Genomic DNA, 72089 nt, shown 5'->3' on the forward strand with positions numbered 1-72089 from the left:
TAAGACTCTACCTCATTCAGAGTGCAGCCGAATCTATAAGTTATCGTGTTAGAGTTTTGCTACAGACTTATGGGTAGGACGGTACCCTGTCCCAATTGATGTCGAATAATCTTAGAGGCTTTGTAGACATAGGTTCATTTTGTACAGTATGTCAGAGGTTGTGACGGCCCATATGTATTCATGTTTTAAGAGAGATGGTCCATTCATACAGTGCTCTCCCACTTACAGTTGTACATTATGAGTGGTGGCCATGTGGGCTCATGATAGTTACAAAAGGAATGAGTCCAGTTAACTCGACCTATGGATGTTCTAGTCTTGGTTGAACGATCATGAGTTACAGAGTGGTTCGCTCGGGCCAGCAAGACATCGGGTGCCAGCCACACCTCCCCAGGTTTGAGGTGTGACAAGGATAGTCGTCAATTTTGGTTCAACTTCTTTTATGTCAGAACCGAGTACGTCGTGACCAATGTTGACATCTTTCTTGAGGCTTGGAACTATACTCTTAAGTATCTTGGTCTCTTTCTCGTATTTGGTCCTGAATTTTGACTTCTCACTTTCTTCTTTTGCAGCCAAGACTTCGCCTCCTCATATGGACATATTTCTGAATGGTCGAACGACTCCTCCCTTATATCGTAGGGATTCGTTAATGGACAAGTTTTTTCAAGAAGTTCGGGCTCGCTCTCCCCTCGACTGGTAATTTCCCTTTTACCATCAGTGTCTTCGTTGATTTTACCTTCGCTGATTTTTCATTTTCCTGTTTTTTCTTAGCTTCGGCCAGGGGGTCTATGAGGAGGTCAAGAGCTCTCGCTCCCTCGTTCCAGAAGAGGAAAGACTACTTCGTCCTCGGTTCTGACCTTGCTTCGACTGCAACTGATCCTAGCTTTGTTCCAGCCCGTCTTGTTATTGCGTCCGAATTTGTCCCTACTTTGCCCTTGGAGACTTCGGCTTCTCCCTTATGTTCTCTTATTGACGAGGACGACAAACCTTTGCCTAGCGATGGAGATTTGATGCCTCATAAGAAGAGGGCCGTGGACGTCGGGGGAAAGAAGCCGACGACAGTCGATGTGGGAGATTATGGCATTGTCCTACGACAAATGGCCACAGTGTATATCGGGGAGAGCCCAGAGGCAAGTCCCAAGGCCTTTTTTTGGAGGATACAAATGTGCATCCTACGGGGGATGCGACCGAAGGCGTGGTGAGCAATGAAGGCCCTGTTCTTCCGAGACGTAAAGAGGCCTCGTCTTCCGGGGTTACGACAGACGTTCCTTCTTCGACTGATGATAGAGGGAAGGTTGTCGTTGAGGAGGATGTTGGACCCAATTCCGACATGGATGTAGACGAGTTGAGGATGATCGGCAAGGGGCTTACTCAAGTGAGGTTGGAAGGGGGTTCAAGGACTATTACGATCCCGATGGATCGTAATCTTCTTGTGGACACCGAAAAGATTATCTCCTCCCTTGTCCCTATTTGTTATGAGATTGAGGGTACGACCCTCAAGACTATAGATGACATCACCCTGTCAAATAACATTGGTGGTCTCACCCTTCGGGTAAGTATATTTGCTCTAAGTTATTTTCCTTAGGTTTTGTTCTTTCGTAGTCTCTAACTTCCTTCATTCGTTTTATAGACGGTCGTCTTAGAGATTGAAAGTCCTCGTAGGGAGCAGAGACGTAAAGATATCTATGTGAAGTTGAAGGGCAAGTACTTCAGATGCCTTGAGAAGTACTGGGAGCTTTGGTGCCGCTTCGTGAAGGTGACGATGTGTGCCAACTGAGGGAGGACTTGAAGGTAAGAGATAAGGAGTTGGTGCGGGTAGTGGGGAAGTGCAGCGTCTTAGAAAAGACGTTGAGGATCAAAGAGGAAGAGCTTGAGCTTAGTAGGGGGGTCGAAGCCCAGTGCAGTGATCTCCAAGCTCAGGAAGTCTTGTTGCGAGACCGGCTTGAGGAATGTCAGTTTAAGGTGGAGGATCTTAGTGGCGAGGTCACTGAGAAGCAAGAGGATCTAGAGAAGGAGGAGTCTGTGCGGTCGGAGGCTTTGAGGAAGGTGGAGTCCCTTGAGGTGGTGATCTAGACTCTCTGTTCCGAGCGATAAAATGATTTAACGACGGCAAGTCTCAAAGAAGAGCGGATCGATGAAAGGATTGGGTAGTTAGAGAAAGAGACCGTTGATCTCTACGACCGAGTTGCTGCTCTAGAGGCCGAGAAGGCCCAATTACTGACACAACCGTCCTATTCCCATGCTTTAGAATATCCCAATAATCCTCAGGATTTATATGAGGAATATATTCATGTTGAGGCCCAGTTAGATGTCTTTCGAGATTTACATGCGGCAGGATCCATTTCTGAGGTTTCCTTCGAAGATGTTCACGTTAAGGCTCGTGCAACTCGAGTTGCTTGTGGATATAATCCCACTACGCTTGAGGCCGATGAGGAGGAAGGGGACGAGAGTGTAAACCGGCTTGAGGAGAACGCCCGGTACGATACCGCTTACCTTGAGGGTGAAGATGGCGATGGCGATGGTGAGTGTATTGGTGGTCAGGGTGGTGATGCCATTGGAGGTCAAGCTTGCGAGGGCATTGAATGTCGTAATGGTGACGACCAATAGTTTTCTTTTTGAATTTTTATGTATATTTGTCGGTATCTTCATGAGCCTTTGTAAACAGTTAAGTGTGAAATATCAAAGTTGTTCCTTGCATCTTCTTCCATTCATGTGGTTTGTTTTCTATACTTGTATATATTTTTTGCTTTCGATGTTTGCTCGTTTAGCTCTGGTCCTTCTTATAGTTTTTATCTTTTCTGTGGCCTTGGAGCTGAATGTTATAGGTCGCGTGAATTTCTTTGTTGAGGTGTGGCCGAGGGCCAATGGGTGTTTGTTCGAACGTGGTCGAACATAACCTTCCATTAAATCGAGGACGAGGGCCGGTAGGTGCTTGTTCGAGCTTCGCCAAACATAACCTTTCGTTAAGTTGCGGACAAGGGTCGGTAGGTGTTTCATCGAGTGAGGTCGAACATAACCTTTTGTTAAATCGCGGCTGAGGACCGATAGGTGTTTGTTCGAGATTAGTCAAATATAACCTTTTTGTTAAGTCCCGGTCGAGGACCGATAGGTGTTTGATCGAGCGGGGTCGAACATAACCTTTCATTAAATCGCGGTCGAGGGCCGGTAGGTATTTATTCGAGCTTAGTCAAACATAACCTTTTGTTAAGTCCCCGCCGATGGGGGATATGTGTTTGATCGAGTGGGGTCGAACATAACCTTTTGTTAAATCGCGGTCGAGGGTCGGTAGGTGTTTGTTCGAGCGAGGTAGAGCATAACTTTTCATTAAATAATGACCGAGGGCCGGTAGGTTTTTGTTCGAGAAAGGTCGAACATAACATTTCGTTAAATCCCAGTCAAGAGCCGGTTGGTGTTTGTTCGAGCGAGGTCGAACATAACCTTAATACAAAAAGGGTGTCCTGATAAACGTAAGTTTCTTATTGCTTTGACATTGTTTCTTTGGTTACATACTTGGATAAAATCACATATTTCAATTGTTGGCTAGCGTTCCAGTCCCAGTCTACATAGTCCCTTTATTGGTTGACTTGGAGAGTATTCAAAAATCGAGCAATGAAACAGTAACAACGATCCTACCCTCGCGTACTTTGACTCAAAGTGTTCCCTTCGCTGCCTCGTTAAAAAAACCCTTGAGAAAACCCAAATGGGACAAAACTCAAGTGAGGAAAAAAGAATACGACTTGGGGGACGCTTTTTCTCTCAGAAGTTGAAGTTTTTTAGGTGGCTGATGTTCCAGTTGTTTGGTAGTAGTTTTACTTCCATTGTCTCTAGTTGGAATGAACCCTTGTTCGCTTTGGCTGTGATTTTGTACGGACCATCCCAATTCATTCCCAGCTTGCCTCCCCTAGGTCTTTGCTCGCTTGAGTTTTGGATTTCAGTACGTAGTCCCCAACTTTAAGTGGCTGGACCTTTCCTTTCTTGTTGTAATAGCGTTCTGCTTGTTATTTTTGGGCAACCATTCTTATGTGCGCCATATCTCTTTGTTCCTCAATTTCGTCGAGTTCCTGCCTTCTGCTCTCATCGTTACTCATGCCATTTTCGTGGGAGTACCTTAGGCTGGGTTCTCTAACCTCGACTGGTATTACTGCCTCGGTCCCATAGACCAAAGTGTAGGGCGTCTCTCCTGTGCCCGTCTTCGGAGTTGTTCGATAGGCCCATAATACTCTTGGTAGTATTTCTGGCCATAATCCTTTGGCGTCTTCGATCTTTTTATTTATGATGTTTAGTATGGACTTATTGAATGATTTTTCTTGCTTGTTACCCGCTGGCTGAAATGGGGTTGAGAGTACCCTCTTGATATGCCATTTTTCAAAGAACTCGACAGTTTTCTTTCTTGTAAACTAGGGTCCGTTGTCACAACTGATTTCCTTGAGTATGCCAAATCGGCTGATGATGTTTCTCCATATAAAGGTGATTATCTCATGTTCCCATTGGGTAAATGCTCCTGCTTCCACCCATTTAGAGAAATAGTCAGTTAAAACCCAAAGGAATCGTACATTACCTCGCCATGGTGGGAGGGGCCATACAATGTCCATTCCCCATTTGATGAATGGCCAAGGAGAGGTGACTGAGTGGAGGTGTTCTCCTGCTTGGTGAATCATTAAGGCGTACTTTTGGCACTGTTCGCATTTCCTCACGAAGTCTACGACGTCCTTTTTCATGGTCGGTCGATAGTATCCCGCCCGTATGGGGCATCTGGCCAGTGCTCGATTGCCGGAGTGAGCACTACAATAGCCTTCATGGACTTCTTCGAGAATGCGCTGGGTTTGGTTCGGGCCCAAACATTTCGCTAGAGGGCCGCCATAAGTCCTCTTTTATAGGTCACTATGGAAGAGACTGTATCTAGCCGTCTGCATTCTTAATTTGGCTTCTTTTTTGTCGCCTGGGAGTGTGTCGTCCTGCAAATATATGATAATATGATTGCGCCAGTCCCAAGTTAAGTTTATGGTTTTTACCTCGATTTGGTCTAGAGATGAGTTGAGGAGATGGACTACGCTTTTATCTCTGATTGTGATGCTTCTGGTAGTTGCGGCTAGTTTGGTGAGGCCATCGGCTTCGGCATTCTACGCTCGTGGGATCTGATCGAGATGGCATTCGTCAAACTCAGGCAATTGCTTGTAGATTTTGATCTGGTATTTTTGCAACCTTTGTTCCTTGATTTGGAAAGTCCCTATGACTTAGTTGACTACGAGTTGGGAGTCACAATGGAGTTTCAACCGTTTCACCCCATACTTGAGTACTAGCCTCAACCCTGTAATTACGACATCATATTCGGCCTCCTTGCTAGTGATATCCAGGCACCTTATGGACTCGAGAATTACTTTTCCTGAAGAGACCTAGAGTATGAGTCCTAGTCCGGACCCTGATGCGTTGGATGTGCCATTGGTGTATAGGACCCAGAGATTATGTGTTTGGAGGGAAGCATGGACGGCTTCTCTTCCTATTTCAGGCATTATTTTTGCACCGAAGTCAGCGACGAAGTCGGCGAGCACTTGTGACTTTATCGTCGTTCGCGGCTGGTATATGATATCATGCTCGCTTAGCTCGATGGCTCATTTGACCAGCCTTCTCGACAGCTCGGGTTTATGCAAAATGCTCCTTAGGGGGAAGGTTACCGAGTTGGGGTGGCATTGGAAATAAGGTCCAAGATTTCGTGAAGCTACGACCAAGGCCAGAGTCAATTTTTCGAGGTGCGGGTACCTAGTCTCGGCATCGACGAGTTTTTTCTAATATAATAGATGGGAGATTTCATACCTTTATTTTTGCAGATCAAGACTATGCTTACCACTACCTCAAAGACGGCTAGATAGACGAAGAGTTTCTCTCCCAGTTCGGGTTTTGAATGTAGAGGCGGAGATGATAGGTATGCCTTCAGTTCTCGCAAAGCCTGGATGCACTCGGGATTCCATTTGAGGCCATTGTCCTTCTTGAGTATACCAAAACAATTTGTGGCATCTATCCGACGACCACAAGATGAACCTTGACAGGGCAGCGATTCGACTAGTCAACCTTTGGACTTATTTTTTGGTGGTTAAGAGTTCTGGTATCCCCTCAATAGCTTTGATTTGATCTAGGTTGACCTCGATCCCTCACTGCGACCTCAGTAGCATTCCCGAGATGTGCGTTGTTCCCCTTGTATGCTTAATATTCCCCATGATATTGGGAATTTAATTACTTTGTATAGGCTGGAGAGGATGGCTCACATGGTAGTCCCACTATGGCGTTGTACGCAGTGGTCTGGTCCATGATGTGGAATGTCGTCTCCAAAGTCACACCACCGGCCAAGACGAGGAGTGTAATCCCGGATGTCTGCTCAACTGCATTATTAATACCAGTTAGTGTGATGCAGCGCGACACTATCTTATCCTCGAGTCTCATTTGGGTAAGGTCTCAGGGATGGATAATACATGCGACACTTCACCATGGTGTGTTTGACATCGGTATCTAAAATGCATAAAGTAATAATGAGGGCATCATTATTAGGAAACGTCAAACGTCGGCATACGACTCGTCGAAGATGATACTTTTTTCGAGTCTATCATACCATTCGCGGGTGATGGACTGCTTGAGTTGTGAGTGGTGGTGAACTTCACGCCATTGATAGAGGCGTCATCGCCGCAACAAATGATCATGTTGATCGTACGAGTTGGCGATGATAACTTTGGTGGGCCTCGATATTCACGTCCTCTAGCAAAGTTGGTTCTCCCCTTATCTCTTAACAACTCTTTGAGGTACCCTTGTTGTAACATGTTTATGATTTCTTGTCTGAGGGCAATGCAATCTTCTATTTTGTGCCCACGTTCCTGGTGGAACTCACAGAGGGCGTCAGATTTTCTGGTGTTCGGGTCTGATCTCATCTTCGGCGGCCACTTCACCTTTGTTTCGAGTTTCTTAAGAGCGTAGACAATTTCTATAGGTGACACACAAAAATTGTGAGCAGATAATAAGATAGGCATATCTCTTTCTTTCCGGTGAGTCTATGTCCTTGTCCTGGATGGGCCTTCTTCATAGCGCGGGGGGGGGGGGGGGAGGGAGGGGAGGGGGAGGGCATCCTGATGTATGGTTGGTGTCGTTCCCTGTTGGATCGCGAAACTGGGTGGTCTCTTCTGGGGTTGTCTCTTCGTTCTTTTCTAGATTCGGCTTGTACTGATATTAGACGGTGAGTTGGTCCATTGAGGTCATCCTCATCTGCTCAGACCTCGGCACAAGAAGCATTATGGATTTCGTCCCAAGTGGTTGGAGGATACTTCATCAATCGACTCAACAGTTTTCTAGTTGCTCTTGAACCATCTCTACTCAGCCCATTCTGGAAAGCTACATTCGCCATCCCTTCGGATAAGTTTGGCAGAGTCATCCTTACTCTGTTGAACCGGGCAAGGAAGTCCATTAGTCTCTTTCCCAAGTACTGCTTAATAGCGAATATGTCGTTTACTCTTGCTTCTGCCTTCTTGGCTCTGGCATGGGCGGTTACGAACTTGTTGGCCATTTCCTCGAAAGTTTCTATAGATCGGGCTAGTAGCTGCGAATACCATGTTAATGCTCCTCCCGTAAGGGTTTCGCCGAACTTCTTCAGCAAAATAGAGGACATTTGTTCCTTGGCAAGGTCGTTGCCTTTCAAGACGGTGCCGTAGTGAGTCACATGATCCTCAAGATTGGTCGTTCCGTCGTATATCTTGAGGTAGGGCGCATTTTGAAGGTCTTCGGTATGGCATGCGGGGCTGCATCATCATTGTACGACTGCTCTATAAACCTGTCGGCATCCCTTTTTGGCAACAACTTAGGAGCGCCCGGTATCTTGTCAACTCGTTCTTGGTGTTCTTTCATCTGGTCTCTTAGTGCTTTATTTTCATTCTCCATTTCATCCATCCTCTTTAGAATGGCAACAAGGGCACTATCACCTGCATTATTAGTAATGTTGTGAGTTATGCCTACCGTAGGAGGGTTTGGTCGGTTGCACTACACGTCTGTTTATTGCATCATGCAAGCTCTTGCAGTTTCTCCTAAAGTAGGTTTGTTGAGGACGCTCGCTAGCGTGTCGGTCAGCCATGCTTCGAGGTATTTTTTCACAACTGGGGGTGTCCCTTCTTCTGCAGATGTGGAGGCCCTGTTTCCACTGGGTTTTGTTATGTTACAGTGTGGGGGAGGCGAACTCTCTCGCCTAGGGGATGCGTTGGGCGTCACATCCTCGCCTACTGTTTTGTATCTTTCGTTGATAACATTCATGAGGTTGACTGGGAAGTCACTTGCTATTTTTGTCCTTTCTCCTTGCTATTTTTAACGTTACTGACTTGCGCTAATTGTAGATCTAGAGGAAACTAAGAATTCCCCACAGATGTCGTCAAATTGTTTGACCAAAAAATATAGATCTTGGTTAAACTAATTAAATTTATATAAATGAGAGTTAACTTTAGCTAACAATAATATCCTTAAGATGGAGTTCTTAAAGGGGTAATAAATACTACGTAGGTATATCTTGATAATAGCGTCAGCATATAGTCAATATTCAAGAAATTAAAAGCAATAATATAGCATTAAATAGTGATGAATAACAATAAATGACATTTAAGTAAATAGAATGAATAAGTCACCCAAAAAAGGATGAAATCAGTGAATGTTCTTTTTGACAATGATGAGTGATAGACAATCCTTTGAATATCTTAGTTATTCTCGGATCTAGTGGAAAAGTGTAGACAAGAATCTTAGTGAAAAAATGATGTTTGTAATGAAATCTGATTATCTCTCTCAAGTCAAAGTATATTTTTACAAATGAATATTACATGTCCCCTATCATTGTGTCTCTTTCTATTTATAGGGAACATGTTTTTAAAAACTTTAACACTACAAGTGAAGAGAATACTCACTAGAATATTCTCTTTTGTGTCCTATCTCGAAACTAGCCGCTATTGCTCTGTCAAGGGTGTCCGACCTCGGCTTTGATGACAACTCCTCGACTTCAGTCTTACTGACTCTTCGACCACAACCTTCGTTGATGATTAGACTACTTCTACGCGTGGCATCCCATGAATATTTTACCAATATCATTTCGATTAAAGATGGATTTTGATCCATACACTATCTACTACACCTTTTTTGTACGCAATACTAATGATTATTGACATGTATATCTAATGTGCTTGCAGCTGGACCGTAATATAATTAATCAAATAACATTAAAGATAATTCATGGAGTATAAATTTATTTCCAAAACCGCATTGTATTAGGCATAGGCAAACATACCACAGAACACGAGAGATACAAACGCAATTGCCATCCCCATCCATGACAGGAAGCAGGAAAGAATAGCAACTTGCTTGCTTCTTAAGGAAGCAGGGCATGGCCTTGTTGTATATACAGAAAAGTGGGAACACCATGCTTTATGACTAGCTATATATGTATCACTCGACTATCACTCGACTTGAACAACACACTCGTAATGAACGTTCACTCACACTCAGCGCACGCATAAAAAAGAAGGACTTCATAGACGACTCGAATCGTTCCACCTGCAGATCTCCAAGATGATGATAAAGATCGATGTAATTGAGACATCAATGCATCCCAGGGATCTTGTCCTTGATTTTCTCCATCATTCCCTTCTTCTCTCCTCCTTCAGTATGATCAGCAGCAGCAGCAGTAGTAGTAGTTTGTGCAGTCTGTTGATGATCACCTAATTCCTTCTTGTCATCAGTAGTTAATGTCTCCTTTATCTTCTCCTTTATTCCCTTCTTCTTCCTCCTCCCACCTTCCCCATCATCCTCCGACTGCATCGCCACAATATTATTCAAGTCAATAAATGGGGTAAAGGAAATATTTTAGTTAATTCCAAAAAGAATTACATGTTTCTATTTTAAACTTTAATTAAGCTTCTTATTATATCCTGAATGACATGAACTTATAATCATAGAAATGTCATTCCATTCCATGTTTAAAACAAAAGTTCTAAAGATATACCTTTGATATGTGTCTAGAGTTTTTATTTCTTTTGCAAACTTTGTGTCAGTCAAATGTTGTTATATAAAATGAAACGAAGGGAATACATAGACCTTAGGATTTAGAGAGAACTTACAGAGCTGGAACTAGAGCTGCCAGAACGACGAAGTTGTTGTTGCCCCTCATCATGGTGATGCTCGTGCTCTTTCTTCATAGCATCATGAGTTCCTGTAGCAGCAGGGGCGAACCCCATAGCAGTGCCTTGAGTACCAGTGCCCCCCATTTCATGAACACGGTTGCCATGTTCATCAACTAGCTGCATTTGGTTTTGGCTTGTACCATGTTGTGCCATTTCTTTACCTTATCAAGATGCTGAACGTAAAGAAGATTAAGAAAAACCACACTATATCTTTGTTTAATAGACTTGAATAAGCTTGATCTTTGTGATGGTGGAATTCGTTAACAAGAGTGTAGCCACTTATATAGGAAAAGCGAATACTCCAGAAGTAATGCAAGTGTCGACTGAAAAATGGAGCTGAGAATTTTAGGGTAAGAAGAGTGAGCAAGGAAGCGTAGAGTATTAGACAAGTGTGTGAATGGTCGGCAGGAGATTAAGATATATGGAAAACGACTTATATATAACTGATGAAAATTCTGAAACTTAAACAGAAGGTGACACTTCGCCGCGTTACACCGACCTCACTATACGGAAAGCACAAGATTGATTTTAGAATGGTGTACTCATAATTTTGGACTCTGATCTGAACTAGAGCAGTAGATTTACAGACCGTACGTTTGGATTATATTATTATAAATAGTTGATAAGCCCGAAGCGGTGAGAAACATAATAAATTGTTTAAATAAATATTTACGTGTTTGGATAGACGTGATGAAACTGATACTAAACAATTTATGTGTTTGATAGAAAAATGTTGATAAACTGTTATTTTGTTACAATGACTAAAATACCCTTAAAAACTTTACAAAATATTATAAATTAAAAAGTTTCTTTGTAAAGAAAATGATGAACAACGAAAATGGAATGAAGAGACAATTAAGAAATTTATTTTGAGAAAAATATTTGTGAATTAAAAAATATTATTAAGGATAAACTAGTAAAAGTTTTGTTCAAAATAAAAATGTTTATATGCTAAAAACACATAAGCTCGGGGTGACCAACTTATAACTTATGGCTATTTAGCTTATAAAGACTTTGGATATTTACCAAATGTAATAGCAAGACCACGGACCAGAGCCTCGACGGAACCTCACTCGACTCTCCAACTCATCATTCCATCATTATCCTTGAACTACACGCGACCTGATTCTCTTATAACCCAGGATATGTAGGCAGTCCAAACCAAAATCTAGTCACACGGCTCACTTTATCTTTGCCTGAAAACCTTTAATGTTTCCAAGCAAAGAGGGGCATGCTGTGAGCACTTAATTTTTTACCGTGTTTGAATATTTTCCGCTCCCGTCTTTCCGCGCGTGTCCCCACCATACCGGTCCCCCATGTCTTGTCCCCCCCTTATTTTTGTCCCCCATGTCTTGTCCCCCCATTATTGTTTGTCCCCCATGCCTTGTCCCCCACGTCTAAACCCCCCATTATTCTTGTCCCCATGCTTTGTCCCCCCATTACTTTTTGTCCCCCCATGCTTGTAGGAGGAAAAAATAGCCAAAAATCACTCCAAAAATACCTGAAGAACGGCCCTTTTCCAGCAAAAATTCGCTGCAAAAATAGCCAAAAGTGGACGAAAATCAGCAAGAAAAAAGCCATTTTCCAGCCGAAAATCACTCCAAAAACGGCTCCAAAAATACCTGAAAACAGCCCTTTTCCAGCAAAAAAAAAATCGCTGCAAAAATAGCCAAAAGGTGACGAAAATCAGCAAGAAAAAAAAACCATTTTTCCAGCCAAAGAATCAGTCCAAAAACCAGTAAAAATACACCAAACTCTAGCTCAAAATCAGCCACTTCTCTAAAAGTTTCGGCCGAGCTTTGAGGTTGCCGGTGAGGTTCCGTTCGAGGTCGACGGTGTTGGTTTCACATTTCATTCACTTAATAAGCGATTTGCTGCACAAGTTCTCTTATCAATATATTGAAAAGCTTTGATGTTCATTTTTAGCCTTATCTAGTCTCTTTTTAATGATTTCAAATATTTATAATACTTGCTTTAATTGCAAGTTACTGATTTCTGCTTGGGCACACTGATCTTGAATTGCTCACTTATTTTATTTTATCTGTGTCGTTTGGCTGCCTAATGCGTTGGAAGGTTGTTGTTTGCGCGACATGAGTTTTGTAGCGTTTTGAATCTAGCTAATTTGTTTCAATACATCAAATATTTTTGTGTTAGTAAACATCATATTCTCGTTTCTTGCTTGAGTTTAGTATGAGAATTTGGTTGCTTTAATTTTATCTCCTAGTATGAGTAAGTTATGATTGTGAGTATGAAATTTAGCATGATTCAGTTTCTAAATGGATTGAAACTAGAATTGGGCCATAGATAAAGATTTGTAGGCCATGGAGAAGTGATTCTAAAATTGAGAATTGTTGGACTTTACACTTAAGTTATGATTTAAAGTAGTATGGTCCAAAATAGACTTTGTCCAACCCAATAATATCACAATCACATACCATCTCTCCCACAATAATATTTGATTCATAAGTCATGGCCTCATAATAATCCCAAACTTTTAGAAAGAATAATTTATGAACATCGTAACTTGCTTTAGGCGCGATTAATAACAATTCATCGTGAGTATGTATATGTTCGCGTGACATGATTACGATTTCCCAAAATAAATCAAAGTATGCGTTTGCACGATTTTGAGCAAACAATCTTGATAATAATAAAGTGTTAATAATTGTGTACACGTATGCATGACATAATTTTGGCACAATAAATAAAACGAATTCACACACGCAATTTGTTTCAAAGATAATTTTATATTTTAATAATAAAAGCGGACATAGATAAAATATGGAAACCAATAAATCACAGTTTGTCCAAAATTAATTCAAGCCAATTTTAGTCAATAAAGCGACCGTGCTAGAACCACGGGACTCGGGGAATGCCTTACACCTTCTCCCCGGTCAACAGAATTCCTTTCCCGGACTATGTTTTCGCACACTAACATGAAAAGAGTCAATCATCCTTTGAATAGGGATTCAAATAAAAGGTGACTTGGAACACCCAAAAAAGTAATTCCAAGTGGCGACTCTGTAAATAAAACAATTCCTATTTAAATTTGTCACTTTAATTGGAAAAACTCTTTAACCCACAATCCATAACATATATCTTTTGGGGGTAGAAAAGGGGTGTGACACTTTGAACGGCTTAGACTTTTTATGTGCTTCCAAGTATTACCAAACAAAAATTTGAAAGAGAAAAAAGATATTTTGCTTCAACGCCTGAAGATTTTTCAGTTTATTACATACCTAGCCCATCCCCCACCAATGGGAGGGGAGACAGAGGGGATTCTTATTGGGTTGTTTTTTCTGCTATACATAATTTCTCCCTTTTCTCCTTTATATATCCTTTTAATTGAGTGTTTCCAATTGCTATAACAGAGTGTTAGTGAAGCTATCTAGACTTGCTTTTATCACATCAAAATCTTGCTAAAGAATAAATTTTACGCTGGATGGACACGGGAGGACTACCATTTAAATTTTGACCCTAATAAAAAAATCTTAACATTTTTAGCAAAACGTCCAAATTTTCTCCTCCTCATCTTCTTCCATTAAATTATGAGCATACAACTAAAAATAAAAAAATAATTTTATATGTTCACTAAAAGTTTATGTGGTTGTAATTCTGTTCCATTAAGGTTATATTATCTATCCTCAATGATTTGAATTGGTTTGGTTGAAAAAATAAAATAAAAAATATCAATGTTGTATTTTATTGAATATGTATATGTTCGCGTGACATAATTACGATTTCCCAAAATAAATCAAAGTACGCTTTTGCGCGATTTTGAGCAAACAATCTTGATAATAATAAAGTGTTAATAATTGTGTACACGTATGCATGACATAATTTTGGCACAATAAATCAAACGAATTCATACACGCGATTTGTTTCAAAGATAATTTTATATTTTAATAATAAAAGCGGACATAGATAAAATATGGAAACCAATAAATCACAGTTTGTCCAAAATTAATTCAAGCCAATTTTAGTCAATAAAGCGACCGTGCTAGAACCACGGGAATCGGGGAATGCCTTACACCTTCTCCCCGGTCAACAGAATTCCTTTCCCGGACTATGTTTTCGCAGACCAACATGAAAAGAGTCAATCATCCTTTGAATGGGGATTCAAATAAAAGGTGACTTGGAACACCCAAAAAAGTAATTCCAAGTGGCGACTCTGTAAATAAAACAATTCCTATTCAAATTTGTCACTTTAATTGGAAAAACTCTTTAACCCACAATCCATAACATATATCTTTTGGGGGGTAGAAAAGGGGTGTGACAGCTCTGGCGACTCTGCTGGGGAACTTCAAGAATTCGAGCTTGTACATTGACTTTATTTGGCTTTATTAATTTTTGTATATATTGTGATTTATTTGAGTCTAATGTGTTACTTGTCGAGTTTTTACCGTTTTGATATTGCTGAACTGTACATATAAATTGTATCTTCTCTCGCATCCCTCTGAGTCTTCTGATAATTAGTTATGTTGTGTTTGCCTACCAACATCATAAATTTTCTGTCTTGAGATAAAGCCAGTTAGCCTACCAGCTTCTTGTGAAGGATTTAGTCACACATGTTTAGGCGGGAGAGCCGTTAGCTAGCCAGTGCTGTTCTACTACTGGTAATGCTTGACGCTCCTCGGCTCGGGTTGTCCGCCTGAGTAAGCCAGGTCTAGATACCATCTCCTTTAGGATTTACAAATTTAGAAGAATAAGCCACAAGCAATAAATACCCCTAGTAGGTTGCGCTTTATTTGCATCATGTGCATTTGACTTAACAGTAGTCGACTCATGGGCCGAGTTTTGTTTTAGGACAGGTACCTAGTTGAGACCATTATGTCATGTTATGTGCTACTTGTTACATTATTTGGGAGGCTTGCATGTCGACCGACTTTTAGCATAAGACAGTTGAACGAACAGAGAAAAAATGATGTAGTCTAGCGCATATGGTTTTTGAAGATTAATTTTCATTAAAAGAAAAAACAAAGGGGGGGTTGATTTTCACCGAACTACGCGGGTCTGATTCTCACCGGATGTGAGATACGTAGGCAAACCTCATCGGTTCCGGCCCCAATTTTCAAAAAAAAAAAAAAAATCAAAAATATTTTCTTTTTCCTTAATTCCCTATTTACAATTCTTTCCTTAGAGAAAAAAAAAATAATAATAAAAAATTTTACTAAATCCAAAAATATTTTTTAAAGTCCCATAGTTGAGTTTTTATTTATTTATATTCTTTTATGGAGTCAAAACCTGAGAAATCGGAATTTTTATGTGTCAATAATATGTATGATCAAATCCTAACCCTGTGTCTGGTTAGACAGGCATACCATGAGTGGGGAAAGAGGTAGGTCTGAAAAGAGGCCCAGATCAGAAGGGATACCAGATTTTCTGATTGTCGATCAGATACCACAGTTGTTGTGGGATTGGTGGAGAGACTTTAAGGAATATGAGCGAAACCAGATAAAGAAATACTTGGGACATTTGGTTCACATGATTACGATAAAGCCCAGGAGGGATGTGATTAAAGCTTTGATTCCGCATTGGGATCCTGAAAATAATGTGTTCCGTTTTACCGACTGTGAAATGACTCCAACCTTGGAGAAAATCTCCCATTTCCAGGGGTGGGGCCGCAATCTTCGCTGCCAAAGGCCCATAGTACCAAAAAATATGAATGAGGGTAAGTTTCTGAAGCTTTTGAACATAAATTACGGACAATATGAAGGTCTAGGAGGCAAATGGGTTAAGTTGGGCCTTTTGTTTCAGTTGTATGGCCTAGAATGCAATTTCGAAAGGAATGTGGGAAAATTAAAATCGAAGGAAGATAAGGAAACATGGAAGATACATAGAAGGTTTGCATTTATGGTCACTTTTTTGGGGCGTGTAGTTTTCCCGGAAAGAGAGGGACGCATTGACATCCGTTTGGCAGGTGTAGTTGAGGCTGTGACCTCAGAAGGGAGTGATTATACTTTGGTTCCTATGATTCTTTCTTGCATTTTTCGTGCTTTAACTAGATGTAAAATGGGCGCGCGAAACTTCGATGGTTGCAACATTTTGTTACAGATATGGTTTTTGGAGCATTTCTATCGTCATCCTAAGATCACTAATTTTAGTGAGTTATGGCCCAATCATACTTACGATCACCAGAAAAGGATTGATAAATGTGACTTACCAGAGGGGATTGGCGCCTGGAAAGAACTACTTCTTACTCTGTCTGCCAAACGGATCACTTGGAACTACGATTAGTTCTCCTCCAAAGAGGTCATTTGTGAGTCTGCATACCACTCTTATTTGGTACTCATAGGATTGGATGGTGTTCAGTCTTATGCTCCACTTCGGGTAATGCGCCAATTTGCACGACTACAGGAGGTGCCACCAACACGAGATATGAGCAAGTTCTGTTATGATTTTGGTAAAGATCAACCTCATGACGAAGAAGAAATTATGAAAATTTGGTATGCAAGTAAAGTCTCGGAGTTGAATGATATGGTAGAAGACCGCGATCGTGGAGAGGTGATCCCTGAATATATTACCTGGTTTCATAACCCTTCGTTTCTTAGAAATAGGATTGAAGGATCCAACAGGAGGAGAAACGATCAAAGAGCTATAGAAAGGTTAAAAGAGGAATTGGAGCATTCCCGGATGACCATATCTAAACAACAAGCCCAAATGCAGGCCGGAGTCGCTCAGATTCGTTTAAATGTTGAGAAAGATTATCAATCGGCCTTACAGGGCATGGATAAAGATCTAAAGCATGCTAAAAATGAGGCGGCCCGCTTAGAAGAAGAATTGGCAAGCACTATTGGTTTAGTTAGAAGAGTTGAGGCAAATAAAAATGTTGAAATGCGTAAGCTGCAAGAAGACTTAAGTATCATTGAAGAGGATGCGCACCAACAACAATTAGAGTTTGATCAACAGAGAGAGCAGTTTGCAAGGGAAAGGGCCCATTCGATACGTTCAAAGGGTCAGTTTCTTGCACAATTGGAAGAAACAAAAAGTCATCAACATGCAGATTTTGAGGTTGAGCGGCGTCAGTGGATGATTGAGAGAGCTGTGCTAAACCGCCGGATTGAAGAATATGAGGGACGCGAGACTGATATGGGTAACGCCCTCAACACTACCCAGATATGGTTGCAGAATTGTCACATGAATATGGGGCAAGCTAGAGAGCAAGTACTTCAATTGGCAGAGAAAGCAGCATATATCCATGATGATCATCGTCATCTAAACAATGAGCAAGTTGGTCAACAGGCACGTGCCCTCGTTCCACAATTGCCGGGAGTGTTTCAGAATTTGTACGAGATGTTGGGGGGAGAGTGGAGGCCAAGGGATGCAGATCATTGATGATATCAGTTTAAGAAAGAATGCCAATGAAGATTAAAGTTTTAGTGCAGTCAATTAGTTATTAGTTTCATTTTGCATTTGTCGTATTTTTAATTTTATATTTGTCGCATTTTCAGTCATATTTATGTCTTTAGGGTCATTTTGAAAAAAAAAAAAAAATTGTTATTTTGTCCCTCTTGAACTACGTAATGATCTAATTCATGCGGCGATATGATACGTAGGCAACCCACAAAAGGTTCGATCAAAATATTTTTTCAATGATTCTAAGATGATGGATCAAAATGAGGCGTGAGTGAAAAAAACAAAAAAAAATGTCAATAAGAAGCTACCTAATAAGCCGGAATGAAACATGAAGCCTCCAAAAGCATGTTAGAAATATTGACAATGATAGGAGCATGGCACATTATGTGATTCATATCTATAAAATGCTTAACCCTAACACGTTTGTTGTCTCTTATTGAGTAAGCTTAGGGTGGTTGGTTTGTGGTGAAACTGGCAACACACCATTACTTCACTAGATCTAAGGGAGCGGTAGTAATGGCCAACGATGATGAGATCGAGTTGATCAGTGACGATCCACAGGGTCAATCGGTTGAACCAGAGTCAGAGGAAATAAGAAAATTGAGACAACAATTGTCTGATGTGTATCAAGCTTGGGTGTCTGGTCAGCCTCCACCCCGTGGTCCCTCAGAGGGAACTTCCACCGTACCCCTGGCTACTCAACCACCGCCCCATGCAACGAGCGACCACATCCTACCACCAGGGTATGTGCCAAACTACAGCCTCCACGTTGCTCCCGGTACCTCTAATGTGCGACCTCCAGTCGCACCGGTCAGGAACACTCCTCTAGTCATGTCTGGCGCACCGGCATACACAATCCCGCCTTCACATCCTGTGACAAGGCCAATTAACGAGCCACCATCTCATGCTTATGATGGCCAATACTACTCACCGAACATGGCTTTCGGGGTCTCGGCTCCATATAATCAGACTCCTCAATACGAGTCACCAGTGGAAAATGAAAAGCCTACCAAGACGGTTGAGTCGGATGAGATGGCCAGGAAAATGAAAAGTCTTGAACAGAATATAAAGAACATACAAGGACTAGGGGGTCACAAAAGTGTTTCGTTCAGTGATTTATGCATGTTCCCTCACATCCATTTGTCACCAGGGTTCAAGACCCCAAAATTCGAGAAATATGATGGACACGGCGACCCTATCGCCCATTTGAAAAGGTACTGCAACCAGCTGAGGGGTGCAGGTGGAAAAGAAGAATTGCTGATGGCTTATTTTGGAGAAAGTCTGGTGGGGGTAGCCTCCGAATGGTTCATTGACCAAGATATCTCTCACTGGCATGTCTGGGACGACATGGCCCAAGCCTTCGTCAAACAATTTCAATACAACATAGATATTGCGCCGGATCGCAATTCTCTATCCAATATGAAGAAAAAGCCGACTGAAAGCTTTAGGGAGTATGCAATCAAGTGGAGGGAGCAAGCAGCTAGAGTTAAGCCACCCATGGATAACCACGAGTTGATCACTGTTTTTTTGGAGGCCCAAGAGCCTGATTACTTTCAGAACATGATGTCCGCAATGGGTAGACCTTTTGCAGAAGCGATCAAAATAGGAGAAATGGTCGAAAATGGCCTCAAGACTGGCAAAATTGTAAGTCAAGATGCTCTCAAAGCCACCACCCAGGCTATCCAAAATGGGTCGGGAAGTTTGGCAAATAGAAAGAAAAGAGATGAAGGGTCCATGATGACTTCGGGATCCAGGGAAGTTCAAAGAGGGGCATCGCACCCTTACGTGCAAGCTCAGCAGGGGCACTCCAGCTACCCTCAACATTACTATCCCCCGCCAATTCCTCAGTACTCTTTGGGACCGCCACAATATACAGTGTTTAATGCTCAATCATATGCTCATCCTCCTAATCAACAGGTACGGGCACCAGCTCCAAGATTACCCCGACCTCAGCAGCAAAATTTTCGGGCACCCTACAACGCTCGTCCTAGGCAGGATTATGGTCGAGAGCAGAGGCCAGTGGAAAAATTTACTCCATTGGCGGAATCATACTCTAGTCTGTTCCAAAAGTTGAAGCAGATAGGAGTGATCGGACCCATCGCTCCCCACCATATGCATCCCGATTCACATGGATTTCAAGTAAACACTAGATGTGAATATCATTCAGGTGCTCCGGGGCATAGCACTGATGATTGTTGGACCCTGAAAAGAGCCATAGAAAGACTCATTGTTGAAAAATTGATTGTAGTCACGAATGGTGAGGACCCTCCTAATGTGACCAATAACCCGTTACCAGTACACAATGATGTTCATTTTGTGGGAATGATTGGCCGAGATCATGAATACAAGACGGTTGGTCAAGCAGAAATGACAGTGGTAACGATTCAAGAGGGAACCAAACTGGAAGTAAATCCAAGCCTATATGCACCGTTGATTGTGAAAGGTGCCCAGAGCTCAGAAGGGAAAATTTTATATGTTCCAACAATCTCGAGGTTGGAGGTTCGCTCCAATGCTCAAAGCCCAAAGTTATACGTCCTTGGAGGTCACCCCATCACAAAGGAGAATCAGGGCGGTACGACGGGTATAATAGAGCCGATCATAATCAAGCCTGCCACACAACCCCGTATAACAAATACGAAAACCATCCCTTGGAACTACAACAAAACTGTAGTAACCTACAAAGGTAAGGAAATCATAGAAGAAGTGGGGGAAATTGGAGGTTTGACTCGATCAGGAAGGTGTTACTCTCCAGAAGAGTTGAGGAAGGCTAAGCAAATCAGAGAAGGCCAAATGCCAATAAAGAAACCGGTCACTGAAGAAGAGGCGGAGGAGTTTTTGAAAAAGATGAAAGTTCACGATTACTCAATCATTGACCAGCTGAGAAAGACTCCTGCCCAAATCTCTCTGTTATCTCTGCTTATACACTCAGGAGAGCATGCCCGTGTACTAATCAAAATCCTGAACGAGGCACATGTCTCAGAGAATACCACTGTGAATCAATTAGAGAAGATGGCCAATAGATTTTTTGAGGTGAACAGAATTTCCTTTACTGATGATGAACTTCCTGAGGAGGGAGCCGGTCACAATAGGGCTTTGCACTTGACTGTCAAATGCGATGGGCATTATGTGAAGCGAGTCATGGTTGATGGAGGCTCGAGTGTAGATGTATGCCCTCTTTCTACCTTGCAAAGAATGAAGATCAATACAGACAGGATCCGACCCAGCAATGTTCTCATCCGGGCTTTTGATGGCTCAGCGAGGGATACCATTGGGGAGATCGACCTGACCATGACGATTGGGCCTGTTGATTTTGAAATTGTCTTCCAAGTATTGGATATGAAAACTTCTTATAACTTTCTTCTTGGAAGGCCATGGATCCATACAGCCCGAGTTGTGCCATCCACTTTGCATCAGATGCTCAAATTCGAGCACAACAGGCAAGAAATTATTGTTCACGGAGAAGACGAGTCATCCATTTATAAAGACCCGTTAATCCCATGTATTGAGGCCAAAGAAGGATGCGAGTCCATTGTCTATCAGGCTTTCGAAGTGGTTGTTGTGGACCATGTTGAGGAAGGAAAACCCATTCTACATCCGCGTCTCTCTGCCACATCTGTAATGGTGGCTGCACTTATGATGAGACAAGGTTATGAGCCAGGAAAAGGTTTGGGGGCATCATTGCAAGGAATTTCAGAACCCATTTCTCCGTTCAGTAATAGGGGTACTTTTGGTTTAGGCTTCAGGCCAACACAAGCAGACAAAGACAAAGCCAAGCACTGCAAGAAGCAAGGGTGGGTCTTGCAGCAACCTATCCCTCACATTTTCTACACTTTTGTCAAGCCACGATTCAAATACGGTCAAAATTCTGAGGCGTATGCAAACATTGATGAAATTTTCCATGACCTCAGGCAGATGTTTTCTGAAGTGAACATGATCCAGGCGGGTGAAGGCACTAGTCGTGCCGATATGCAACTAATTGGCCCAGAAACCATGCTCAATAACTGGGAAATAACTCCTCTCCCCACAAGGAAGGAGTTTTGGTAGTTGACTTTTGCAGCTTCTTTCTTTTGTACTTTGGGTTACTTTCAGGGTTGTAATCCGAATATCTTAGTATGATTGTTTTATTTTGACGTTAACCCTCCTATCCTTTCAAATTCAATGAAATGCAGTTCAGTTTTGTGTTAAACTTTGTATATTTTCCTTTTCCTAATTCCTGCCATTTTATTTCCATTTCAGTTTTGTTAATGCCGGCTTTAATAACATGACATGCATGCGGAATTCACGCCCAGATCTCAAAAGGCTGTCTAATTTCGAAATAATGCATCAAGAGGTCGAATATGATGAAGATAAGGTTTTTGATGAGTTAAAAAGAGAGTTGGAACAATTTGAAAACAAGCCTAGGCCCAACCTCAATGAAACTGAGCCAATTAATATCGGAGGTCATGAAGAAGTCAGAGAAACAAAGATAAGCATCCACACTGAACAAAAAACCAGAGATGCCTTGATTCAACTTTTATTTGAGTATAGAGATGTGTTTGCCTGGTCTTATGATGATATGCCTGGTCTAAGCGCCGATTTAGTTGTTCATAAGCTTCCTACGTATCATGATTTTCCACCAGTCCAACAGAAGCAGCGTAAATTTAAAACGGACATGAGTGATAAAATCAAAGAGGAAATAATGAAGCAATTGAGCGCCAATGTTGTCAGAGCCGTACGATACACCACCTGGGTGGCAAATGTTGTGCCTGTGCCAAAGAAAGATGGAAAGACTAGAGTCTGTGTTGACTACCGAGATCTGAACAAAGCAAGTCCGAAGGATAATTTTCCTTTGCCGAACATCCATATTCTTGTAGATAATTGCGCAAAGCATGAGATACAATCGTTCGTGGATTGCTATGCTGGGTACCACCAGATTCTAATGGATGAGGGTGATGCAGAAAAGACTGCTTTCACCACTCTATGAGGCACCTATTGTTAGAGGGTCATGCCATTCGGTTTAAAGAATACAGGGGCAACTTACATGAGGGCCATGACCACCATTTTTCACGACATGATGCACAAAGAGATTGAAGTATATGTCGATGATGTCATCATAAAATCAAATACACAGACTGACCACGTGAATGATTTGAAAAAGTTCTTCGAACGGCTTCGAAGGTATGACCTTAAGCTCAATCCAGCCAAATGTGCGTTTGGGGTTCCATCTGGGAAACTCCTCGGTTTTATAGTCAGTCGAAGAGGCATCGAATTGGATCCATCTAAGATAAAGTCCATTCGAGATCTGCCACCCCCGAAGAACAAAAAAGAGGTCATGAGTTTTCTCGGAAGGTTGAACTACATCAGTAGGTTCATTGCTCAGCTCACAACCACGTGCGAGCCCATCTTTAAGTTGCTGAAAAAGGATGATGCAATCAAGTGGACAGACGATTGCCAAAATTCTTTTGACAGGATCAAAGATTATCTATCAAAACCCCCTGTACTGGTCCCACCTGAACCTGGCAGGCCTTTGTTTTTGTATCTATCAGTGATGGATAATTCTTTTGGATGCGTTCTGGGGCAACATGATGCGACATGCAAAAAGGAACAAGCAATATATTATTTGAGCAAGAAGTTCACAAATTATAAGGTTAAGTACACCCTTTTAGAAAGGACATGTTGTGCTTTGACTTGGGTCGCTCAGAAGTTGAGACATTATCTTTTGGCCTATACTACTTACCTCATATCCAGAATGGATCCTCTGAAGTATATTTTCCAAAAGCCAATGCCCACCGGCAGGCTCGCAAAATGGCAAATCCTGCTTACTGAGTTCGACATCGTCTATGTCACTCGCACTGCGATGAAAGCATAGGCTTTGGCCGATCATATGGCGGAGAATCCAGTTGATGACGAGTACAAGCCACTTACCACATACTTCCCAGACGAAGAGGTCAACTCAATAGAGGAAGTAGTTCCAGATGACAACCCTCTATGGAAAATGTATTTTGATGGAGCTGTCAATATCAAAGGAGTTGGGATCGGGGCAATCCTCATCTCACCTATTGGACAGTATTACCCTGCAACAGCCCGACTTCGGTTCTTCTGTACCAATAATACGGCAGAATACGAAGCATGTATCATGGGTTTGAAAATGGCCCTCGATCTGGATGTGCATGAACTATTGGTTATGGGAGATTCTGACTTGCTTATCCGGTAAGCCCAAGGTGAATGGGAGACTCGAGACATCAAGCTTATTCCATACAGACAATGTGTACAAGATTTGAGCAAAAGATTCAAATCCATCGAGTTCAGGTACATTCCCAGGTTTCACAACGAGCTAGCAGATGCTTTGGCTACTTTAGCCTCGATGCTCCCTTATCCGGGAAACACCCATATCGATCCACTAGAAATCCAAGTTCGGAATCAACACGGTTACTGCAATACAATTGAGACAGAAGCAGATGGTGAACCATGGTATCATGACATAAAACGATTCCTGAAAACGAGAGAATACCCAGAGCACGCTAAGGGAGATCAAAAAAGAACTATAAGGAGGCTCGCCAGCGGTTTCTTCCTGAGTGGGGAAGTTTTGTACAAAAGGACCCCAGATTTGAACGTGTTGAGATGCGTAGATACAACAGAAGCTGAGCGGATCATGAGTGAAGTACATTCGGGGGTATGCGGAACTCACATGAATGGATATGTTTTGGCGAAGAAGATTCTGCGGGCAAGGTATTATTGGCTTACAATGGAGCGAGATTGCTTCAGTTTTGTTCGCAAGTGTCACCAATGCCAGATTCATGGTGACCTGATTCACTCGCCACCTTCAGAGTTGCATCCCATGTCCTCTCCTTGGCCTTTCGTTGCCTGGGGAATGGATGTTATTGGGCCAATTGAGCCAAAGGCTTCAAATGGGCATAGATTCATTTTGGTTGCAATTGATTACTTCACGAAGTGGGTGGAAGCTGTCACTTTCAAAGCAGTCACCAAGAAAGCAGTGTTAGACTTTGTTCATTCCAACATCATCTGCCGCTTTGGTATCCCAAATACCATTATCACTGACAATGCAGCCAATCTCAATAGTCATTTGATGAAGGAAGTATGCGAGCAATTTAAAATTATGCATCGCCATTCTACCCCTTACCGGCCAAAAGCCAATGGAGCCGTTGAAGCGGCGAACAAGAACATCAAGAAGATTCTTAGGAAAATGGTCCAAGGCTCGAGACAATGGCATGAAAAGTTGCCTTTTGCTCTTCTGGGATACCGCACGACTGCTCGCACATCGGTCGGTGCAACTCCTTATCTGTTGGTATATGGGACAGAAGCTGTAATACCGGCTGAAGTCGAAATTCCCTCTCTTCGGATCATTGTGGAGTCAGAGATTGAAGATGCAGAATGGGTAAAGACCCGATTAGAATAACTAATGTTGATTGATGAGAAACGGCTAGCAGCAGTGTGCTTTGGCCAGTTATACCAGCAAAGAATGGCACGCGCTTACAACAAGAAAGTGCGTCCAAGGTACTTCGAGGTAGGCCAACTCGTCCTGAAATGCGTTCTTCCACACCAGGTAGAAGCTAAAGGAAAGTTCGCCCCAAACTGGAAAGGACCCTACATCATCAAGAAAGTGTTACCAAAAGGGGCCTTGCACTTGGTAGACGAAGAAGGACGGGTACCAGATATGACTATTAATGCAGATGCAGTCAAAAGATATTATGTCTGATATATACCCACTGTGGAACTTTCACGCATGATTTTATTAGATCGAGATGACGAAGGCTACCACTGTTCGCTATTCCAAGAAAGTGTCACCCTTTTGTTACCCCTTTTAAGTTGTATTTTTCTTCTTCCTTTGTTTTCCACCTTTTGGAACATGTGTACTTGACCAAATTTTTTGAGTCATTGAACTACGTCCGACCTGATTCCGAAAGGATACGTAGGCAGCCTTACCCTAGGTTCGGTCCCATTGCAACAAAAATCCATATTCCCAATACTCCAAAACCGGGGCAGAAGTTTATTTTTATCTTACGGTTTTTCCTGTAGAAACAGTTCCAAAGGTTGTAATTCAGTTCAAGGTTCCTTTCACATTTTCCTGTTAAGAACTTCTGATCGATCTTTGAGAATACTTGAAGTCCCCATGCCAGGGGCATCAGCCAACCTTCCCGCGGGTCGTATCTTAGTAAAAACAAAAAAAAAAAAAAAGAAGAAGAAGAAGAAGAAGAAGAAGAAGAAGAAGAAGAAATGAGAGAGTCTTATCGGTGAAAACCCGTATGGGCACTGTAAGGCGCCAGTGATTAGAGAAATGAGAGAGGTGAGTTAGTGAAAACCCGCAAGGGCGCTACTAGCCGAATGAGGGTCTTCCATGCTCCGACATGAGCACAACTAAGACAGTTTCAAGATGAACATTTGCGACGTATTTTGAGAATTAGACAGCTCAGACAGATCAGGCGTCCCATCCAAAATGCATGTCATGATTCATTGAAGTCGGCACATGTCTTCAGATAAGTCTCCTTATTTCTCTCCGCGAAAGGGACACCTTTTATTTAGACACAATTCCTTTTTCATTTCCAATTGCTCTTCTATTCTTTTCCACAATTTTTCATAGATTCTCTTTCGGTCTAATCTTGCATCAAAAGCAAAGCAAAGCAAAGATGGCTGCAAAACTGGCTACAGCTTTCCCGTAATACCAAGCATAATTTGGATCATATACGGCATTGACGAAGGCAGGAATCCATATGTGATCTCTTTTGATAAGGCGGACAAAGTGTCTCAAAGAAACTGAAAAGGTCTTTTAAGCAAGACTTGCTTCATGGGAAAAGTTGATAAGCACTACAGACAAACATTGGTTCTAGGTGAAAGACCACTAAGTTTGATTTTAAAGGAAAATTGCCTTGACTTAGGGACAAGGATTAGCGGTACCAATGTCTCTAGAAAGCGATACAGAGTATTCGGGAACCTCGGTATCACACTGACAAAATCAGTTCTTCGACAACGGAGGGGTGAATTCGAACTACTAAGGGCATCAAGGCCACAAACCGACCACCACTTTAAAAACTCACAAATTTTTCTTTGTTTGAAGCAGGATCAAAGCAGTGCAGAATGGCGATTTTCAACGGGCGAATGTCACCAATGGTAAGTTTTCGCGAAATCTCAACTTTCCTTTATTTGCAGCATGCATCATTACTGTCCATACCTCCCATTTTCGTAGCTTAAACCGGGTAGAACCTTTTCGCCTAGGGGGACCCAGTTCATATTTCCGGGTAGAAGTACCCTTCGCCCAGGTTACTTTTCGTAGCTTAACCCAGGTAGAACCTTTTTGCCTAGGGGGATCCAGCTCATAGTTCCGGGTAGAAGTACTCTTCGCCCATGCTGTTTTACAAAGCTTAACCCATCTCAACTTTCCTTTATTTGCAGCATGCATCATTACTGTCCATACCTCCCATTTTCGTAGTTTAAACCGGGTAGAACCTTTTTTGCCTAGGGGGATCCAGCTCATAGTTCCGGGTAGAAGTACTCTTCGCCCAGGCTGTTTTACGAAGCTTAACCCAGGTAGAGCATTTTCACCTAGGGGGATCCACCTCATAGTTCCGGGTAGAAGCACTCTTCGCTCAGGATGTTTTTCGTAGCTTAACCCAGGTAGAACCTTTTCGCCTAGGGGGATCCAGCTTGTAGTTCCGGGTAGAAGTACTTTTTGCTCAGGATGTTTTACGTAGCTTAACTCGGGTAGAACCATTTCGCCTAGGGGGATCCAGCTCATAGTTCCGGGTAGAAGCACTCTTCGCCCAGGTTATTTAGGTAGCTTAACCCAGGTAGAACATTTTCGCCTAGGGGGGATCCAGCTCATATTTCCGGGTAGAAGTACTTTTCGCCCATGTTGTTTTAGGTAGCTTAACCCGGGTAGAACATTTTCGCCTAGGGGGATCCAGCTCATATTTCCGGGTAGAAGTACTTTTCGCCCATGTTGTTTTTCGTAGCTTAACCCAGGTAGAACCTTTTCGCCTAGGGGGATTCGGCTCATAGTTCCGGGTAGAAGCACTCTTTGCCCAGGTTATTTTTGTAGCTTAACCCAGGTAGAACATTTTCGCCTAGGGGGATTCAGCTTGCAGTTCCGGGTAGAAGTACTCTTCGCTCAGGTTGTTTTATGTAGTTTAACCCAGGTAGAACCTTTTCTCCTAGGGGATCTAAATCATAGTTTTCAGGTAGAAATACTATTCGCCCAGGATTGGTTTTTTGTAGTTTAGCCCAGGTAGAACCTTTTCGCCTAGGGGGATTCAGCTATTAGTTCCAGGTAGAAGTACTCTTCGCTTAGGTTATTTACGTAGCTTAACCCAGGTAGAACCTTTTCGCCTAGGGGGATTCAGCTCATAGTTCCGGGTAGAAGTACTCTTCGCTCAGGTTGCTTTTCGTAGCTTAACCCAGGTAGAACATTTTCGCCTAGGGGGATCCAGTTCGTAGTTCCGGGTAGAAGTACTCTTCGCCCATGTTTGCATAATTTGGTTTAATCCAGGTAGAAGTATTCTTTGTCCAGTCTTGTTTTTCATATTTTAACCCAGTTAGAACTTTTTCGCCAAGGGGATTCAACATTATTTTTCCCAGTAATATAGGGCATCAACCTTTGGTTACATTTCTTTTTAATTAATACAGGGCGCCAACCCCTGGTTATATTTTTCTTTTTAGTAATACAGGGCGCCAACCCCTGGTTACATTTGCTTTTCAGTAATACAGGGCGCCAACCCCTAGTTACATTTCCTTCTCAGTTCTACAGGGCACCAATCCCTGGTTATATTTCCTTTTCAGTAATACAGGGCACCAACCCCTGGTTACATTTCCTTTTCAGTATAGGTTACACCAATCCCTAGCTGTGTTATCCAACATAGGATACTTCATTCCCTAGTTTATTTGAGTTTAAATGCATGGTGCACCACTCCCTGATATCATTTCCAATATAGGGTTTCCCATTACCTTGCCACATTTTCCCAACATAAGGTACACCAATACTTAATTGAGACATTCTTTTGGGATCATGACTTTTTCAGGATACACCATTCCCGTTATTTTTATTTATCTATTTGCTTTCAATAAAGAAGTAGTTTAGAATTTTGTTATAATAACTCACGAAATTTTTCTAGTGAAAACTGGGGAAGAAAATTTCGTTCGTTTATTTGTTGTGATGTCTGAGCAGGTTTTACCTCGAGGCACATGGTTCGAGATGAACAAAAGAAAAGTCTCAATCCAAAATAAAGAAAAGAAAAGGAAAAGAAAGTGAATCCAAATGCAGAAGCAAATGGAAAGGATATGGACTGCTCAAAACATGACTGAAGTTACAAGCTTCACATTTCTCGTCTTGCTCAGAAGAAGCCGTAGAAGAATGAACTAGCACCTACAACTAGCAAGCATCAAGGTTCAGATCAGAGTCCGCATGAACAACCAACCAAGACTCAAGATCAAGGTTCAGAAGACTTATAGATAGGAATTCTGTAACTCATAGTTGATAGGCTTGTCTAGTTTCTTTCAATTTTGATGTAATAGCAAGACCACAGATCGGAGCCTCGACGGAACCTCGCTCGACACTCCAACTCATCATTCCATCACTATCCTTGAACTACACGCGACCTGATTCCCTTATAACCCAGGATATGTAGGCGGTCCAAAACCAGGACTCGGTTGCACCCTTATTTTTTCTTCCTCTTTTGAGTAACGATATGGTCAAAATTTAGTCACACGGCTCACTTTATCTTTGCCTGAAAACCTTTAATGTTTCCAAGCAAAGAGGGGCATGCTGTGAGCACCTAATTTTTTACCGTGTTTGAATATTTTCCGCTCCCGTCTTTCCGCGCGTGTCCCCACCATACCGGTCCCCCATGTCTTGTCCCCCCCTTATTTTTGTCCCCCATGTCTTGTCCCCCCATTATTGTTTGTCCCCCATGCCTTGTCCCCCACGTCTAAACCCCCCATTATTCTTGTCCCCATGCTTTGTCCCCCCATTACTTTTTGTCCCCCCATGCTTGTCCCCCTCCCACATGCATAAAATCAGTCCAAATCCACCCAAAAAAGACCAGTTTTCAGTCCAAAAAGGAGGAAAAAATAGCCGAAAATCACTCCAAAAATACCTGAAGAACGGCCCTTTTCCAGCAAAAATTCGCTGCAAAAATAGCCAAAAGTGGACGAAAATCAGCAAGAAAAAAGCCATTTTTCCAGCCGAAAATCACTCCAAAAACGGCTCCAAAAATACTTGAAAACAGCCCTTTTCCAGCAAAAAAAAAAAATCGCTGCAAAAATAGCCAAAAGGTGACGAAAATCAGCAAGAAAAAAAAACCATTTTTCCAGCCAAAGAATCAGTCCAAAAACCAGTAAAAATACACCAAACTCTAGCTCAAAATCAGCCACTTCTCTAAAAGTTTCGGCCGAGCTTTGAGGTTGCCGGTGAGGTTCCGTTCGAGGTCGACGGTGTTAGTTTCACATTTCATTCACTTAATAAGCAATTTGCTACACAAGTTCTCTTATCAATATATTGAAAAGCTTTGATGTTCATTTTTAGCCTTATCTAGTCTCTTTTTAATGATATCAAATGTTTATAATACTTGTTTTAATTGCAAGTTACTGATTTCTGCTTGGGCACACTGATCTTGAATTGCTCACTTATTTTATTTTATCTGTATCGTTTGGCTGCCTAATGCGTTGGAAGGTTGTTGTTTGCGCGACATGAGTTTTGTAGCGTTTTGAATCTAGCTAATTTGTTTCAATACATCAAATATTTTTGTGTTAGTAAACATCATATTCTCGTTTCTTGCTTGAGTTTAGTATGAGAATTTGGTTGCTTTAATTTTATCTCCTAGTATGAGTAAGTTATGATTGTGAGTATGAAATTTAGCATGATTCAGTTTCTAAATGGATTGAAACTAGAATTGGGCCATAGATAAAGATTTGTAGGCCATGGAGAAGTGATTCTAAAATTGAGAATTGTTGGACTTTACACTTAAGTTATGATTTAAAGTAGTATGGTCCAAAATAGACTTTGTCCAACCCAATAATATCACAATCACATACCATCTCTCCCACAATAATATTTGATTCATAAGTCATGGCCTCATAATAATCCCAAACTTTTAGAAAGAATAATTTATGAACATCGTAACTTGCTTTAGGCGCGATTAATAACAATTCATCGTGAGTATGTATATGTTCGCGTGACATGATTACGATTTCCCAAAATAAATCAAAGTATGCGTTTGCACGATTTTGAGCAAACAATCTTGATAATAATAAAGTGTTAATAATTGTGTACACGTATGCATGACATAATTTTGGCACAATAAATAAAACGAATTCACACACGCGATTTGTTTCAAAGATAATTTTATATTTTAATAATAAAAACGGACATAGATAAAATATGGAAACCAATAAATCACAGTTTGTCCAAAATTAATTCAAGCCAATTTTAGTCAATAAAGCGACCGTGCTAGAACCACGGGACTCGGGGAATGCCTTACACCTTCTCCCCGGTCAACAGAATTCCTTTCCCGGACTATGTTTTCGCAGACTAACATGAAAAGAGTCAATCATCCTTTGAATAGGGATTCAAATAAAAGGTGACTTGGAACACCCAAAAAAGTAATTCCAAGTGGCGACTCTGTAAATAAAACAATTCCTATTTAAATTTGTCACTTTAATTGAAAAAACTCTTTAACCCACAATCCATAACATATATCTTTTGGGGGTAGAAAAGGGGTGTGACACTTTGAACGGCTTAGACTTTTTATGTGCTTCCAAGTATTACCAAACAAAAATTTGAAAGAGAAAAAAGATATTTTGCTTCAATGCCTGAAGATTTTTCAGTTTATTACATACCTAGCCCATCCCCCACCAATGGGAGGGGAGACAGAGGGGATTCTTATTGGGTTGTTTTTTCTGCTATACATAATTTCTCCCTTTTCTCCTTTATATATCCTTTTAATTGAGTGTTTCCAATTGCTATAACAGAGTGTTAGTGAAGCTATCTAGACTTGCTTTTATCACATCAAAATCTTGCTAAAGAATAAATTTTACGCTGGATGGACACGGGAGGACTACCATTTAAATTTTGACCCTAATAAAAAAATCTTAACATTTTTAGCAAAACGTCCAAATTTTCTCCTCCTCATCTTCTTCCATTAAATTATGAGCATACAACTAAAAATAAAAAAATAATTTTATATGTTCACTAAAAGTTTATGTGGTTGTAATTCTGTTCCATTAAGGTTATATTATCTATCCTCAATGATTTGAATTGGTTTGGTTGAAAAAATAAAATAAAAAATATCAATGTTGTATTTTATTGAGCTAGAAAAAAGCCTGTTGCGGAAAACAAAATGAGTATTAATTTTTGAGGTTTAGACTGAATTTAACTGTTGAAAATTGTCCGGATTGGTAATAAAAAATTAGATAAAAAATTTAAAATCGTTTGGAGTTGATTTAGATCAATTGAATATTTACCCCATGTTATAGTAATCATTAGAATTTTAATCAGAAATTTTAAGAATCGCCGGGATTTTTTGCCACAAATGTTTGTGGCAAAATCGTGGTAATCATCATATTTGTACACATTATTATGTTACGAAATATGATGATCACCATGATTTGGCGAATAATATTCATGACGATCACCCGTAACTTGCTAAACTTCTGAAAACCGCTAGGAGCTTGCTTCTAAATTCTAGCGCGAAGGTTAATTTTCCTCCAAAAAATAAATTAGGGGATTAAAATATAATAAATGATCCTTTGTGCAAATCGATCAAGTGGGCTGAACAATCAACTCCGATCCCTTTTTCATACATATTCTTCTAATTATAATAGAAGAATTAATATATTTGTTGGCCCATGTAGGCCAATAGATTGTAGAAGAAAGAAAACCAGTATTTGATGACTCTTACAGTCATACACTATAATGAAGAAGGGATAAGTCTAGCATGAAAGAGAAGAAGCAATTAGAAAGCCAAGGAGCTTGTCTGCATACATACATACAAAGCCTCAAGAATGAATCAGGCAAGTCATCCTTGGCTATCACTATATATAGCCAATCTGAGAATACAAATCTGATTCTCTGGTTAATTTCATGATATATACTCCCACCAATTGATCTTATGTGATCCTATTTTCAAGAAAAAATGAGAATTTTTAAAACTTGTGCTCTTAAACATGTTATAATTTGTATGATTATATGGCGTTTGTAGCAGTTTGATCATAACAACAACAACAACAACAACATACCCAGTATATTCCCAACAGTTGGGGTCTGGGGAGAGTAGTATGTACGCAGACCTTACCCCTACCTAATGAAGGTAGAGAAATTGTTTCCAATAGACCCTCGGCTCGGAAAGAAGAAGAAGGAAAGCAAGAAAGGAAGAGTGAAGAAAAAGATGGAGATAAAGGATAAGTAGTACCAAATAATAACAACAGAGAATACAATACCTGAGGCAAACAAAATCACATATTGCAATTAAGATCTGAGAATACGAAGAGACATGCGTGTTACTAAGACTGTCGCGAGCAACTAAGAAACTCCCAACTACCTACTAACCTTCTTCCCTAATCCTCGACCTTCACACTCTCCTATCAAGGGTCATGTCCTCAGTGAGTTGAAGCAGCATCATGTCCTGCCTAATCACCTCTCCCTAACACTTCTTAGGCCTACCTCGACCTCTTCTCAAACTCGCCATGGCCAACCTCTCACACTTCCTAACGGGAGCTTCAATGCTTCTCCTTTTAATATGTCTGAACTATCTTTCAGCCTCGATTCTCGATCTTGTCCTCCACGGAGGCTACTCCCACTTTGTCTCGGATAGCATCATTCCTAATCTTATCTCTCCTGGTACACCCACACATCCATCTCAACATTCTCATTTCTGCTACTTTCATCCTATGCACATGTGAGTTCTTAACTGGCCAACACTCCGATGTGATGTGTGACATTTGGTACATTCTTGGCGGCACATTCTTATCACATAAAATATCATAAGCGAGCCTCCATTTCATCCATCCTGCTCCGATACGATATGTGACATCTTCATAAATTTCTCGTTACCTTGGCTAATAGACCCGAGATAAACAAAACATAAAATTTGTGCATATTTAAGGTGTGAACAAAAGTCCCACATTTGTAACTGAAACGGAAATAAATTATATATATGGTGTAAGGATATGCTTAATGGTATGGGGCATTTTTTTAAAAATGATGCGCCTTAATTTAAAGTAGACAATATAATCTCACACCATGTTTAAAGTATCTTTGGGTTGACTTAGCCTAACGGTGTTGCTACAAAAACAGATTAATTAAGGATAAAATACAAAATTTAGATCTAATTATTTCCAAAAAAAATTAGGAATTTTTTGAACTAAAAAAGAAACGGAATAATACAAGATGGAACTTAATTCATAATCCTATAATATGTGAATTTCTCTAGCTCGATAGCGTTGCATGCATGCATGCATGCATATATTACCATTTTATGTTTTAGTTTGTCACTCTATGTTTGGTATTTAGTTTGGGATTTGATTAATCGGAGTTGTGCCAGAAAGTTCTCCCTACTAATAGCGATTGCATTCTCAAAACTTAAAGTCGAGATCATTTATTTAGATGGAGTACTTACCATGTCGAATCTAAATCATGAAGAGGCAGCCAATAGTGCTTTGTTCTTTAAGTTGACCGACACAGAATTTCAACTGGGAGAAGAGAAAATCTCGAATTTCTAATCAATTTGTACTGTCTTTTCTTTCTTTCTTTTTTCACGGGGACAAAGCAAATGAATAGGCGTAGATTCTAAAATCAAAGCTCTATTTTCTATTGAAAGTAACAGGTATTTATACTTACTGGATATGAAACGAAGGTTATTAACTAAGTAGCTAGAGCAGCGTGGTATAATTGCGTGCTGATCTCATGAGTCTTCCTAATTTATAACATGTCATGTGCCTTAATTATTTGTACATTAAAGCTACATTCCTTAATATATATATATATATATATATATATATATATATATATATATTTGGTAGCTTCAAACTAAAAAAAAAAAAGAGGCAAGGAAGAGGAGTTAACATAAATTCGACCAATCAATAATCTGGGAGTGGATAAAGCTATATATGGCTTGTGGATAGTCTTTGATGAGCTAACTTTTCAAGTATAATGCAACTAAATTCACCCTTCCATAAAGCAAATTAATTGTTTTGGCCTTTGGCCTCTTGTAAAAGGCAGAATAAAATCCATTGATTTGTTCTTTTTTTTTTTTGGTAACAAATTAATCGGGTATTTGGAATAAAACTATGTCAGTTACTACATTAGCTACACAATAGTACTAATAATTGCTTATATTCGCTTATGGAACATAGAGGTGGACGGAATGTTGCATAGCGGTAAGTTTCATAAATGATCATATAACTCTATGATTTATTTTTTCCACCTAAGTTATATAACTATATTTTTTTATATAAAAATTATAAAACTTCTGCCAACTCACACAAAAATCAGTGACCGGAAAATATAACTTTCCGTAGTATTTTCTTATTCCATATTTTTTTTATTTTCAGTCTAATAAATAATAACCAAAGTAAAATAGGATTGACTCAACTAAATACTCATATAATTAAAATAATAGTAAAACTGAATCCTTTCCTCAAAATACACTATACTTCTATTTTTTTATGCCTAAGATTTTCATTATATCAAGAGCTCTCAAATTATTCATACCTTTTATTTCTTTTTCTTTATTATCAGAACCGCATGCAAAATACTCCAACGAAAGAAAAAATTACTTGGAATATATATATATAGATATAGATAGATAGATAGATAGATAGATAGATAGATAGATAGATAGATACAATTACTTGACATAAATAATTTGGAGTATTTTGCATACAATATTATATTTCTTTCTTTGGAGTATTTTGCATGAGATTCTGACCAAAAAAAAAATTGGATAATCGAGAGCTCCGAAACAATAATGCTATTAATTTAAATGAAAATCTTGAAAAGGAAAACAAAAAAATACAAGTATCATGTATTTTTGGGGGACACTTTTAGTATTATTTTAATCTATGTATATACGTATTGGTTTGGTTTGGGTCGGGCTGGACCGGATCATTTCTATTTTAATTGATTATTATTTATATATTAAACTGAAAATAAAAAATAAGGAAAAATGTAGAATAAGAAAAAACTTCCGGAAAGTTATATTTTTCAGTCATTATGATTTTCGTATGAGTTAGTGAAAGTTTTATAATTTTTATGTAAGAAAGTATAGTTATATTACTTTGGTGAAAAAAGGTTATATTTATATGACCATATATATACTTAGCAAAGTTTTACAATATATATATTCATTTTTCATATCTGATTTAGCCTCACGGCCCTTCGTGGGTGAGAAGTAATCTCCTTTAGTTAATATTAAGTTGAATACTTGATTGACTAGTATTATAAAGAGTTGAATCTGGACCGGTTAATTAATCTCAAGTAATAAATTGATAAATTAAACTATGTCAAATGGATCGGAAAGGGACAATTAGAATTCTGCATACCACTGTGGCACTGTTCCAGTGAAGGATGGGCGAAGTACGATTTCAGCTAAGAGAGTTCAAAAAAGAAAAAAGTTGAAAATTTATAGAGATTGTGGTTAGTGGGAATTGAACCGGTGATCTCACAAAAGTTTTGAATCTTTTTGACCACTAGACTATGTTTTTAGATTGTATCAAGAGTATTCAAAATACAATATATATAAAGATAAAAAACAAATTTTACCTTATATATAGTATAATTTTCCAACGAATTCCGCCCCTAAATCCGCCCCATATAATAAAAATACTTGTTCTAAGTGATATCATCTACTCCAATAAATTTCTTAAGCATACACTCTCCCTTATAAGGAAAACGAGTGCCACAACATTAAAAATTGCTCCTTCTTTTAGTTGCTAATTTCTTGTCACTATTATATACTAGTAAGCTGGAAGCACAAAGCAGTGGAGGTTCATAATAACATGAATGACAATTTTGCCAATAATTCAAGCCTGATATTTCAATTTATGCACGCCCTACAGCCTTCGATACCTTTTATTAACTGAATGAATGAAAGAAACTCCACCGCCAATTACATTTTCTACTATTTGTCAAAGGCCACTGTAATGAAGGAACCAAGTAGGGAAATAAAAGGTTGTGAATTATTTAGCAAAACAAATGAATAAATTCTGAGTAATTTTGAACACCCAATAACGACCAAATGGTCTGTTCATCATTAGTTGTTGTTGCTGCATTCCTGCAGTTAATGATGTCCTTTAGAAACTGCAGCCTGTGGCTTAACTCGGCGATCTGAGCTTTGAGAATGGAGTTCTCTACTTCCACCTTCAAGTAAAGCTGAGTGAACATATTTATGTTAATCTCAATTTGGTTGTTTTCCTCCTTGATTTGACTCATTTCAGTCATTAGGTCATCCAAATATTTCTGTTTCCTCATCCTTGATCTTCTTGCATTTCCTTTGATTTATTATTTGTTGGGGATGATCATCTTTGGAACCATTGTTCCACTTACCAATGGTCTTGCAATTACAATATCATAGTAGTACCAAAATTAGAGTTTACCTTGTATAAAAAGGATTTTTACACCATTATATCTTTTTACAAAAGACAACTATAAGTAATTGTTCGTGGAAAATAAAAGTATCCTACTACAAAAGGTAAATAACAACTGAAATGTAGTCAAAGGGTTGGGATCTTGAATGAAGTTTAATGAGTAAGAAGAAGGAAACTCTGTTTCATGAAAACACGTAGAACCAGTAGAGGAAGACGACTGAGAAGGATTGAACTAAGTGAGTACGACGATGCAGAGTTGAGTTAATGGTAAAACCAGACAGAAGAACTTCACTGATTACTGGAGACATAATCTCGAACATCGAGAATCAAAGCACCATATCTATGCATCAACAGAGACAATACAACTTTTATAAGAACAGAGAGATATGAAACAAGTGGAGAAAAGGAAAATATACTGGACATCCATTTATAGAGATATTAATGCTCAATATGAATGGAATTAAGCAAATATTTAATTCCAAAAATATTAAAGCAGATTACGTAGCGCTTTTGAAAAGATTAGGGTATGACATGAAAGCTTCAAAGAGTGATAATGCGGTTACATAATCGTTTTACGATTTGGAAGTTTCTGTTATACGGTGAATAATTGGATACGAATGCATTCAAGAATTTCACGTGGACTTTACTAATTTTTCAAAATATTTCTGATGTAAAAATTTTCCGGAGCCTCTTACTTGAGAAAAATGGAATGAATCCACCATACCTCTTTGAAATACACTTCATCTTTTTGAAACAACTGGATTAAGAAGCAACAGATAGAAATGTTAAACCACTATAACTGACTATGGCACCACTCATTCAATCTTTCGTACATTTCATCTCAAGAAAAGCAAAGACTTTGTAGTAGATACTCCGAGGTATCCTGAGGATTAAAAAAAACCCAGCAACAGAAAACGCTGACGAATAGTCATTTGATTCAAAACTGGTGACCACTAATAACTCATCAGTCTGAATCAGAATCTGGATTGATTGACGATCTCACTGCCCTATTTCTTTCATCATACGAGTCTTCATCATCTTCTTTTTCCTTGTTCTCTTTGATGATTCCTGCACCGAAGATGGTTTAGTAACTGCAATAAGCTATCGATCGATAGGAATCATCAATTAAAAAGCATTACCTTTCTTTAACAGAAGACCCTCCAGAGTCCTCGTGCTGAAATCATCTTTTCCGCCCAAATCTTGAAAACCAACCAGCCTATCTGAAGCTATTCCATTCCTGAAAAGCAAAATTCTTTTAGGTGTAGAACAAAAGGAAATGACATCATCTGAAAAAGAAAGAGTACGATTAACCACACACCTAGGATGTGTTGATGCTTACATTCACATGTATGTGTATGAATTTCAGGAAGTTTAGGACTGGAACCATAAATAAGATTGCTAGAGTGTACCCCTTCCCTTTACCAACTGTTTTGATGAAGCTACAAGTGACTTTAAACTATGTTTGTGAAGATCATGATAGCTCCCTCGTCTAATTTACAGTAAAATAGGGTAGCTCCCCTGCCTAATCAAATCCAAGACCTGAAACAATTAAGACTGTTATGCCCGCTACACAAATTTTACTTCCCTTGGTGCATTGGGCCTGTTTTGATAGATTTGATCTAGATTTTGAGACCAATAAATTGAAATTAGGTTCATTCTTCTTTGCTTGAAGGAAAGAGCTATTTTGAAGTTCTTAATTTTGCCTTGAAAACAACCATAGTGCCACCCAAACATGGATAAAATATATAAGAAAGAATGGAGCAGTGCGAAGTCGAGTACCCTAAAGGTTAAATAGACCAGGAGGCACTAACCTGAAAAAGATGACACATGGTAGAGTTTTAATTCCCAGCTTTGTAACGAAAAAAGGAGCATTCTGCATTAAGTTATACGAGACAAAATGAGAAATAGCATGAAAATCAGATCCAATGAACAGTTCTCATAAAGTTATAGAGCCAATCTTTCCTTTCTTTGTTTTGTGAGATTTCTTTTTGGGAAAAGGCTCAAAACTGCCCCTGTGGTATTCGGGATGGTCAATTCGTACCCTCCGTTGAAGTTTGAACTTGAGCTCCACCACGACCCTACCGTCAAAGAAGTGAGCTACCACTACCCTTTTCCACTAACTCTAATGTGAGTTATTTCTTGTGTCCAAAAAGACCACAAAATGACATGTGTCATTAATTAATAGCCCCCCCCTCCTTAATAGTTTGTACCAGCCCCCTACCCTCATTTTACCCACCCCCTCTTTTTTTCCAACCCCCCTTTTTCTTCTGGGCCTAACCTCCAACCCCCCCCCCCCAAAACAAAGCATTCATCATCACCCAGTTACCAATCTAATGCATTTTTCCAACCCAGTTACCAATCATAAGGCCACAAAAAAAAAATATTTTTTCATTCACTCTCAGTAACAATCGGCAATGAGGTGGTGGCAGAGTTTTGGTGCAATTGAGATGGGTTTTTGGGGGTGTCCTGCGCCGTGGATGGAGGTGAAGAAGTTGACTTGTATACTTTGTGGCGAAAACATTTCAGTGAGAGGAGTGAAAAAATCAATCAGTTCACTTGTATTCTTTGTGGGGAAAAATTTTCAGTGAGGAGAGTGAAAAAAGCAATCTTAAATTTTGTAGAGGAGTTCTTCTAGAATATTTTTTACAAACAAGATGATTTTTACAAGAGTTTTTCTCCAATTGATCGATGTGCGGATATATTTGAGGTGTTCAGAATGTGGGATTTTCATGGAAAGGTGAAGGTAGAAGAAGACTAGATGGGTCGTGAGTGTGAAATCTGAATTGAACTATTGCTTTGTTTCTTCTTCATTGTTCTATTCTTGGGTTTAATTTGGCTATTGTCACACCAGTGTTGAAGTTATGCTGCGGATGCGCCGCCACCGGAAATGATGGTGCCAACATCTAGAGGCACCTCAATCTACATTTTTGGTAAACACCATTCATTATTTTCTTTCTTTGTCAAAGAACCATTACGAGGTGGAATGGTAGGTTAAAAGGGGGGAGGGGAGGGGAGGGTGGGTAAATAAGTGAGGGGGCTGGTACAAAATATTAGGAGGGGGTGGTTAATTAATACACAAGTTATTTTCTTTTTTTTTGGACGAAAGAGATGGTCTAACTTAGAGCCTTTAGTGAAAAAGGGTAGTGGTAACCCACTTCTTTGACGACAGGGTCACAGTTGTGCGCAAGTTCAAACGGAGGGTAGGAATAGACCATTTTGCATACAGGGGCAATTTTGAGCCTTTTCCCTTTCTTTTTTGGTATCTTCCACGCATAGGTGGGTGCAGATACTTCACAAAATTTCAGGACTATTCCTACTGTACTAATCTGAGGAAGAACACAAAAACTCAAGATATACAGACCTCAGCATCCAACTTTAGAAACTTTGTATCAACATGTCTTGGTGCGAGAGACTTCAAATGCTTATCCATGATCCTGAAAGAGTAATAAATACCATTATGTTTGTCCATGCATGCATGTGGATATACACAGCTAGATTCCTGCTCTTTTCCCTTTCACAAGTATGTATAGCTAGATTATTCTATGCTGAGCATCGATGCATTGAAGTAGGAAGAGAAGCAAGAGAATTGTCACAATCTGGCCAGTAAAAATTTGGATGACCAATTAACCAAGTTAAAGCTGTCTCAAACGGAACCTTCAAGATGCAAATTTAGGCAACACTTTTATGAGTGTCAAGCTTGTTGCATCAGATTACAGACTGAAGTTCTTGCACTACTGACTTCAAAGAAACTCGAACTACAAATCTACAATATGAGATATACCAGAATTGATCTAACTTGGGAAATTACTCCCCCCCTCCCGCTCTATCTCAAACACCGATAGCAGCAAAGAATAACAGAAACAGTTATCCAGAAATAACCCTCCTCTTATGTCTCTTTCTTTTATGTGGGAAGGGAAGTAGACAGTAAAACATGAAGTAAGTCCTTACTTGCATCGATAGAACTCCCGATGGTAGAAGTGACAAATCACTTTCTCACAGCCAGTAACTTCACCCAAAAAATCTCCTTCACTAATCTCTCTATATTCTCCATGCCCTTGCCTTTTTAGAGCTTGTCGCTTCTCAGCTTCTTTCTGTAGAACAGAATCAAGACAAAACAATTGTTCAACGATCAGGCACTTTGCCTCCAGATATAAATAACTGTGTCGACCTGCAGGCAAGACAAAATAACAGACCTTGAGAGCCGCAATCCTATCTGCGTGCAACTTTTCCAGCTCGGGGTCCTGTTAAAAGCACAATGAGCAAGTAAACATACATGCAAATTATGTGCCTAGAAGGAGAAACAGCAATGGATGCGCAAACTTACATCCATCAGTTCATCAAGATCTATGTCTTGATTAACAGAAGAAGATGCTTGCGCCTTCTCTTGAGCCAGCACTTCCTAAAGGGTGAAGTTGCATACAATGGTCAGTAGTTAAACTAACTTAAACTGCTGGATGTTTTGAGGTATATTACAATGATTTAACTATCAATATCAAACATTAGGTTATCTCAAAGGAATAGCAAGTAAGATTAAGGTCTAACTCCCGCATAATGTTGACTTAACTCATTATATCTAAGTGACTTCATCTTAGCTTATTAACAAAATAGCGGTCTTAAATGGTTAGTAATTGGAGTATGGATATTGAAATAAACAGATAAACATAGTAAATAATTCTCGGTATTTCCCATAGAAGGACGTCTTTATCCTGAGACCGGAGGCAGCATTAATCTAGCCACACAATAGAGACACAGCCTGTAGCTCTTAGTTGCTTGGCTACTGATGTAAATACTGTTGTTGCGCTTTCTTAGTGTCATTTTAATACAATTACTCCATTAGATAAGCTTGAGGCACCAGAAAAGTATACTTCACATTAGCATGCCATAATTATGAAGAGTTTCATACCAATCCTTACTCTGTAGGAAAAAGGATGTAAATTCTACTGATTTTGAAAATATTTTCTTTCATGACAAATGCACCCTCTTTTATTAATTTGCTGAAAAGCAATTATCTGAGTCTCAAGGAGAAATGGTGCATGCAGAGTTGACTCTTTGGTAAGTAAAACAATTTAATGCTCCATCACAAACATCTGGATAGAATTATTAGTATAGAATTTTAAGAATTCATAGTATCAAACTATCAATATACATATACATACAATTACACCTGTCTCACATGAATACATAAAAATCCAAACTTTACTACAATAAAACTATGCCTCAATCCCAAACTAGTAGAAATTTGCTATATAAATCCTTAGTAACAATTCCGCTCTATTTGGACGCAAATATCCAAACTTTACTTTTATTTTCTGCACATAAAAATCCAAACTTTACTCTAATCAGGTCCATTTAACTATCCAAATTAATAAAATAAGAGAGATTCAAATCAGAGGGAAAGAAAAAGTACAAATACCTTCTGGTAATCACGAGCAGCAGCAGCCATTACATTTCCAAATGCTAAATTAGAGAGAGTTGATTTCACTGAATCCGGATCCATCTCCTCTCCTCACTTTTTTCACTTTTAACAAGATAATTTACTGTAACCTAAATACAAAAAATACAATCAAAGAAGATTAAAATGCGAATTTAAAACAGAGAATCTGTGGATCGATATTTTCTGTAACTTGAAAAACCTGTGAAAAGGCGCAGATTTCAGATTTGTCTACCAATTGGGAGCTGCTATACCCGAGTTTCGTTTAAATTTTAATGCATCTTTTTGAAAAGAATTGACATTTGAATAAAGGAGAGAAAAGACAAAACATGGTCAAGAAAAAAAAAAACACGGTACCTTATCTTTGGGTTTAGGTTCCAATGGTCCCTTAAATATATTGCTGACCAGTTTTGGTCCATTAAATTTGTTAAAAACGAGCATTTATGGACTCCGTCAAATATTAAGGGTCTGTTTGGAAAGTGATGTCTAATTACCTGACTGTGTAATTACTAGGGTAGTAATTACACACCCTAGTGTATTACACAATATAATATTACGTCTATGACATGTTTGTTTGTCATAACGTAATTACAGTATAATTTTCATTGTCGTGTTTAGTTGGACAAATGTAATTACATAGTTAAATCTTAAAAAATCAGATTAATATGTAGATAAGTTTTACTATGTGACAAACTAATATATCAATAAGAAATATCAAGTATTAATAAATATTTTTATAAATATATATATATTTTTTAAATTATTATAAATTATATAAATAATATCATAAAATAATCGATATCTTATAAATAAATAATATGATTACTTAAACTAATCAATAAAATTTTAATCACGATTTATTTTTCACTAACTCATGTGAATATAAGAAAGTTAGATATGATCTAAGAAAGTATTTTTTATAATAAATATTTATATTATTTAAAAAATAAAACTAATAAAATACAATACCGTCCTTATTGAGATATCAAAAATCTAATGAAATATTAAAATCTAAATACAAAACAATTGCATGGGTTATTCACATGGCAGGGGAAATAAGCTCTATTAGTGGTCGTTTGGTTTGAATATTGTAACGTCTCGATCGGTCGTTTTGAGAGTTATAGCCCCAATCCCCCTATTAACTGCTTCCCCCGTATCTATTTTCTGCTATTGTGACTTGTCGGGAGGTTTCGTTTTGGATTTTGGAGTGTTTTGGGACACTTAGTCCCTAAACGGAGGTTTAAGCCTTAGGATTTGGACCGTAGTCCGAACTGTGTGAAGACGAGTACGGAATGGAGTTATGTCGGTTCTGTTAGCTCCATTAGATGATTTTGAACTTAGGGGCGTGTCCGGATTGTATTTTGGAGGTCTGTAGCTCATTTAGGCTTGAAATGACGAAAGTCGAAGTTTTGGAGATTTTGACCGGTAGTGGACGTTTTGATATCGGAGTCGGATTCCAATTCCGGAAGTTGGAGTAAGTCCGTAGGGTTGAATATGACCTGTTTGCAAAATTTCGGGTCAATCGGACGTGATTTGGTTGGTTTCGGCATCGGTTGTCGAATTTGGAAGTTTCAAGTTTGAATCAGAGGATGATTCGTGATTTTAGCGTTGTTTGATGTGGTTTGAGAGCTCGACTAAGTTCATATGGTGTTTTAGTACTTGTTGGTATGTTTGGTTGAGGTGCCAAAGGCCTCGGATAATTTTTGGGTGCTTAATGAAGGAAATATTGGACTTAGGAAATTTCTAAAGTTGCTGGTTTCTGGTGTTTCGCACCTGCGGTGGGGAGATCGCAGGTGCGGGATCGCACGTGCGGCGCACAAAGCGCAGAAGCGGAGATTGGAAGCTTGGCAGGTGCGAGGGAATTTTCGCACCTGCGGTGCCCGCAGATGCGATATAGGAACCGCAGGCGTCGTGAATGACCGCAGAAGCGGACAGTGTTCCGCAGGCACGCACATGCAAGTGCGGCCCTTTGGCGCAGATGCGGTCCCAGCCCCTTTAAGTGATTTTCGCACCTGTGCTGGTATTTTCGCATGTGCCATACCGCAGGTGCGATTGAAGGCCCGCAGAAGCGGGTTTACTGGCAGAAAAAGGGCCAAATCGAGGGTTTATGTCATTCTTCACCATTTGGACTTGAGAGCTCGGAATTAGGCGATTTTGGAGGGATTTTCACGTGGGTGTTCGGGGTAAGTAATTCTTATCTAGTTTTGGATAATTTCCATGATTATGTCTTTAATTTCATCATTAAATTAGTGATTTGGAGTGAAAAATTTGAGAAAAGTTCTTAGGCCGAATTTTGGGATTTTGATCGAGATTTTGGTATCGGATTTGAGAAATTTTGGTACGAGTAAACTCGTGAGTGAATGGGTGTTCATATTTTATGACTTTTACCCAATTCCGAGTCGTGGGCCCGGGAATGCTTTTTAGGGCGATTTTTTAATTTCTTGCTTTAGTTTTGATTTCATTAGCTAGATTAGTTCCTTGTAGTTATATTTATGATATGTAATTGATTTTGGCTAGATTTGGGCCATCCGGAGTCGGATATTCATAGAAAGAGCATTGTTACGGATTGACTGAGTTTGGTTCGAGGTAAGTGGCTTGCCTAACCTTGTGGGGGGGGGGGGGGGGGAAATCCCCTTAGGATTTGGTACTGTTTTGATATGTGAGCGCCGTGTACGTGAGGTGACGAGTACGTACACGGGCTAATTGTTGTAAAAACCCGATTTCTGCTAAGTAATAACCTGTTTCCTTCTTATTTGAGTTACATGAGCATGTATAGTATCCTGTTAGATTAGAATAGTATGTCTACTTGCCTTAATTGTTTATCTGAACTCCCTGCATCATGTTTAGTGAATATCCTGTTTTTCCTTGACTTGCACTTAGTCTAAATTGAAGGATTTTGTGTTGTTGCTGTTAAAATTCTATTGTTGAGTTGTGTATTTACTTTTGGGACTAGAAAACGGTATTCCGGGAGATCCACTACATATTTACTTTGGGACTACGGAACGGTTTTCGGGGAGATCCTATATCTTGCATATTTACTTTGGGACTACGGAACGGTATTCCGAGAGATCCTCCTGCACATTTACGTTTGGGACTACGAGACGGTATCTCGGGAGATCCCATGTTGTTATCTCTGTGTACTGAGCTGTTACCTTTCTATGATTTCATTCTTGTTAAATTTTGGTCTTTACTTTATTGCGATATTTCTTTCTGCCTTGTTTTTATTATATAACACCGGTAGGGCCCTGACTTGACCTTGTCACTACTCGACCGAGGTTAGGCTTGGCACTTACTGGGTATCGTTGTCGTGTACTCACGCCCTTTCCTACACATATTTTTCGTGTGCAGATCCAGGTTCCTTCTACCAGCCTCGTTCTTAGTTGCAGTTGCTGCTGTTTCGGAGACTTCAAGGTACATCTGCCCGCGTCCGCAGATCCTCGAAGTCCCTCTCTATCCCCTATGTTGATTCTTCTCTTATTTCTATAGACAGTGATGTATAGAATAATTAGAACTTCGTAAAAGCTTATGATTTACGGTGTTCCGGGTCTTGGAAATGTTGATTCTTCGAGAGTTGATTATTGTATATGCCGAGCGGCATCTCAATTGCTTATTTAAAATATCTACTACTGTTAGTTGTCAATTTTCATATTTTTTTTCATTTTATTTCTGCAAAGTGTTAGGCTTACCTAGTCGTAGAGATTGGGTGCCGTCACGACAATTCACGGAGGGAGAATTTGGGTCGTGACAAATATCTTATGTCGGGATAAGTTATGCTGGAATAAGTTATGCTGGGATTAATTATTCCGGTATTATGTTTTATCCACTGTTTGGTATGTTGTATTAAAAAGGACAATTGCATAATTTCTAAGAAGGTATAAGTTATCCCGGCACTAATTACCCCACCCTCTACAAGGTATAAGTTATTCTGGTACTAATTTTAATCTCAAGATAACTTATACCAGGTTTGCTAACCAAACAAAGTATTAAGATGGTATTAAATTTTTATACCAGCACTATACCTTCTTATACCTAATACCAAATGACCCCTTATACTAGTGTATTACGCAATAAATTACTATTGAGTATTTTACTGTTATATCGATTATTATTATTACTAAATACAACTATAATGCCAACTGTATTGACCATATTTATTTGTAATGATGACTAGTAGAATTCATGGAATGATTTTTCAGTATTTGTATGAACTGAAAAGGTACGAGAACAGCACCCAGAGAACAATTTTGGAGTTATACCTTTTAGAAAGAACAATTTCACAAACACTATTTCGAGTACTGTCAGTTTTGGAGTTATGCCTTTTAGAAATATTAGCTTTAGTTTAGTGTAAGTGCGTTATACATGTGGCGTCAATCAGTAAACTATATGTATATGAAGAACATGTAAATCAAGTTATCAAATGCTAAGTTTTAAAATGTCAACATTAAGTTAATATTTTAAAATAAATAACTTTGTACAGAGAAAAGTATACGGAGTTGTCATTTATTTGAACGAATACCAGATAGAAAATTAATTAATGACAACTAACTTAGAATATATTTTCTCTTCTAATGTTTCATTCTTATTGTTTTTAATGCATTTTTAACAGTTTGACTCTTACTACTATATTATAATCTATTTTATTATAAATTTCGAAAAGAATGACTTGAATTTTTCGCAAATTAGTTAAATCAAAGACGTTTTTGGTTAATTAGGATTGTTCTTAACATTAACAAGATTTTTTTGTTGTTGATTTAAATTTTAATAATAGCTCATCCCTAGTTTTAAATATTTAATTGTAATTATAATTTTTATCCAATAAGAATTTTACGTCCAATATAATAAAAAAGTCATTCTGGGTACGCGCATTGCCCGTGTATCCTATCTCAATGAGCGTTTGAGTTATGAAATAAAAGTATAAGTTCCTAACAATAGTCATTAATATTGACATTGTACATATAACTAACTCAATTAAGAAAAAAAGTCTCATAGAAATCCTCAATCATCAGTTAATAATTTAACTTGCAATTTATGCCACTTTTTTAATAAATAAAGTTAGCATGCTTCCTTTTCAGTTTCAGTAGTAAGTATAGTCATTCAAAACATAAATAGCGGATAGAACTTCACACATATAGCAAGCAACTAATAATCTATGAATTATAGATGAACACAAAATCAAAGTGCCCTGAAAATGAGAAAAGACATTCAAAAAGAATACTAAAGTAAGCTAGTAAAATACATCGAAGAATGACTCAGAATTATATATGAAAGACTGTATTTAGTTAAATATCATTATTCAAGTGGAATTAGTATTTAAATAATTTGAATATTAATTAACTCCATTTGTAGTTATATTTGAAAATAATTAGTTTATAACAATTCTAAAATTTATTTTTAAAAGGTAAAATGATGGATACACATTTTGATTGGAGAACACGTTTCTTAATTTGAAGGGCATATCTTTTGAAAAAATCTTACAAAAATTGTAGTAATTCATGTAATATGATATTGAATTTAAAATGATTGATATATTTATTTTTTGGTAATTAAATTCCGATATTTATTATATATTTTTATTATGATTCTTCAAAAGGCCATCAATAAAAATGATTATATTTTTTTTAGAGATTTGGAATAAAGAGGGTTGTCATATAGTTTTTAGAAGAAACTGGTTCACACGTAAAAACTTTGAGCACGTATATTTTATATTAATTTGAAGGGCTTATCCTTTGGGGTAAGCTTACAAATATTATAGTCATTTTTGTGACATAATATTAAATTTAACATGATCGAAATTATTATACATTTTTATATAATTCTTCAAACAGTCATTAAATTAACATTAATTAAAAAAATTGTATCTTTCTTTTAGAGTTATTGGAATGAACGGCTAGGTCATATAGTTTATAAGAAAAAAATAAATAATTAAGTAACAATGTAAGATCTAAAACTGACTAATACTGAATGTGTATTTTACAACCAATAACTTATTACGTATACAAAAAACTATAAAAAGGCCATTTATTGGAATAGATGAAAAATAAAAATAATAATAAATGTCAACTTATTTTGAATACTTATTATTTCATTCTTATTTCTTCTATTTTGAATTTTAACCAAGTTAATTTTTAATACTATATTATAATTGATTGGACTTTATTTTCTAATTTCTTTCATCATCGGTGGTCTTTTTTATTGAAATATATCTATTTAAGCCAAGATTTTTGTCAACCTGAAGATAGCTTTGCTTGTATGATGAATTTGAAAAATAATGAAATTAATGTTTTTGCTAATTAGCTATTCCAAATACTTAATTATTTATTTTCAGAAATAAAAGATATAAATTATATTTTATTTATTTAAATTCTTAATATTATCTCATACCAAATATTAAATATTCGATTATAATTATATTTTATCGAATAAAAATTCCTTTGTCAAATTGTAAGAAAATCAAATGAGTGGGAAATAGTTTTGTATATTTTAAAGTATTTTAGTATATAAAAGAGTTTCACCTGAATCAAAACATAAAAAAAGTTACTCCGTCATCTTCCAAGAACGTAGTATGTCCTCTTTCTTTTTTTATTGAATTCTTGGTATCTGGCCAAAGGGATAAACATCTAAATACCAAGTGGTTACGTCCTATTTGGTTAGTATTTTTAATTCTTTCCTTTTCTTGCCATTTGTATATAATTTAAGTGTAAAACTTTATATAAAATAAAATGTTAATGTTTTTGATGTTCAAAATATTAAATTTTTCTACGTAATCCAAAAAAGGAAGAATGTAATATATAAAATTTAGTTGATTTTGTAGTCCTAAATATTAGGAAAATAATTAAATAAGTATTCGTACATATAAGAAAAATAATTAAATGAGTATTCCTACATATTAGGAATGTCACACCTCCTCTTTCCCGGGGATAGGGGAGTTTTTACAATTTATGTGATATTATTCGAAATGAGATTATTTATTTATCAGATTTTCCACTTGGAATAATTTATGGTGTCACAAGTCACCGGTTTATTTTAAAATCCCAAATCAAGGAAATTTTGACTCCGTTTAAAGTCTGCGAAAACCAAAGACTGGTAAGAAATTTTGTTAACCTGGGAGAAGGTGTTAGGCATTTCCGAGTTCCGTGGTTTTAGCACGGTCGCTCAACTATTAATAATTGACCTAATTATCTTATTAATTACATATTTTGAACCTATGTGCATTTTATTCCTTTTAAACCACTTTTAGTGTTTATAAAATTTGTTTGAACAAGTCGCGATGTCGCGCACTCATTTATTTTTGTGCACATTGTGAATCGCGCCACGTGAAACGCACCCGCACTTCTTGTGCAGATTTTGGTACTGGTTCTAGCTGTCTGTGAGGCGTATCAGCTCGAATTGGCATTTGGAGGCTCGAGGTAGATCTGCTGGCGTCCGCAGACCTTGAAGTCCCCTTCCATTTCCCTTATTTACTGTTCTTTTCATTCGAGACAGTTGTATTTATTTCAGACCCTATTTTTAGAGACTCTAGAAACTCATGAACTTGTGACTCCAGATCCGGGTTGTACTTAGATATCATTGGTATTCATCTCATTTTTGCACTCCATTTTAGTTTCATTTCGGGTTGATTGGTTTCACTTATTTGAATTAATTAAAATTGGCTTAAAGATTCTCTAATGTTGCATTGCCTAGCAAGTAAAATGTTGGGCCCCATCACGGTCCCGAAGGTGAGAATTTCAGGTCGTGATAAGTTGGTATCAGAGCACTAGGTTGCCTAGGCCTCACAAGTCACGAGCAGGCTTACTACAGTCTGGAGGATCGGTGCAAAGACGTCTGTACTTAGCTTTCAGAGGCTATGAAGTTTAGGAACAAATTTTACTTCTATTTTTCTCTGTCGTGCGATTTTATTCTATCATTGGCGATTGAACTCTACTAATCTTGTCCTCCCGCAGATGGCAAGAATACGTGCAACATCTTCAGTTGGACAGCAGTCGGAGCCCTAGTGGCAGCTCCTACTATGGGCATAGGACGAGGCCGAGGCAGAGCTCAACCCAGAGATTGAGCAGCAGCACCAGAAGTGGAGCCTCAGTTGGAGAGAGGATGTTGCTCTGGGTTTCAGCCATGAAGGGTGTGATGAGGTTCTGAAAGAAGGGCAAGTTGAGCCCTAGATACACCGGACCCTTTGAGATTCCGGAGAGAGCGGGTGAGGTGGCTTAAAGGATTGCATTGCCACCCATTTTATCAGCATTCCATACGGTGTTTCGTGTTTCTATGCTCCGAAAGTATCACGGTGATCCATCCCATGTGTTAGATTTCAGCTTAGTTCAATTGGACAAGGAGACTTATAAGGAGGAGCCGGTGGCTATTCTAGCCCGGCATGTTCGATAATTGAGGTCTAAGAGTTATCCTTAGTTCGGGTGCAATGGAGAGGTCAGCCCGTCGAGGCATCTATGTGGGAGTCCGAGTCGGACATACGGAGTAGATATCTACACCTTTTCACTAGTCCAGGTACTTTTTTATATCCGTTCGAGGACGAAAGATAATTTTAGAGATGGAGAATGTGACGACCCGATAGGTCATCTAGAGTTTTAAACCCCAATTTTGTGTTTCAAAGCTTCCAATAGCTTCTTTAAGCCTTCCTCGATTTGTGTGTGCAGTCCGGATATTTTTCCGGAAGGCTTTTATGTTAAGAATTTATAAAATATGAAATTTTGCCTTAAATATCTATTTGACTTGATTTCGGTCAACATTTTGAGCAAACGGACCTGGATCCGTATTTTGACGGTCCTGGTGGGTCCGTATTATGATTTGGGACCTGGACGTATGCCCAGAATCGAATTCGAAGGTCCCTAGATCGAGTTATCGCTTTTTGTCAAAAGTTTTAAGTTTAAAGGCTTAATGAGTTTCATGATTTGACCAATGTTTGACTTAGTTGATACTGGGTCTGTATTTTGGTTCCAAAACTCGGTATAGGTCCATTACTATATTTATGACTTGTCTGCAAAAATTGGTAAAAAACGGAGTTGGTTTGATGTGATTCAGACGTCTGGTTGTTAAAATAGGAATTATAAAGCTTCATTGAAAATTTCATTTGATTTGGTGTTCGATTTGTAATTTTAGGTGTTATTTTTGCGATTTGATCGCGCGATCAAGTTTGTATGATGTTATTAGACTTGTGTGCATATTTGCTTTGGAGCCCCGATGGCTCAGGTGAGTTTCAGATAGGCTATAAAGTGAACTTGGACTTAGGAGAAATGATGGTGTTCATCTGTTATGGTGTAGGTCTCTGACCTCGCAGTTGCAAGGTTAGTGTTCGCATTTGCGAAGGTCCTCAATTCTTGTTATGATCGCAATTGCGAAGAAAATATTCGCATTTGCGAAGAGGGGTGGGTCAACCAAGGTTCGCATTTGCGATCAAAAGGGTCGCAATTGCGAGAAGTCCAAGTTCGCATTTGCAAACAAACCATCGCAATTGCGATGACAGCAGCAGAAGTGCGAATACTTTGCATTTGCAATGGATATTTCGCATTTGCGGGGTTCGCAATTGCGAACCCCAGGTCGCAATTGCGACATCTGCGCCTGGACTTAAGCTAAGTTAGACGGGATTTCTCTCATTCTTTCAAATTTTGAAACTTAGAAACCCTAGAGGCGATCTTGCCAAGAGTTCTTCTTCCCCAATTCATTGGTAGGTGATCCTAACCTATTTTCTTTCAATTTTCCATTATATTTCATAAAATTTCAACCTAAAATTTAGGATTTTCATGGTAAAAATTGGGGGTTTGGGAAGAATTAGGAATTTTTGTAAAATTGGAATTTAGACCTCAAATTGAGGTCGGATTTCGAAAAAAAATACATAACCGGGATCGGGGGTGAATGGATAATCAGGTTTTGGTCAGAATTTCAAGTTTGGACCAAGCGGGTCTGAGAGTTGACTTTTGTTGAAGTTTTCAATAATGACCTAAATTGAACATTTTTCATTTGTGGGTAGTTCCTAAGGCTTATTTTGAATCGTTTGCTTGATAATTTTCTAGATTTAGTTGGTTCGGAGGCTTGTTTGAAAGGCAAAGAAGTGGTTGAGATTTGAGTTGATCTTTGGAGCGAGGTAAATATCACGGTTAACCTTGACTTGAGGGATTAGGACTTTTTTGTTATGTGCTACTTATTCAAATGTTGGGTACAACGTATATGTGAGGTGACGAATACTTCTATGTTGTTGTTGGGTTAAAGCATGCGGGTGTGACTTGTTTCTTGTCATTTATTTCTTTCTCTGCTCATGATATCCATGTTTAGACTAGTTAATTACTAAATTGATCGTTCTTTCCGCATTTATGGGCTATCTGTGATAATTAAGTATTGTTTCTGAAGTTGAGATTGGTATTGTGGAACCATTATTGACGTAAGACTTGATCTTGCTTATTCTATTTCCCTATTGTTATATGTTCATTGCTACATGGTAAGGAAGAGTGTTAAAGTACAATGGGTGATGTCGTGCCATATTTGAGAGTTAATGCACGGAGGGTGATGCCGTGTCGTATTTGAGTGTTAATGCACGAGGGGTGATGTCGTGCCGTATTTGAGAGTTAATGCACGAAGGGAGATGCCTTGCCGTATATATTGTTTCATGATGAAATTGAGAGTAAAAGCATGAAGGGTGAGTCATGCCGTACATTCATTTTATGGTAAGATTGAGAGTAATAGCACGAAGGGTGATGTCGTGCCATTATTACTCTTTCATGGTGAGGTTGAGAGTAAAAACACGAAGGGTGATGCCATGCAGTTTTATTCATTATGTTTGTTCATTTTGTTGGTTGAACGTCTATTGACTGTTTCTCATTGACATTCCCTGTTGTAGTTACCATATCTTGTACCCTCTTCGCATCTCTCCTCCCAATAGTACTTGTTAATTCTATTTTGTTGTTATGTTGTACGTATATTTCCATTTGTACAAGTTTAATTACGGTGGTGTCCCGTCAAAACCTCGTCACTACCTCGTCGAGGTTAGGCTTGACACTTATGGAGTACATTGGGTCGGTTGTACTCATACGACACTCTTCACTTCTTGTGTAGATTTTGGTACTGGTCCTAGCTATTCATGAGGCGTATCAGTTGGATTGGCATTTGGAGACTCGAGGTAGATCTGCCGGCATCCGCAAACCTTGAAGTCCCCTTCCATTTCCCTATTTACTGTTTGTTTTGTTCGAGATAATTGTATTTATTTAAAACCCTATTTGTAGAGACTCTAGAAGCTCGTGAACTTGTGACTCCAGATCCGGGTTGTACTTAGATATTATTGGTATTCATGTCATTTTCGCACTCCGTTTTAGTTTCATTTCGGTTTAATTTGTTTCATTTATTTGAATTGATTAAAATTGGCTTAAAGATTCTCTAACGTTGGCTTGCCTAACATGTAAAACGTTAGGCACCATCGCGGTCCCGAAGGTGGGAATTCTGGGTCGTGACAGCAGCAACAAGTTCTCCTCAGTCTTCAGTTTTTTCAATTGGTTTCTTGCATCTTAGTACAGGATGTTGTGGTAAACCGGAGAACCATGAAAAGGTTCATCAATGGTTTTCTTTGCTGGAGTTTTTTCTATTGTTATTTTCGAAGTATTTGAAATAGAGTAGATGATTTGGATGAGGTGATTAATAATGTAGTAATATTTATAGTTTGGATTTCTTTAGGGTTAGGGTTAGGGTTTTGGATTAATTAATTGTGTTCCCATTTCTCTTATTTAATTTGAATAATAATTTACAATGAATATTTTACACTTCTCAAAGAATTATTTACAACTTTCATTGTATCCATTTCGTTTACCGAAAATCCTATTCATGAACTCTTGATCCAACCAGTGAGAATATTTGGTTTGAGATATGGTTTTCCTTTCAATACAACAATTTCATATGAATTTTCTTGGGACATAGTAAGACCAATGTTCCATCCAAAGAGGCTTAATCTCTATCAATATTAACGGTATTTTTTTCCAATATTTGAAAATAAGATTCTTAATTAGCCTAATAATTTAACCACTGAAATTACTTCATTATAGTTAGCCTAAAGAATTCTCTATTTTAGTTAGCCTAAAGAATCCTATCTATGAACTAATAACCTATTACTGGTGCAACTATCTGGTTTGATTTGAATAGAGTTGTTGTCAAAATTAATGGTGTTAGTTGAATTGTATTAATTATTTCGGTTACCAAAATTGTATTGATAATTACAATTTTGAATCCCCATGTAGATATTGAATCCTATTTCTCATAACAAAACTATTCAAATGCCAACCATTTAACTTCTTAATAAAGCATTTACACCTCTTACTTACTCTTCCTAACTCTTTCGAATTCAAAACTTTTTTAGTAGTGTGTAGAATTAGGCCGAAGTCTTCTGGTGAGAAGACTTAAGTCCGCCTCTTGAAGAATTGAATTTATTAAAAAAATGATTTAAAATAGTCTTTGAAATGATATAAAAAATAGTCTTTGAAATTGATTTCATACAGAAGAATTGATTTTAAACAAAATAGTCTTTTGAAATGATATATAAAAAATCTGTTATAGCAAAGTAGACCAATATGATTAAGACTGAAATTTGATAACATCAATAGTTCAACAGAAAATCAAAAGCACAACTATCATAACTAAATCAACATGAAAATAAAAGATAAAAAGGGATAAATAAACACAAACACATCCTAGAAACTAATCAATTTCAACCGGATTATGATCAGAAGTTGTGATGACCCGATAGGTCATCTTATGATTTAAACCTAATTCTGTGATCTGAAACCTTTAAAAGTCATGTTTAAGCCTTTCTCGATTTGTGTGCGCAATTCGGGGTTCTTTCCGGAAAGCTTTTATGTTGAAAATGATCAAAATAGGAAATTTTATCTAAAAACTTCATTTGAGTTGACTTCGGTCAACATTTTTGGTAAATAGACCCGGATTCATGTTTTGACGGTCCCGGTTTCATATCGTGATTTGGGACTTGGGCGTATACTCGGAATCGAAATCGGAAGTCGCTAGCCCGAGATATCGGACTATGTCGAAATTTAAAAGTTGAAAGCTTAATGAAATTAAAGTGTTTGACCTAAGTTTGACTTTTTGGATAATGGGTCCGTATTTTCGTTTCGGAACTCGGTATAGGTCTAATACCATATTTATGACTTGTCTGTGCAATTTGATGAAAACGGAGTTGATTTGACGTGATTCGGACGTCCGGTTGTGAAAATAGGAATTTCAAAGTTTTCTTGAAAATTTCATGTGATTTGGGTTTCAATTCGTAGTTCTAGGTGTTATTTTGGCGATTTGATCACGCGCAAGTTCGTATGATATTTTTAGACTTGTGTGCATGTTTGGTTGGGAGCCCCGAGGGCTCGGGGGAGTTTCAGATAGGCTACAGAGTGAGTTGAACTTAGAAATTTGTTGGTGTGCTTCAGTTCTTATTGCAGGCCTCTGATCTCGCAATTGCGAGATCAATCTTCGCATTTGTGACCACTGTTGGGTTTGCATTTGTGACCTACTCATCGCATTTGCGAAGAGTAGCTGTGGAGGACAATGTTCGCAATTGTGAACAATTTCTCGCAATCGCGATGGGAATTGGGGAGGGGTACTTTTCGCATTTGCGATCACATGGTCGCATTTGCGATCTTGCCCAAGTTCGCATTTGCGAACTATATCTCGCATTTGCGAACAATGCAGAAGTGAGAAGGGGTTCGCATTTGCGATGCCTCCTTCACATTTGCGGGCTTCGCAATTGCGAAGCGCATGTCGCATTTGCGACATCTGCAGCTAGGTAAATGAGACTTAGACGGGATTTTTCTCCCATTCTTCAAATTTTCAAATTCTAGAACCCTAGAGGCGATATTTGCAAGGCCATTTCTTCCCCAAAACTTTGGTAAGTGATCCTAACCCACTTTCTTTCAATTACCCATCATATTTCATGACTTTTCAACCTAAAATCTAGGATTTCCATGGTAAAAATTGGGGGTTTGGGTAGAATTAAGGATTTTTGAGAAATTGGAATTTAGACCTCAAATTGAGGTCGGATTTCAAAACTAATTGCATAATTGGGCACGGGGGTGAATGAGTTTTGGTCCGAACCTCGAGTTTTGACCAAGTGGGCCCGGGGTCGATTTTTGACTTTGAAATTGATTTCATACAGAAGAATTGATTTTAAACAAAATAGTCTTTTGAAATGATATATAAAAAATCTGTTATAGCAAAGTAGACCAATATAATTAAGACTGAAATTTGATAACATCAATAGTTCAACAGAAAATCAAAAGCACAACTATCATAACTAAATCAACATGAAAATAAAAGATAAAAAGGGATAAATAAACACAAACACATCCAAGAAACTAATCAATTTCAACCGGATTATGATCAGAAGTTGTGATGACCCGATAGGTCATCTTATGATTTAAATCTAATTCTATGATCTGAAACCTTTAAAAGTCATGTTTAAGCCTTTCTCGATTTGTGTGCGCAATTCGGGGGTCTTTCCGGAAAGCTTTTATGTTAAAAATGATCAAAATAAGAAATTTTATCTAAAAACTTCATTTGAGTTGACTTCGATCAACATTTTTGGTAAATAGACCCGGATTCATGTTTTGACGGTCCCGGTTTCATATCGTGATTTGGGACTTGGGCGTATACTCGGAATCGAAATCGGAAGTCGCTAGCCCGAGATATTGGACTATGTCGAAATTTAAAAGTTGAAAGTTTAATGAAATTAAATGTTTGACCTAAGTTTGACTTTTTGGATAATGGGTCCGTATTTTTGTTTCGGAACCCGGTATAGGTCTAATACTATGTTTATGACTTGTCTGTGCAATTTGATGAAAAACGGAGTTAATTTGACGTGATTCGGACGTCCGGTTGTGAAAATAGGAATGTCAAAGTTTTCTTGAAAATTTCATGTGATTTGGGTTTCAATTCGTAGTTCTAGGTGTTATTTTGGCGATTTGATCACGCGCAAGTTCGTATGATATTTTTAGACTTGTGTGCATGTTTGGTTGGGAGCCCCGAGGGCTCGGGGGAGTTTCAGATAGGCTACAGAGTGATTTGAACTTAGAAATTTGTTGGTGTGCTTCAGTTCTTATTGCAGGCCTCTGATCTCGCAATTGCGAGATCAAGCTTCGCATTTGTGACCACTGTTGGGTTTGCATTTGCGACCTACTCATCGCATTTGCGAAGAGTAGCTGTGGAGGACAATGTTCGCAATTGTGAACAATTTCTCGCAATCGCGATGGGAACTGGGGAGGGGTACTTTTCGCATTTGCGATCACATGGTCGCATTTGCGATCTTGCCCAAGTTCGCATTTGCGAACTATATCTCGCATTTGCGAACAATGCAGAAGTGAGAAGGGGTTCGCATTTGCTATGCCTCCTTCAAATTTGCGGGCTTCGCAATTGCGAAGCGCATGTCGCATTTGCGACATCTGCAGCTAGGTAAATGAGACTTAGACGGGATTTTTCTCCCATTCTTCAAATTTTCAAATTTTAGAACCCTAGAGGCGATATTTTCAAGGCCATTTCTTCCCCAAAACTTTGGTAAGTGATCCTAACCCACTTTCTTTCAATTACCCATCATATTTCATGACTTTTCAACCTAAAATCTAGGATTTCCATGGTAAAAATTGGGGGTTTGGGTAGAATTAAGGATTTTTGAGAAATTGGAATTTAGACCTCAAATTGAGGTCGGATTTCAAAACTAATTGCATAATTGGGCACGGGGGTGAATGAGTTTTGGTCCGAACCTCGAGTTTTGACCAAGTGGGCCCGGGGTCGATTTTTGACTTTGAAATTGATTTCATACAGAAGAATTGATTTTAAACAAAATAGTCTTTTGAAATGATATATAAAAAATCTGTTATTGCAAAGTAGACCAATATGATTAAGACTGAAATTTGATAACATCAATAGTTCAACAGAAAATCAAAAGCACAACTATCATAACTAAATCAACATGAAAATAAAAGATAAAAAGGGATAAATAAACACAAACACATCCTAGAAACTAATCAATTTCAACCGGATTATGATCAGAAGTTGTGATGACCCGATATGTCATCTTATGATTTAAACCTAATTCTGTGATCTGAAACCTTTAAAAGTCATGTTTAAGCCTTTCTCGATTTGTGTGCGCAATTCGGGTATCTTTCCGGAAAGCTTTTATGTTAAAAATGATCAAAATAAGAAATTTTATCTAAAAACTTCATTTGAGTTAACTTCGGTCAACATTTTTGGTAAATAGACCCGGATTCATGTTTTGACGGTCCCGATTTCATATCGTGATTTGGGACTTGGGCGTATACTCGGAATCGAAATCGGAAGTCGCTAGCCCGAGATATTGGACTATGTCGAAATTTAAAAGTTGAAAGCTTAATGAAATTAAAGTGTTTGACCTAAGTTTGAATTTTTGGATAATGGGTCCGTATTTTCGTTCCGGAACCCGGTATAGGTCTAATACTATATTTATGACTTGTCTGTGCAATTTGATGAAAAACGGAGTTAATTTGACGTGATTCGGACGTCCGGTTGTGAAAATAGGAATTTCAAAGTTTCCTTGAAAATTTCATGTGATTTGGGTTTCAATTCGTAGTTCTAGGTGTTATTTTGGCGATTTGATCACGCGCAAGTTCGTATGATATTTTTAGACTTGTGTGCATGTTTGGTTGGGAGCCCCGAGGGCTCGGGGGAGTTTCAGATAGGCTACAGAGTGATTTGAACTTAGAAATTTGTTGGTGTGCTTCAGTTCTTATTGCAGGCCTCTGATCTCGCAATTGCGAGATCAAGCTTCGCATTTGTGACCACTGTTGGGTTTGCATTTGCGACCTACTCATCGCATTTGCGAAGAGTAGCTGTGGAGGATAATGTTCGCAATTGTGAACAATTTCTCGCAATCGCGATGGGAACTGGGGAGGGGTACTTTTCGCATTTGCGATCACATGGTCGCATTTGCGATCTTGCCCAAGTTCGCATTTGCGAACTATATCTCGCATTTTCGAACAATGTAGAAGTGAGAAGGGGTTCGCATTTGCTATGCCTCCTTCAAATTTGCGGGCTTCGCAATTGCGAAGCGCATGTCGCATTTGCGACATCTGCAGCCAGGTAAATGAGACTTAGACGGGATTTTTCTCCCATTCTTCAAATTTTTAAATTTTAGAACCCTAGAGGCGATTTTTTCAAGGCCATTTCTTTCCCAAAACTTTGGTAAGTGATCCTAACCCATTTTCTTTCAATTACCCATCATATTTCATGACTTTTCAACCTAAAATCTAGGATTTCCATGGTAAAAATTGGGGGTTTGGGTAGAATTAAGGATTTTTGAGAAATTGGAATTTAGACCTCAAATTGAGGTCGGATTTCAAAACTAATTGCATAATTGGGCACGGGGGTGAATGAGTTTTGGTCCGAACCTCGAGTTTTGACCAAGTGGGCCCGGGGTCGATTTTTGACTTTGAAATTGATTTCATACAGAAGAATTGATTTTAAACAAAATAGTCTTTTGAAATGATATATAAAAAATCTGTTATAGCAAAGTAGACCAATATGATTAAGACTGAAATTTGATAACATCAATAGTTCAACAGAAAATCAAAAGCACAACTATCATAACTAAATCAACATGAAAATAAAAGATAAAAAGGGATAAATAAACACAAACACATCCTAGAAACTAATCAATTTCAACCGGATTATGATCAGAAGTTGTGATGACCCGATAGGTCATCTTATGATTTAAACCTAATTCTGTGATCTGAAACCTTTAAAAGTCATGTTTAAGCCTTTCTCGATTTGTGTGCGCAATTCGGGGGTCTTTCCGGAAAGCTTTTATGTTAAATATGATCAAAATAAGAAATTTTATCTAAAAACTTCATTTGAGTTGACTTCGGTCAACATTTTTGGTAAATAGACCCAGATTCATGTTTTAACGGTCCCGGTTTCATATCGTGATTTGGGACTTGGGCGTATACTCGGAATAGAAATCGGAAGTCGCTAGCCCGAGATATCGGACTATGTCGAAATTTAAAAGTTGAAAGCTTAATGAAATTAAAGTGTTTGACCTAAGTTTGACTTTTTGGATAATGGGTCCGTATTTTCGTTCCGGAACCCGGTATAGGTCTAATACCATATTTATGACTTGTCTGTGCAATTTGATGAAAAACGGAGTTAATTTGACGTGATTCGGACGTCCGGTTGTGAAAATAGGAATTTCAAAGTTTTCTTGAAAATTTCATGTGATTTGGGTTTCAATTCGTAGTTCTAGGTGTTATTTTGGCGATTTGATCACGCGCAAGTTCGTATGATATTTTTAGACTTGTGTGCATGTTTGGTTGGGAGCCCCGAGGGCTCGGGGGGAGTTTCAGATAGGCTACAGAGTGATTTGAACTTAGAAATTTGTTGGTGTGCTTCAGTTCTTATTGCATGCCTCTGATCTCGCAATTGCGAGATCAAGCTTCGCATTTGCGACCATTGTTGGGTTTGCATTTGTGACCTACTTATCGCATTTGCGAAGAGTAGCTGTGGAGGCCGATGTTCGCAATTGCGATGGGAACTGGGGAGGGGTACTTTTCGCATTTGCGATCACATGGTCGCATTTGCGATCTTGCCCATGTTCGCATTTGCAAACTATACCTCGCATTTACGAACAATGCAGAAGTGAGAAGGGGTTCGCATTTGCGATGCCTCCTTCGCATTTGCGAAGCCCGAGTCGCATTTACGACATCTCCAGCAAGGTAAATTAGACTTAGACCGGATTTTTCTCCCATTCTTCAAAATTTCAAATTCTAGAACCCTAGAGGCGACTTTTCCAAGACCATGGCTTCCCCAAAACTTTGGTAAGTGATTCTAACCCACTTTCTTTCAATTACCCATCACATTTCATGACTTTTCAACCTAAAATCTATGATTTTCCATGGTAGAAATTGGGGGTTTGGGTAGAATTAGGGATTTTTGGGATTTGGGATTTAGACCTCAAATTGAGGTCGAATTTCAAAACTAATTGAATAATAAGGCTCGGGGGTGAATGGAATTTGGTCTGAACCTCGAGTTTTGACCAAGCGGGGCTGCGGTCGATTTTTGAATTTTGGGAAATCAAAATTTATGCATTGTAATTGATTCCTTTAGCAATAATTGATGTGATTGAGTTAATTGTGGCTAGATACGAGTGGTTTGGAGGTGGATACTAGAGGAAAAACGGTAATTGAGCATTGAGTGGACAGTGAAGCGAGGTAAGTATTTTGTCTAACTTTGACTTGAGGGATTAGGAACCTTCGACCTATATGTTATATGAAATTCATGTGAGCGACGTATATGTGAGGTGACGAGTACTTATGCACCGCCAAGTTATTTGTTTTCCCCTATTTCCTTCTCGTTCTTCTCGTATTGTCTTTTCCCTGCCTTAACTGTTACATGTTTTACTTGTATTCCCATGCCTAATTGTTACTTGTTAGACATTGTTTCCCTTTGTTGAAGGTATTAGTTATTCCTTTGCTTCATTATCTCCTATTATTTGTTTAAGCTAGTTTATCGGTGCTTTAATGGTATATTCTGGATTGGTCTCGCTGAGTAGTATTACGTGTGTGAAGTTTCATAGTGTACAAGATTCGCATTTGCTTTGGTTACAAGTTTAAGTATTGTGAAGGGTTTTTGTGATTTGAATTGTGAAATTTCTGTACTTACTGAGTAATTGATATTGATATGATGGGATCGGGTTGCGCGCTGCAAAAAGTGGAATAAGGGTGATATATTGAGGAGGAATAAGGGTGAATTGATATTGTACGGTGGAATCGGGTTACACGCCGCAACAGGTGGAATAACGGTGATATATTGAGGAGGAATAATGGTGAATTGATATTGTACGGTGGGATCGGGTTGCACACTGCAATACGTGTAATAAGGGTGGATTGTGGTGGACTAAGGGTGAACTGTGATTGTGGTTATTGTGATATGGTGGGATCGGGTTGCACGCCGCAATACTTTTATTTATATTCTATTGTTTATGTTATTAAGAGGAAATAAGGGAGGAATATAATATGTAAGGTGGGATCGTGTTGAGCGCCGCAATAACCTATATGTTCATACTTGTCCCTGACAGTGTTAGCTGTACGGTAGTCTTAAATTGCACTTAAGTATTGGTAGTAGCTGAACACTGATGAATTACTTTGAGGACTGTATTTACTTCTTGCAAGTTACTGCTTTATTTTATTTTGTCTTCCTTTATGCTTTTATTATATACTGTATGTAGATTATATTGTGAGTGCCCCACCATAGCCTCGTCACTCCTTCGTCGAGGTTAGGCTCGGCGCTTACCAGTACATGGGGTCGGTTGTACTGATACTACACTCTGCACTTCCTGTGCAGATTTTGGAGCTGGTTCGAGCTGATCGAGAGTTGGCTATAGGATTTATCGGCTAGGAAACCCAAGGTAGACCTGTCCACATCCGCAGGCCCTAGCGTCCCTTTCTATACCCCATACTTCATTATTTTCCTTATTTTGCAAATAATTGTATTTTCTTTCGGACAAATACTTGTAGTAAAATCTTAGAATGTTCGTGAGTTGTGACTCCGGATTCTGGGTAGTAGTAGTATATTATCAAAGTTGTTATACATATTTCTGCGTTCATTTTGACTTATTATAGTTTGCTTGTTGTTAATCACTGAAATGTAAAAGAATTGGCTACTAAATCTCTAATATTGGCTTGCCTAGCAAATGTAATATTAGGCGCCATCACAGTCCCGACGCTGGGGATTCCGGGTCGTGACAAGGTGGAATTAGAGCACTAGGTTGCCTTGGTCTCACAATTCACGAACGAGCTTAGTAGAGTCTGAGGGATCGGTACAAAGACGTCTGTACTTATCTCCTAGAGGCTATGAAGTTTAGGAACAAAATTTCACTTTTATTCATCTCTGTCGTGCGACTTTGTTTTCTTAATACTGATTGAACTCTCCTACTCTTATTCTCCTGTAGGTGGGGAGAACGCGTACCGCTTCTTCTGCTGAGCAGCAACCAGAGCCTCCAGTAGCAGCTCTTACGAGGGGTAGAGGTCGAGGCCGAGGCCGAGGCCGTGCTAGAGGCCGAGGCAAGGGCAGGGCTTAACCCAGAGCCCGAGCAGTAGCCCCAACCGAGGAGCCTCAGGTAGAGTTCAACGAGGAGGTTCCAACCCAGACTGTTCCTGCTGGGCCAACTCAGGTCCCAGAGGGGTTCATTGCCACCCCAGTGCTTCAGGATGCTTTGGTCCATTTGGTGGGCCTTATGGAGAGTGTGGACAAGACTGGCACATTTCCCATGGCACCAGCCGTATCTCAGGTTGGAGGAGGAGCCCAGAATCCTGCCACTCACACTCCGGAGTAGATGGCTCCCCAGTATCATACTTCAGTAGCTCATCCAGTCTGAGTAGTTCAGCCGGTTGCTACGACACTAACCGATGGTGGGTCAGCTATGTCTTCTAAGGCTTTGTGGAGATTGGACAGGTTTACCAAGCTCTTCCAAGTCCATTTTAGTGGTGCTACATCAGAGGATCCCCATGAGTATCTTGATAGTTGTCATGAGGTTCTTCGGAACATGGGTATATTAGAGACCAATGGGGTCGACTGTGCTGCATTTCAGATGACTGGTTCCGCCAAGAAATGGTGGAGGGATTATTTGTTGACCAGACCAGCTGGGTCGCCTGCTCTTACTTGGGACCAGTTCTCTCAGCTCTTCCTAGAGAAGTTTCTGCCTATCACATTGAGAGAGGAGTACCGTAGGCAATTTGAGCGTCTCCAGCAGGGCAGTATGACTGTTACTCAACACGAACCCATTTTGTGGATCTAGCCCGTCATGCTCTCCTTTTACTTCCTAAGAGGAAGAGAGAGTGAGGAGGTTTATTGATGGACTCACTCACCCAAAGGAGGTTTATTGATGGACTTGCTCAGCCTATCAGATTGCAGATGGATAAGGAGACTAGGAGTGAGATTTCTTTTCAGGCGACCGCCAATGTCTCCAGGCGAGTCGATATGGTTCTTGCACAGGGAGGTCGGAGGTCTGACAAGAAACCTCGTCATTCCGGTGGGTTCAGCGGTGCCCCATCTGGAGGCAGGGGTACTTTTGGTAGGGGTCATCCTCCCAGGCCATTCCATTCAGTGCTTCAGGTATCCCGCAGTGCTTCAGGGAGTCATGGTCCTTATGTGCCTCCTTCTGGGAAGCCAGCCTACAGTGCACCACCAGCTCCTATTAGTGCACCTCCTATTCAGAGTTATTACTGTGGTCAACCGGCCTGTTCGGGTCAGTCTCAGTTTCCACAGCCACAGTATCAAGACGGATGCTTCGAGTGTGGTGGTTATGTGCATATCTGGAGGACCTGTCCGAGACTATTGGGTGTTCCGCCACAACATCAAGGTTCTCGTTCCATGGTTCCGGCACTAGTTGCGGCACCGCCTGCCAGAAGCAGGGGTCAGACAGCCAAAGGTAGGGGCTAGCCTGTTAGAGGTGGAGGTCAGGCCGTTAGAGGTGGAGGCCCGCCAGCTAGAGGTTGTCCCAAGGATATGGTTCAGAGTGGTGGGGCCCAGCCTCGCTGTTATGCTTTTCCAGCCAGGCCTGAGGCTGAGTCATCTGATGCTGTTATTACAGGTACTGTTTCAGTTTGCAGTAGAGTTGCTTCAGTTCTATTTGATTTGGGGTCTACGTACTCCTATGTGTCATCTTATTTTGCTTCATATTTGGTTGTGCCTCATGATTCTTTGAGTGCCCCTGTATATGTGTCCACACTTGTGGGGGATGCTATTGTTGTATATCGTGTGTATCATTCATGTGTGGTCACTACTGGGAGTCTTGAGACTAGTGTAGATCTTCTACTCCTCGATATGGTTGATTTTGATGTTATATTGGGTATGAATTGGCTTTCACCTTATCACGCTATATTTTACTGTCACACCAAGACAGTGACTTTAGCCTTGCTGGGGTTGCCTCGATTAGAGTGGAGAGGGTCTCTTGGCCATTCTACTACCAGGGTTATCTCTTATACGAAGGCTCAACGTATGGTCAAGAAGGGGTGTTTGGCTTATTTGGCTTATGTTCGTGATTCTAATACAGAGGTTCCTTCCATGAATTCTGTGCCAGTTGTTCGTGAGTTTCCAGAGGTATTTCCGGTAGACCTGCCGAGGATGCCACCTGGGAGGGATATTGATTTTTGTATTGATTTGGCTCCGGGCACGCAGCCCATTTCCATTTTGCCATACCGTATGGCCCTGCCAGAGTTGAAAGAGTTGAAGGAACAGTTGCAGGATTTGCTTGATAAGGGCTTCATTAGACTTAGTTTCTAGCCCTTGGGTGCACCAGTGTTGTTTGTGAAGAAGAAAGATGGGTATATGAGGATGTGTATAGATTATTGGCAGTTGAACAAAGTCATCATCAAGAAAAAATATCCATTGCCGAGGATTGATAACTTATTTGATTAGCTTCAGGGTGCCAAGGTGTTTTCGAAGATTGATTTGAGATCGGGCTATCATCAGTTGAGGATTAGGGCATCCGATGTCCCTAAGACAGCTTTCCGGACTTGGTAGGGGCATTATGAGTTTCTAGTGATGTCTTTTGGGTTGACAAATGCCCCCAAAACATTCATGGATTTGATGAACTGAGTGTTCAAGCCTTATTTGGACTCCTTTGTGATTGTGTTTATTGACGACATCTTGATCTAATCCCTCAGTCGAGAGGAGCATGAGCAACACCTTATGGTTGTGCTTCAGACTCTGAGAGACAACCAGTTGTATGCTATATTTTCGAAGTATGAGTTTTGGTTAGATTCAGTCGCTTTCTTGGGTCACGTCGTATCAACAGAGGGCATTCAGTTAGATCCTAAGAATATTGAGGCAATCCAAAATTGGCCTAGACCCACTTCAGCCATTGAGATCAGAAGTTTCTTGGGTTTGGCGAGCTACCGTCAATTTGTGGATGGGTTCTCATCTATAGCAGCCCTATTGACCAGGTTGACCTAGAAGGGTGCCCCGTTCAGATGGTCAGACGAGTGTGAGGCGAGCTTTCAGAAGCTCAAGACAGCTTTGACTACGACGCCAGTGTTAGTGTTGCCCTCAGGTTCAGGATTTTACACGGTATATTGTGATGCTTCCCGTGTTGGACTCAGTGCAGTATTGATGTAGGAGGGAAGGGTGATTGCATATGCATCTCGGCAGTTGAAGGTTCATGAGAAGAATTACCCTATACATGATTTAGAGTTGGCAGCCATTGTTCATGCGCTGAAGATTTGGAGGCACTATATTTATGGCGTGTCGTGTGAGGTTTTCACGGATCATCGTAGCCTTCAGTATTTGTTCAAGAAAAAGGATCTCAATTTGAGGCAAAGTAGGTGATTGGAGCTATTGAAATACTATGATATCACCATCTTGTACCATCCCGAGAAGGCCAATATGGTGGCCGGCGCATTGAGTAGGAAGACTGCGAGTATGGGCAGCCATGCGTTCATTCCAGTCGGTGAGAGGCCGCTAGCATCAGATGTTTAGACTTTGGACAACCAGTTTGTAAGGTTGGATATTTCAGAGCCCAACCGTGTTCTAGCTTGCACAGTCGCTCGATCTTCTTTGTTTGAGCGTATCAGAGGTCGGCAGTATGATAACCCTCATTTATTGGTCCTTAGGGACACAGTGCGGCACGATGGTGCCAAGCATTACTGTCGCAGATGACGGAGTCTTGAGGATGCAATGTCGTGTTTGTGTGCCTAATGTGGATGGACTTCGTGAGTTGATTCTTGAGGAGGCCCATAGTTCCCGATATTCTATTCACTTGGGCGCCGCCAAGATGTACCAGGACTTGCTGCAACATTATTGGTGGAAGAGGATAAAGAAGGATATAGTTTCTTATGTAGCTCGGTGCCTGAATTGTCAGCAAGTGAAGTATGAGCATTAGAGACCTAGTGGCTTGCTTCAGCAGATAGAGATTCCTGAGTGGAAGTGGGAGTGTATCACTATGGATTTTGTTGTTGGATTCCCACAGACTCAGAGGAAGTTCGATGTTGTTTGGTTCATTGTGGACAGGCTCACTAAGTCAGCACACTTCATTCCTGTGGCAGTTACCTATTCTTCAGAGTGGTTGGCAGAGATTTACATTCGTGAGATCATCTGTCTTTAGGGTGTGCCTGTGTCTATCATTTCTGATCGAGGTACGCAGTTCACCTCGCATTTTTGGAGGGCAGTACATCGTGAGTTGGGTATGATGGTTGAGTTAAGCACAACATTTCATCCTCAGACGGATGGACAATCCGCGTGTACTATTCAGATCTTGGAGGATATGCTCCGCACATGTAGTATAGACTTCAGAGGATCGTGGTATCAGTTCTTGCCCCTTGCAGAGTTCGCCTACAATAATAGTTTCCAGTCGAGCATTCAGATGGCTCCCTATGAGGCATTATATGGTAGACGGTTTCGAGCCGGGGGAGGCTCAGTTGTTGGGTACAGATCTAGTACAGGATGCCTTGGATAAGGTCAAGATTATTCAGGATCGACTTCACACAGCCCAGTCCAGGCAGAGGATTTATGCCGATGGTAGAGTTCGTGATGTCGCATTCATGGTCGAGGAGAGAGTGTTGCTTCGGGTATCACCCATGAAGGGCGTCATGAGTTTTGGAAAGAAGGGCAAGCTGAGCCCTAGGTATATCGGACCTTTTGAGATTCTTGAGAGAGTAGGAGAAGTGGCTTACATGCTTGCATTTCCTCCGGGGTTATCAACAGTTCATCTGGTATTCTATGTGTCCATGCTCCCGAAGTATAATGGTGATCCGTCCCATATGTTAGATTTCAGCTCTCTTCAGTTGGACAGGGATTTGACTTATGAGGAGGAGCTAGTGGCTATTCTAGCCCGGCAGGTTCATTAGTTGAGATCGAAGAGTTATCCTTCTGTCCGAGTGCAATGGAGAGGTTAGCCCATCGAGGAAGCTACTTGGGAGTCCGAGTAGGATATGCAGAGTAGATATCCCCACCTATTCACCAATTCAGGTACTTTTCTATGTTAGTTCGAGGACGAACAGTTGTTTTAGAGGTGGAGAATGTGATGACCTGAAAGGTCATCTTATGATTTAAACCTGATTATGTGATCCTAAACCTTTAAAAGTCATGTTTAAGCCTTTCTCAATTTGCGTGCGCAGTCCGGGCATCTTTCCGGAAAGCTTTTATGTTAAAAACTGATAAAAATAAGAAATTTTGTCTAAAAACATCATTTGTTCAATATTTTTGGTAAACAAACCTGGATTCGTGTTTTGACAGTTCCGGTGGGTCCGTATCGTGATTTGGGACTTGGGCGTATACTCGGAATCGAAATTGGAAGTCGCTAGCCCGAGATATCGGACTATGTCGAAATTTAAAAGTTGAAAGCTTAATGAAATTAAAGTGTTTGACATAAGTTTGACTTTTTGGATAATGGGTCCGTATTTTTATTCCGAAACCCGGTATAGGTCTAATACCATATTTATGACTTGTCTGTGCAATTTGATGAAAAACGGAGTTGATTTGACGTGATTCGGACGTCCGGTTGTGAAAATAGGAATTTCTAAGTTTTCTTGAAAATTTCATGTGATTTGGGTTTCAATTCGTAGTTCTAGGTGTTATTTTGGCGATTTGATCATGCGCAAGTTCGTATGATATTTTTAGACTTGTGTGCATGTTTGGTTGGGAGCCCCGAGGGCTCGGGGGAGTTTCAGATAGGCTACAGAGTGATTTGAACTTAGAAATTTGTTGGTGTGCTTCAGTTCTTATTGCAGGCCTCTGATCTCGCAATTGCGAGATCAAGCTTCGCATTTGTGACCACTGTTGGGTTTGCATTTGCGACCTACTCATCGCATTTGCGAAGAGTAGCTGTGGAGGACAATGTTCGCAATTGTGAACAATTTCTCGCAATCGCGATGGGAACTGGGGAGGGGTACTTTTCGCATTTACGATCACATGGTCACATTTGCGATCTTGCTCAAGTTCGCATTTGCGAACTATATCTCGCATTTGCGAACAATGCAGAAGTGAGAAGGGGTTCGCATTTGCGATGCCTCCGTCGCATTTGCGGGCTTCGCAATTGCGACATCTGCAGCTAGGTAAATGAGACTTAGACGGGAGTTTTCTCCCATTCTTCAAATTTTCAAATTCTAGAACCCTAGAGGCAATTTTTCCAAGGCCATTTCTTTCCCAAAACTTTGGTACGTGATCCTAACCCACTTTCTTTCAATTACCCATCATATTTCATGACTTTTCAACCTAAAATCTAGGATTTCCATGGTAAAAATTGGGGGTTTGGGTAGAATTAAGGATTTTTGAGAAATTGGAATTTAGACCTCAAATTGAGGTCAGATTTCAAAACTAATTGCATAATTGGGCACGTGGGTGAATGGGTTTTGGTCCGAACCTCGAGTTTTGACCAAGTGGGCCCGGGGTCGATTTTTGACTTTTTGGGAGAAAGTTTGGGAAATCAAAATTTATGCATTGTAATTGATTCCTTTAGAAATAATTGATGTTATTGAGTTAATTGTGGCTAGATACGAGTGGTTTGGAGGTGGATACTAGAGGAAAGGCGGTAATTGAGCATTGAGTGGCCTGTAGAGCGAGGTAAGTGTTGTGTCTAACTTTGACATGAGGGATTAGGAACCCTCGACCTATTTGATATATGAAATTCATGTGAGCGACGTATATGTGAGGTGACGAGTACTTATGCACCGCCAAGTTATTTGTTTTCCCCTGTTTCCTTCCCGTTCTTCTCGTATTGTCTTTTCCCTGCCTTAACTGTTACATGTTTTACTTGTATTCCTATGCCTAATTGTTACTTGTTAGACATTGTTTCCCTTTGTTAAAGGTATTAGTTATTCCTTTGCTTCATTATCTCCTATTATTTGTTTAAGCTAGTTTATTGGTGCTTTAATGGTATATTCTGGATTGGTCTCGCTGAGTAGTATTACGTGTGTGAAGTTTCATAGTGTACAAGATTCGCATTTGCTTTGGTTACAAGTTTAAGTATTGTGAAGGGTTTTTGTGATTTGAATTGTGAAATTTCTGTACTTACTGAGTAATTGATATTGATATGGTGGGATCGGGTTGCGCACTACAACAAGTGGAATAAGGGTGATATATTGAGGAGGAATAATGATGAATTGATATTGTACAGTGGGATCGGGTTGCGCGCCGCAACAGCTGGAATAAGGGTGATATATTGAGGAGGAATAAGGGTGAATTGATATTGTACGGTGGGATCGGATTGCACGCCGAGACAAGTGTAATAAGGGTGGATTGTGGTGGAATAAGGGTGAACTGTGATTGTGGTTAACGTGATATGGTGGGATCGGGTTGCACGCCGCAACACTTTTATTTATATTCTGTTATTTAATTAAGAGGAAATAAGGGAGGAATATGATATGTACGATAGTCTTAAATTGCACTTAAGTATTGGTAGTAGCTAAACACTGATGAAATACTTTGAGGACTGTATTTACTTGCAAGTTACTGCTTTATTTTATTCTATCTTCCTTTCTGCTTTTATTATATACTGTATGCAGATTATATTGTGAGTGCCCCACCGTAGTCTCATCACTCCTTTGTCGAGGTTAGGCTCGGCGCTTACTAGTACATGGGATCAGTTGTACTGATACTGCACTCTGCACTTCCTGTGCAGATTTTGGAGCTGGTTCGAGCTGATCAAGAGGTTGACTATAGGATTTATCGGCTAGGAAACCCAAGGTAGACCTGTCGATGTCCGCATGTGTAACGACTCGGCCGATCGTTTTGGGTATTACTACCCCATTTCCCTATTTACTTCTCAAATTGTACTTTATAGTTGTTGTGTGAATTGCCGGAGTAATTGGTTCGGGTCCAGTGAGGTTTTTGAAGGAATTGGAACACTTAGTTCCAAGGTTTAAAGCTTAAGTTAAAATAGTGACCGAATGCGGACTTATGTGTAAACGGCCTCGGATTCGAATTTTGATAATTCCAATAGCGTCGTATGGTGATTTTGGAGCTAGGAGAGTGTCCGGAAAATTATTTGGAGGTCCGTAGTGGAATTTGGCTTGAATTGCCGAAAGTTGAATTTTTGGGAAGTTTGATCGGGGGTTTGACTTTTTGATATCGGGGTCGGAATCCGATTCTGAAAATTTAAATAGGTCTGTAATGTGAAATGTGACTTGTATGCAAACTTTGAGGTCAATCGGACGTGATTTGATAGGTTTCGGCATCGTTTGTAGAATTCAGAAATTTATTAGGCTTGAATCCGTATGTAGTTTGTATTTTTGAGGTTGTTTGGTATGATTTGAGGCCTCGAGTAGGTCCGTGTTATGTTATGGAACTTGTTGGTATGTTTAGACGGGGACCCGAGGACGTGGGGTGAGTTTCAGATGGTTAACAGATTGATTTTTGAATTTGGAAGACTGCTGGAACTGAAGCCTTTTGGTGTAATCGCACCTACGGAAAAGTAGTCGTAGGTGCGAGCTCGCAAGTGCGAGCAGGGGTGCACTGAAGCGAGGTGCGCATGTGCGGAAGATGCTTACGCAATCGATCATGCAATACCCCAAATACCCATCACGCTCAAATTCCGCTATAAGGCT

At 39.5% G+C, this 72089-nt stretch overlaps 2 protein-coding genes across 2 annotated transcripts; both read right to left on the reverse strand.

Annotated features, from left to right (window-relative positions):
• Positions 1-9249: 9249 nt before the first annotated feature.
• LOC142171545 (uncharacterized) lies at positions 9250-10536 on the reverse strand. Its single transcript, XM_075234288.1, has 2 exons — positions 10122-10536; positions 9250-9816 (listed from the first exon to the last, which is right to left on the reverse strand). Exons 1-2 carry the CDS (start codon positions 10335-10337, stop codon positions 9604-9606), a joined length of 429 nt encoding a protein of 142 aa, XP_075090389.1. The 5' UTR covers positions 10338-10536; the 3' UTR covers positions 9250-9603.
• Positions 10537-37836: 27300 nt separating this feature from the next.
• On the reverse strand, positions 37837-42879 carry LOC107801229 (thioredoxin domain-containing protein PLP3B-like). Its single transcript, XM_075234289.1, has 9 exons — positions 42743-42879; positions 42523-42653; positions 41434-41508; positions 41303-41350; positions 41058-41200; positions 40471-40543; positions 38921-38982; positions 38249-38346; positions 37837-38177 (listed from the first exon to the last, which is right to left on the reverse strand). Exons 2-9 carry the CDS (start codon positions 42604-42606, stop codon positions 38074-38076), a joined length of 687 nt encoding a protein of 228 aa, XP_075090390.1. The 5' UTR covers positions 42607-42653; positions 42743-42879; the 3' UTR covers positions 37837-38073.
• Between the last annotated feature and the right edge of the window lie 29210 nt (positions 42880-72089).

The sequence above is a fragment of the Nicotiana tabacum genome, chromosome 17, assembly GCF_000715075.1.
Source record: "Nicotiana tabacum cultivar K326 chromosome 17, ASM71507v2, whole genome shotgun sequence".
Classification (NCBI taxonomy): Eukaryota; Viridiplantae; Streptophyta; class Magnoliopsida; order Solanales; family Solanaceae; genus Nicotiana; species Nicotiana tabacum.

Coding starts and splice junctions, on each gene's coding strand:
- LOC142171545 (XM_075234288.1), bottom strand. CDS start 10,337: ATGGCACAACATGGTACAAGCCAAAACCAAATGCAGCTAGTTGATGAA. Junction 9,817..10,121: donor GCAGCTCTAGTTCCAGCTCT/GTAAGTTCTCTC, acceptor GTGGCGATGCAG/TCGGAGGATGATGGGGAAGG.
- LOC107801229 (XM_075234289.1), bottom strand. CDS start 42,606: ATGGATCCGGATTCAGTGAAATCAACTCTCTCTAATTTAGCATTTGGA. Junction 41,351..41,433: donor ATCTTGATGAACTGATGGAT/GTAAGTTTGCGC, acceptor TGCTTTTAACAG/GACCCCGAGCTGGAAAAGTT. Junction 40,544..41,057: donor CGGGAGTTCTATCGATGCAA/GTAAGGACTTAC, acceptor TTACTCTTTCAG/GATCATGGATAAGCATTTGA.